This window comes from Pinus tabuliformis, chromosome 8 (assembly GCF_031772625.1).
Source record: "Pinus tabuliformis cultivar Carrire ecotype Pingquan chromosome 8, CPIR1, whole genome shotgun sequence".
Taxonomy (NCBI): Eukaryota; Viridiplantae; Streptophyta; class Pinopsida; order Pinales; family Pinaceae; genus Pinus; species Pinus tabuliformis.
The window spans coordinates 1395929936-1396002024 of record NC_142294.1 but is presented as its reverse complement, the minus strand read 5'-3'; positions in this window follow the sequence as shown (position 1 = coordinate 1396002024).

The window sequence follows — 72089 nt, the reverse complement described above, 5'->3', positions numbered from 1 at the left end:
TTTTCTTTTTTATTTTTCATTTTTATTTATTTATTGTATTGTTTTATTTTGTTTTTCAGACAGGGCCTGTGTCGATCCTCGACTAGCAAGTTGATCTCATTATGTGTCAATTTGATTATTGCTTTTAAAGTTTTTGTTATAAAGGATCGAGTCTGCACTCACAATGTGTCAATTTCATGGTTTATATTTAAATTTTCATTAGAGTGGATCGAGTTTGCCTACATTGTGTAAATTTGATGGTTAAATTTGAAACTTCTTTTGCAATGTGTTAAGTTGTACTAGGCTAAGATTTTGAAGTCATCATATTTAAAAAAGAAACTACTCTTGCAATAATGATTGTTTCATTCAGGTGTTCATTTTAAAAAAATTTAAAATCATAAATTTTTTCCATAATATCATGATTGAAAATTTGTGAAAATTGTAAGGTTCTCCACCGTTTCAGTGTTCGAGCATCAGCATTTTTTATTTTTAGGTTGTTTTATATGTTTTTTTGGGTTTTTTGGCTAAATTTTTTGTTTTGGATTTATAGTTCTCATTTCAAAGTTTATGTTGTTTTATGATGTTTCAAGGTTTAAATTTTTTAAGTCTAATTATTTAAAGGGTGTTAGCTCAATGGAAGAGCACCTACTTTACAAGCAGGAGGTTGGTGGTTCGATTCCATCGTGCCCTGATATTCATATGGAATGGCGACAATCGGTTTTTGGTGATAGGGGATCTTTTGACCATCACCAATGACTTTATGGTGACATTTTTCAACCCTCACCAAAATATTAAATGATGATGGTCAAAAAATTCCACCATATACATGCATCAATAGTGACATCCATGAAAGGTCCATCATCATAAATAACTGTTGTTCACATGACATGGTGACTGTCACCATCTGTCATTATAATCATTTTTTGTGACGGACATTGAATGTCACCACAACACCTATATTTTTTTCTATGTAGCCTTTGGTGACATTCAATTTTTGGTGATGGAGTCTCTTTTGATCATCAACAATGAGCTTACGGCGATATTTTTCGACCCTCACCAAAATATGAAATGGTGATGATCAACAAGCATCGCTATATATATGCATCAATAGTGAAAGGCACGAAAATTACATCACAATAAATCATTGTTGTTCATATGAAATGGTGATGGTCACTATCAGTCATTCTAATAATTATCCATGACGAACCTTGAATTTCACCACAACACATACTTTTTGTGATCCCACCTTTGGTGACGTTCAATTTTTTGGTGACAGACACTAAGCTCTATCACCATTACTCATATGAAATGGTGACGATTAGTATCTGTCATTATAAATCATTATTAATGATAGACCTTGAGTTTCACCAAGACACTTATACTTTTGGTGACACCACCTTTGGTGACGTTCAGTTTTTTTGTGGAGGAGGCTTTTTTCTATCACCAATGAGCTTATGGTGACATTTTTTTACCCTCACCAATGTCCTTTTTTCTTGCAGTCGAGAAAATTAATGATAGGATGATGATAAAATGAAGAGATATTGACAGTGCCCAAAAAAGTGGCATCTCCGAAATGGTGTGAAGAAAATAATGTCGTGAAAACCAAGGATAATAAATTGCTCCCCGATAACAGCACCAAAAAATGTGCTACTTGACGTGCTAAAGAAAATGAGATAAAAGTGAAAATATGATAGCATGTCATTGAAGTGTGAAGAACAAGGTAAACTTTTCCCCAACAACAATGCCAAAAAATGTTGTCGTTCAAATTTTATAGGCATGGTGTGACAACAACTCATCTCAGGGGCTCTCACTCTAATCGTTGACCTCTCTATTCTAGTGGTCTCCCAATAGTATGGTATCGAGGGTAGTCCCTATGAAATATGAGAATGCGAGACTTATTGGAAACCAACAAGTATAGGAGACACTATTGAATGCCATAGCCACTTGGTTGATTTTAGCAAGTTAATAAATTGGATTAGATTGTTATATGATACCAACGCCTTATGTAGTGAACTACTTGCTTTAGATCAATTAAATACGAGGTGACCAGATGAAAAATCATTGCTTAGATGATTTCCTATCCTATATGAAGTGTAAGTCCTACAATATAGGTGTGATGTAAGAATCTTGATTGATTTTAATTATATGCCTAGCTAAGTGTATCCCTTGATCCTTATCTACTTTTAGGATAGTCTCAAATGTATGTTGTAGAGAGAAGTCAAGGTAAAGCAAGCAAAGGCTTGGATTATATTACCTCCCCTTGAAATATAATGTACTAGGTCCTGATTATATGGCTTTCATGACTACAACGTCATTGTTTTAACTGCTAGAGAGTATCCAGCATTAGGAAGCTAAAGATGAATGATGTTCCTATATTTCTATCAACCAATCTTATGTTTGGAGGTAAGTTAGGTAAATCAATACTAGGCCTAGAATTCAATGCAAGGCACTTGAGTGACCTTGAGTTAATATTTTTTATGATCCTAAGTACTTATTTACGATTTATCTTATGACAAATAGTACTTAATAATGAATGGAAGACAATCTTAAACACAAGAAAAAGTGCTCAATCTCAACAATGCCCACAAGCTGTAATCAATGTAACCAAGAGATAATTTATCAAGTAAATAAACAATAAGATAATTCTCACCAATATGTCAAAGATAAAATTATCATCCATGATAGATTTTAACAATGAAACAAAAATTAGAATGATGGAAAGTAAAATAGACTAGAGGAATTATCTATGTTGCTAATTAGAACAAGTAACCAAGGTTCTTTACAACACTTATATGAGACAACACAAGAATGAAAAGTATATCAATGACAATTTCCAAAGAGATAAACGATTAGATGAACAATGTTCTCGACAACATTAGAAAATTTCCAAGTTATGTCAATCAATTATTATAATGCTAAATTTAGTGTGTATCAATAATATGTCAATGTAATTGTGAGAGAACAAGAAATGTCAATATCCAATAAATCCTTGAATTACCAATTTAAGTGAAGTTAACAATTCAATAAGATATTAGATCTTAGGATTATGTGTTTATGTGAGTGAGCTTATTAAGTGAAAAATTGAAATTTTAGAGATTATAAAACTCGTAAGAAAAAAATATGTTAGATATCTTGACAATAGAAGCAAAGTAACAACTAAACCAATCGCAGATTCGCTTCAAAATACACTGCACCAATGTTAGCTATCCTTTCAACAATATGTTATTAAACACTTAAAGAAAACTTTTAGGACAACAATAGATAATCGTATTCTAAATATGGTAAAACAATCCCAAACTATCTCTTCTTGTTGATTAAATGAGAGCACCATAGATGAGAATGCAAACCATCATAAAATTCCTATGAGGGCAAGAGGACAGAAATGAGGAACACTTATGGCATTGTTATGTATCAAAGCTTATGACGCACTTGAGATTTGTATCACAGTCATCCGAATTAGTGAGATCTTTCCAAACAATGAATGCCCAATTGGTGCCATTGACTTAGGAATACATTAGACAATTTATGAGTAATTTGTAGGCCACATAAATGACTCATTTGTCATTGTTATCAAGTGATTGTAGGATGCTAGTAAATTGGTGATGAAAGAGAGGTTTTGAGAAAGAAAACCAAGAGGATTTGGGGCCTTGCAAATCACTAGTCTTCTTATCCAAAACACATTCAATGTGATGACCTCCTGCAACCACAATTGTTAGCTCAAAATTCACTTGAATATTGTTGCAATCACAATGGGTTAGAGGAAAAAAATTTGATGGTAACTGATTTAGGTGGATATTGGTGGCCACTCACCTATTCCAACTAGATGTCTGGCTAGTTTCATTAGCTTCCTTGAGTATAGTGAAATTTACTATTTTTAGTATTTTTTTCAAGTCTTGAACTTCTCGAGTTGTTTTGACGCCTTAAACAATGTTTTTTGAGGTCTACAATAGGCCCTAATCATGTCACAACTCATGTAGTACCTAGAGATACCTTTCTAATGATGTATCATATGTGAAAAAAAGAGATCATATGACCAAGCTACGACCCTGGGAAGTTCATTGCCAAACTAACTCCAACGGGGCCCATAAACGCTTGGCGTTCTATTTCCTAAGGTTAGGGTTTTGGTTGTTTAAGATTTCTCTTTGTTATTCAATAATGGAAGGTTCCTTGAGCCTCCTTATAACATAGTTCATAGGCATGTATCCTCCACATCTCTTCTTGGAGATAAGCTACCAACAGCTGAGCTAGTATATTTCCATTCTATATGTAAGCATATTTCAGTTCTTTGATATTAATAAAATGAAAATTGATTTCTACTACATCTCTCTGTTTATGGTTATATCTATATTCTATTTTGTTCCTGCATAATTCCATTTCAATGGTATCAAAAAGGTCTTCTCTTTCTCCATTTTTCTTTGCATGTCCCCAAAGAGGTCAAGGTATAAGGAGTTAGGGATCAAACTAATTGAACATTTACAAGAATAGCCTCGCAAACCCTAACGGCCTCCCATGGCAGAAGAAAGAAATACGAGGGAAAAGGATATCCCTTCAACATATTTCTCTAAGAAGACCTCAAGTGAAAAAGCAACGTGATCATGGATAACTTTGCCTAAATCCTTCAGCAGATGCCCACAGGAAGCTACTCCTGATGTGCCACTACCTTCAAGGTACACTTCAACCTTGAAATTTATATATTTGAAGGATGGATAGATGTAGACGTCAAATATAGGTGGTTAAATATGTTGGAAGGATATTTTTCACTTCGTGATTTTTCCAATAGGGAAAATATTACTTTTTCACTCCTCAAAGTTACCCCCTATGTCAAGTACTATTGTGAAACCTATTGTGAATACAGGGATGAGAGGACCATCACTATTTTCAACCACACCCACTTTGAATTCTTTTTGAGATACCTTAAAGGAAAAATATTACTCTGTGCGGAGTTATGAGGAGAAGTACATACAATGGACTATGTTGTGGCGAAAAAGGGATCAACATGTGCATGACCTTGTGAATATTTTCCATACCCTGTGCACAAACTTGGGTATTAAGGAATTTGGGAAACATTTGGTTCTCAAGTACTATAGTTGTTTGGACAATGTTAGGTCCCTATACTACTAGTGTAACCCCTTATTATTATTAGTACAACCCCCTTATTATATTGTTGTGCCCATGTAGTCCCCATATTGTTATTACTCTACCCCATAGAAGCCCACTATTGTTATTATTGTGCCCTTACATTATTATTGTTATGTCAGCTCTTATTATATTATGACCCCTTAGACTCCTATATATAGAAAGGAGGCCTTGTCATTTGTATCATCGAAGAATTATTCATTTGTGTAATGTAAAGGAGGTTTCCCCCTCGAAGAGGATGAATTATAAGGTGTTTATCTATATTTTCTATATTTTTGTGAGCTGGTTTCATAACATTTGGTATCAGAGCTTTGGGATTCTAGGCTTTCACTGCTCCAAACAGGTCATCGTGGAATTTTCACTATAATTCTTTTCTGCGATGTTTCAGAATCTAAAGACAAAACCCATTTGAAAAAAAATCGTGTTGAACCTCGGGTCTAAATTTTAGATATTGTTGTACTATATTTTCGGAGATATGATATGAGGAAGTTACGGTTTTTGCAAGCTCTAGAATTTCATCAAACATAGGTTATCGTGGAATTTCTTCTATAAATCTTTCGCTACAAATTTTCAAAAGATCAATCAAAAACCCATTTGATAATACATCGGTTTTAACCTCAGATATAAATTTCAGATCTTGTTGCGCTATATTTTCGGAGATATAATCTGAGGAAGTTAGGGTTTTTGTAGACGCCCGAATTACATTCCAAACAGGTGACCATGGGAAAATCATCATAACTTTCACTCCGAGCATTATATTAAATTTTTGTAAGAAGCTACAGAAGGAGAACGGACTGTAGTTTTTCAGGTACCATTTTCAGAACCTAAGGTTGAAACAGGGACCCGTGGCACGTCGTACAAGTTCGCTCTACTGAACTAGTCTATATGCAGGTCATCGTGGGAGATTTGGCATAACTCTTCATTGGCTAATCCAATATTGATCATACTTGTGGGGTTAGAAAGATTACTGAGAGAGTTATTGCAGGAAAAAATTTCAGAACTTAAAGACACGAAAGTACATAGTTATAGTCGTTTCAATATCGAGCTCCTAAAATCAAGAAAAAATGAGATAAGGAAGTTTGATGGCAAGGATCCGGTAAATTAGATAGTACGGATGGAGAAATATTTTGATCTACATGGTGTACCACTGTTACGAAAGGTATGTATTGCATCTTCATATTTAGAACCAGATCAATTTTTATGGTATAAAGGGCTTTTTTCTCATAAACAACTTGTTACGTGGTAGATTTTTACGCAGGAAATGATAGCACATTATGAAGATACAAAGAGCAACACCTTCTTTAGAGAAACACCACAACAATTGGAAGAAAAAAGAGAAAAATAGCTTTGTTACATAGTGGAAAGAAAAATTATGGAAACAAGGAAGTCTACCCCTCACAACTATAAATATGGAAGTGTTCTTTCTCCTAGGCTTCCATAACCTACAAAGGTTACACCACAACAAATGTAAGAAAAAAGAGAAGAAGGGCTTTGTTACAATTTTGATAACAAATACATTAAAGGTCACAAGTGTTCTGAGAAGAATTTATTTTACATTGATTGTGGAGAGAAGGAAGAAAAGGATCAAGAAATGTTAAAAGAAAAGTATATACATCAGGAACCAACCCCAGAGAAAGAAGAAATGAATCAGACCATATCTTGTAAAGCATTGGAAAGAATTACCACTCCTAAAACTCTCAATATAGAAGGACATATAAAGAAGAAAAAGGTTCAACAAGTGAAAGATCAGATCGAGAAAGAAGAAATGAATCTGACCATGTCTTATCAAGCATTGGACGGAATTACCACTCCTCAAACTATCAATATAGAAGGACATATCAAGAAGAAAAATGTTCAAGAATTGAAAGATCACATCAAGTCTCAAAAAATCAATCCGACCATATCTTGTAATGCATTGGAAGAAATTATCACTCCTCAAACTATCAAGATAGAAGTACATATCAAGAAGAAAAAGTTAATAGTGTTGATTGATTTAGGTAGTACCCATAATTTTATTGATTGTAAGATAGCCAAGGAATTGAATTTCTTCCTATATCTAGCACCGGAGTGTCAAGTGATGGTCACAAGTGGAGGAACCATAAATTGCTCTAGAAAGTGCCATAATATCAAGCTATCCATGGGATAATATGTATCGAATAGCCCAATGCTTTCCATTCCAATGGGTGGTGCTTATGTTTTACTAGGAGTCCAATGGCTACAATTTTTGGGTACGATAGCTTTTAATTTTCAAGAAATTTTCTTGAAATTTGTTTGGGAAGGAAAGGAAGTTGAATTGAGGGGTATCGAAGGAAAACCTGGAAAAATAATCAACTCTAACAGCATGACAAAGCTTCTAAATAAAGAACAATGGGGTGTGATTGCACAATTATGTTCACTAGAGGATCCCACATCGAAATCATGTATTCTCCTTATCTCCAGAATGTTTTGGACAATCATTCCAAGGTGTTTGAGACTCCCAAAGGCCTCCCACCTATTTGTGATCATGATCATGCTATTCATTTGATTCCACGAAGTGTTCCTCCAAACATCAGGCCTTACATATATCCATATGCCCAAAGGAGTGGGTACTCATTCAAAAGTTGCAGAAGATCCCAATTCAAACAGTATTGCAAGAACTTGATAAAGAAAGAAAAATCATATTGGAACCTAAAGCAGTCATAGAACCGAGAAATTGAAAGCTATGAAATAGATCAATTTCAGAGTATCTCATCAAGTGGAAGAACTTACCCACTGTTCCACATGGGAGGACAAGAATTTATATGGAAGCATCAAGAACTACTCAAGCATTGAGACAACACTTTTTGAAGGAGAGGGGCATGTTAGGTCCCTATACTACTAGTGTAACCCCTTATTGTTATTAATACAACCCCCTTATTATATTGTTGTGCCCATGTAGTCCTCATATTATTATTACTCTGCCCCATAGAAGCCCACTATTGTTATTATTGTGCCCTTACATTATTATTGTTATGTCAGCTCTTATTATATTATGACCCCTTAGACTCCTATATATAGAAAGGAAGTCTTGTCATTTGTATCATCCAAGAATTGTTCATTTGTGTAATGTAAATGAGGTTTCCCCCTCAAAGAGGCTGAATTATAAGGCGTGATCTATATTTTCTATCTTTTGTGAGCTAGTTTCATAACAGACACATAGATTTAGGAGGAAATGGAGTTCCTAGACATCTCCTCGCTTTTCCTTATAGCTAATAGACCAGTAATCGAGCCTTTAGATTATGATCATATTCATATAGTTGGAAGTATTTATTCATATTGATAATATAGGCTTCAACATCCTCCTCTTGCTCACCATTAAAGGTTGGATACTTTATCTACTTAAATTCTCCCTACAACTCAACCTTCTGTATTTTATGATTTTTATGATCTCATACATTATTTGATTCTTCTTCTTGATTTTCTTGGTCACCTTCTGACTCTAGATTTTCATCCCTTAGCTCTTGATTGCCCATCATATTCTCTTTCTATGGACTAGGAATGGTTTGTTGTTGGTTTTTCTTGTAAGAGAAATTTTCATAATTTTTTCTTGTTCCTGCATCAACCTCTCATTGTCAGCCTATAATCTAGCCATTTAATTATTCATCTCTTGGATGTTTTCTAGTATATCATCATTACTGGTGCATGATTATTCTTCCAACTATACCTACATTTCTGGAATAGTTTCCGGAAAGGGTGTTGAACGTGCTCCCATCACAGACCTTATTGGTGTGACTCATTCCCTCCTCATAATCACTTTCATTCTCCACCCTTTCTCTGTCTCTGTGAACATCACAGTTGTTGTTATTCTCTTGTCAACCCAGAGGCCAGATCTTTGCAACTATGTCTCTGATACCACTTGTCACATACCTAATAGACATAATATTTACTACATCAATAGTATTATCTACTTGACATGGAAAGAATTTTTGTTTGTATATAAATGTACATGGTACCTACTAAGGAATTTAGACATTTTTTTTTGTTAAATTATTAAACGTATTTAACCATGCCTTCATTCATTTTCCTATACTAAAGAATGCCTTCATTAGTTTTCCTTTACACTATACCAAGGCTGATAAACCAACTGAGAGTTAATAATCCCACCCTAGTTATCAGCATGGGTTAGGGTTTGGAAAATTTTGAGAACTCAAATGCTCTGCCTTCCCCCTGATGGTCCTTGCCTTCAGATGTGAAATGCATCTACGATTCAACAACTATTCCACACTATTGAAGGTGGAGATCTGAGGAAGGTGGTTTTTGGAAACTACCTACTCCAGTTGCGGCTCATTCGATTTTACTATTGGATGGTTTCATAGCTACCCCATCATATGGTTTCTATCAGTTTGTAAGGTAAATGCCAACATTTTGTTGTATACGTTTCACGTATCCTATGGTATGACTCGAATAGCGGCCTTGCTTAGTTTTTTTTTTGTTTTTTATGAAGACAGTGCCTACACTTATAGGCTTTCATGAGTTTTTTTTCCATGAGAGTTTTCCTAATTGTTTATTGGTGTTTTGTTCCACCTAACAATGGTGTGATCATCGAAGGTTGTCCATAGAGAATGGTGGCCGGTATGAGGGCTTTCCATTTTTCCACAACTTTCCTTATTTACAAAGGGTTTCTTCACCTTCTGGTTATGTTCTTCAACCTGACATGCCTCCTCATAGAGTTAAGTTTCTTTGTTGTTATTAATAAATTATTATGCATTTACAAAGTTATTTAACAGTTCTTCTAACCCTCTAACTTCCTAACATTCTACCTTTGTTTCCTCTTCCAAGTGCTCGGTTATCTATTGTCCTTCTTATTGAAGAAGAAAGTTGTTATGGTACTTTTCTCACCGAAACCATCTCCACGTACTGTTCGATTACTCTTGGATGGTTCTATCGATGTAATGTTAATGGGGTTCTGGTTTTATTCTTCAATAGTTACGATTACAAAGACTATTCCTATTATGTTGTAGTAAACCAATGATTTTTGTTGGCAAACCTACTCGATTATAGTTTGTCTATTCTTTCTTGAGTAATATAACTCCTTTTAATCAGTTTATTTACTTTTTGATTCATTTGTCATTAGTACACGTTTATTTGGATGCTTCGGTATTAACTTGTTTCCAATTGATAGAAGTTGTTGGAAGATATTAAATAAACTGTATGAAATTGTTCAAATGACTGTATAAGATTAAGGTATTTACATGTTACAGTTTCAATGTTGTTGTTGTTTCATTATGAGTAAAATTATAATATTGTGGAAACTAGAATACTATTTTCTTCTGGTTAGTCTATCATATCCTATACAGTAGCCAAATATAAATTATCTCTGTCGTCATAATTCGGGTGACTAAATATTATGCTACATTAGAGTCTATAAATTCTAGCTCTTGTTTGGCAGGAGGAATGGCAGGACTGTCTCATGGCTAAGTTTTTGTTCAAGTAAGCTAAGGGACTAACCCCCATCTTCCGATGTCTAATGTTGTTACCATTGTTTAGCTATGTTCTGGTTCTTGCATTTTGAGGATTACATCTATAATCCCTCACGGAGCCATCATATATTCCACTTTAATTTATGGTCTTTTCCACTCAAAACTGCCAACCACAGGTTCTACTGGCTCGACCAAAACTAATCTGATCTACTTGTGCTATATGACAATTTATCCCTGTAAAGTCTATTTTCAACTATAGCATTCCTTTCAATTATTCACACAGAGACCAGATCATTATATGCATACAAGCTCTATATTTTCCTGCAACAAGGTTCTCTATTGGTTAACTACCATTTTTTTCTCATAATTGATAAATGCATTTTAATGATCCACAACATTAAAACTAGAGAATTGTCATAGCCAAAATTGTTAGGTTTTTCTATCTAAATTCATATATTCAGAATCACAGAGAATTTTATCAACCATAGACATACAAATACTTATATACTATCTGCACTACTTGATATGGAAATCTGCTTCACCTTCCAAAAGAAATGTCAATTTCCACCTAACCACGAGGTCTCTGCTATTTTGACAAGCAGGGTAATCAGTAATAGCTTATAGCTAATTCTTCTGTGACTATCTGATCCTAACTATACTAGCCCAGTTAGCCTACATAAATCCATTCGACCCTTCAGCATGGATAATATCATAATCTGTTTACAATTTTTTTCTCTTTCTCCTTTCCGTTGGTCACCTCACGTTCCTATACCTTTTTCGCTCCATCTTTTGAGAATTAATTTAAATTTATGGGCCGGTAACCGCCCAACCATACTTATCTACCCAACCTAACATGTGAGATACAACTGGCATTCCTTGCAAGGTGTCCCGTGCGCAACTTAATAACATAATTTATTTATAAAAAAAATTTAAATATTTCAATCGTCAGCTAACTTATTTGCAATAATATCATATCTTTTAGTTTGATAATTAATATTTACAAATTACAAGAAAATGTCATAAATATTTTCTAATGTTTTTCACTTCTGTGATTATTGTTAAAAAAATAGATAGAATAATAAAAATGTATATATACTAAAATTACTTAAAATTAAATTAATGAATAAAATTCGATAATTTTTTTATATATACTATATAAACAACATTAAATTTAAAATTCACATGTTTTAATATTTAAATGTTTCTAGGGGGAATTTATATTATATTTAGTGTTTTGAATAAGTATAGTAACGTTTATTCATAAAGTGGAGAGGTATACATACTAGCCTTTGCACCAGATGTTGTAAAGAAAAGGCTGTAAAGCATAAAGTGCAGAAATCCATTATCCATGTAGTGTGTGCATTATTCAACAAGGTGGATCTCTCTAAATTCGTTGCAAACATTTATGTTGTTGCATTTCTAATTTATTTAGAATCTACTACTACCTCCTCTTCTTGGAATATTAAATTTCTTATCACCCCATAATGACAATCCCTCTAATTATTGGCATCACAATTTTTTCCACTTTAGTGGGTTTACCTTCAACCTAAAGAAACATGAACTTGAGTCACTCAATTAAAAAGAAATTGCTAAATTGCTATTTATCAGGTTTTGAGTAAAAACAATTAATAACTCATATTTAGAACCCTTTAAATATTTACAACCTTTTAAGTCTTGTACTTATAACTCATATTTATAACCCTTTAAAATGAAACTGACTATCTATATTTTTATTAATAATAAAAATAATCTTCTTTATAAAAATGACACTCACATGCTACTCCTATATATTTATGTTATATATAATATTCAGTGTCCATCAATTGAATGACAAGATGAAAGCTCAACTTAATTGCACCTTTAAAATGTGACTTAAAAGTTTAATTGGTAATTATCTATTCAGTAATTTGTACATTTTTAATTGCAATTTCTCTTGAAAACCAATGTTTATATCAAAATTTTAAACATTAACACTCACTTCTCGCGTAGTCTAGTGTTTCTTTATTTGATCATGGTACTCAAGATTGCCTTTCTCCAAAGTATCCAATGTGAAGATGATATCTTATATGTTTCCGTGTTTCTTTATTTGATCATGGTACTCAAGATTGCCTTTCTCCAAAGTATCCAATGTGAAGATGATATCTTATGTGTTTCCGCTTTCTCAGTAGGTTCATGTGATTATTATTATTTTTGGTGTTAATGATTATGTTTTTTTTATGCCCATCCATTATTTATTATCTAAACATTGATGTTTGAAAATCCGTAAGTGGCTAGTGTGGAAATTGCAAGGTATGCTGAGAATTTGGTTATCTAGTAAGCTTAGAGTCATTCTTGAGTCATTATCTTTACCATCTCAGGAAGAAGAAGAAGAAGAAAAGCCTATTGAATTGAAAAATAACCCTAAAAAGTATTAGGATCCATGGGTCATTTCTTTTGCATCATGTAGCAAGATCACATGGTTAATTGATTATGCCACATGAAGAATTAGCCTTTGCCAATATTTAGGCTTATGACTAGGTGATTTTTTCTACTAATATTCTTATACCAATTTACCATGATAATTCTCTTTTAAATTAAAATGCAAGCACTATTTTTTTGTGTTTCAACTTCATTTATAAAGAGTTTAGTGCTGATATTTAGTAGATTATATGAAATTTTGAAAATTGCACTAGTATATTATTGTTGTAAGGCTCTACATTCCCAATGGAACTCATGTAGTGAGTGGATAAAGAAATGATAGGTTTTTCAAATGGTGAAATAATTTTCATATGCGTGATATTGTGATCTAGATAAATAAAACCAAACTATTCATTTATCATGTGTCTTAACTCTTTTATATCTCCAGTGTATTTTTTGTACAAATAAGAAGCATTTGTTAATCATGCATCGTGTAATATGATCTCCAATCAATATAAAAAACTTAATATCAAAGAAATAAATACAGAGGAAAATTCTTTTAATGTCCACAAATGACTCAATGTTACAAAAGAGATGCTTGCTAATGAACAGGATAAGGTAGGTTAGGAAAATTGTAGTAACAACTTTTATAAAGAATCCTATATAGATTTCTTATTAACAACATATTAAGATATTTTAGAGAGTAGTTAAGTATGTTTAGAGATGTGCTAAAGAAGATAAGGTCACTAAATAGAAAAAGAAGATAAACATCAATTCTTATTCGAAAATAATACAAAAAAGAATTTGTGGGAACTTACTACTCTTGAGAGAAGCTTCCTAAAATTTCCTAATGGTGCTTCTCCTTAAATAAATAGGTTTAAGGCTACGTCTAATTACATCAACATGGATAAGACAAGCTCTCAAGGATATGGATGTAATTTAATTACTAGAGTTGATATTCATGAAGTGAGAGTGCACACATTAATCTCTCCCAAGATTGAGGGAAGTGGAGGTTAGATTAACACATACATGACCTTTGTTGTAAAAGGGATCAAAACAAACAAATAGCTTTGCAAGAGTGCATCATAAAAACCTATTAGATGATGAAAAGTAGGCATTTAGGCATATTTTACCTAGTGTGGAAAATGAGTAAATTATATTATAGTAGAAAATATTTTCCTAATATTTATAATTTTAACAAAAGATTGGCCAATATTTCACAATTTTTTATAATTTAAAGAAAGATTTTCTGAAAATCTAAGAGATTTTATAATTGAGAGAAAGATACATCTAAATAATATATACATATTTGGTTATCAATAAGACATACATACATATCTATATATATATATATATATATATATATATATATATAGAGAGAGAGAGAGAGAGAGAGAGAGAGAGAGAGAGAGAGAGAGAGAGATATTGTAACTTAAGGTTTTATATTAATCAAAGACCATATTTACATGGGCTTATAAGGATTTCTAGACTGACCATGGAGGATACAACCTCTCATCGTTTGCTCCCTGAAAATATACCTTCAAGGTTCCTTAGGTGGATAGTAGAGCTACTATACTTGACATTGGCAGTGTCCAGTAGCTTTTCTAGCCCAAAATCTACTATGTATTGCTCCATGTCAAATCCTAGAAGGATGTTGCTTGGCTTAATATTTCCATGAACGAACTACATTTCATGTAAATAAGCCAGGCCTCTGGCTACTCCCTTTGCAATTTTAAATGATAAGTCTGTGTTTACAAAACATAATCTACTGCAAGGATTCTAAGCTGGAAATGGCTATCTACCTTTCAGCGAGCATTGCTGACCCCTCCTCAAAGATTTCCTGGGAAATGTCTATATTTTACTACTTTTCAACTGACTTAGACGATGAATCAGGGGATTTCCTTTTGAAAAAATTCTTAAATTTTCCTTCCTTCTTAACTGGAGCTGGTGGTGTGGATTTCTTAGGTGGGATCAAATCCACTACAATGAATGTAGTGTCATCCCTAAGTCCTCTTATCCTCAAAGCCTCCTACAGCTAAATCGGTTAGGCTATGATAGAAAATAAACTTAAAGATGGTGACATTGATCGCTTATCCTTGTCAATAGTATTTGTACCTTAACAATTTGTTTTGCAGCAAGTTCTGTTGGCAAGCCTCAACAGCAATTTGCAGCCTTCTTAGAGCTCAATGCATCCCAAACACCATCAATTGTAATGATAAGCCTTCCTCCATCATTCGATAGCTATTGAAACAAAAAATTACCAGTCTAAATCAAACAAACACATTTTGACCAGGTATTTTTCTCCTCCAATAAATGGATAAAATCCATCCCCTGCCACTGCAACAATAATACACCATATATCACCTTCCCATTAAAACTGAGAATGCGCTGCAAATAAACTATGAGAATGCGGATGCCTCATAAGCATGGAGTTAAGTTTGATCCCTAAGCTTTGCTACAATCCTCAACTGTAGAAATATTGAAATTTTTAAGAAGACTCTGGCCATTTCATAAGCAGCTGAGTTGACAGCAAAGTTTGTTTGTTGCTGAGTCCCAATCATAGAGATTTCTATATGAGTTATGTCAATGTATAAGTAGAGCTGTTGAATATGGAATGTGGGTGTAAGTCCTCATCTCTGTCCAACTTATGTCAAAGCATGGATGCTACATAGGAAGAAAGAATTGGTTAATCGGTTGTGGATGATGGCATTTTTTTATAGAAAATGCAATACCTCCATCATTGATGGTCTCCTTTGAGGGGAAGAAGAAGCACAATTCAATGAAATCCCCACAGAAACTGAGATTTCTTCCCTTCCTTCAACCTCTGGTCGAAGAGTAGGATCTATGATGTGCAAAAGGCGATGCTTGTCATCTACAAAGTTTTGACCCCATGATGCAAAATCCTTATCTGAAGGCCAGGATGCACATAAATGCCCTCAGTAGGTGTGATTTCAGTTTGACAGACACTACAAGCGAACAATCCCCATACTGTCTGCACCGTATATTCCAAGCCCGGCCTGCAATGTGAAATACTCAATTATTAACATGACAGACTTGCAACAAGATGCATTCTACAATATTCTCTACAACTAGTTTTTATTTTAGTACATCACATGGAAAAGCAAGGATTTATGTCTATATATCCCACGAAAGATTGTGCAGATTCCTACCTCAGCTCCACCAACAGCATTCAATCTACCAATCTCACAACCACTGGCCATTATGCACTCTCTCCTACAATATCATATATCAATACAAATCAAGAGCTTGAAACAATAAACTCGCTAAGCAAAGACTGATTTCCATAATCAACCGACCAAAGGAATACAGACACTCGTATAGCACAAAGGGTCATGGTTTGTTCTGCATCATGGCAAGAATCTTACTCTTCAAGATTGGCCTCAAGCCTGTGATCAGCAATTAAAAGAGAAACCAACCCTCCAGGCGATTCAAGAATGCAACGAGAATCACCTATAGATGCTATCATGATTGTCCAACCATCTATTATCACAAAAGTAACGGTGGTTCCTGATGTTTGTTCTACTAAAACCAACAGATATCTGATCGAGAAGGATAGGAAGCACCACTAGCAAAGATATACAAGACATGTAGCTAACAAAATATTAATGGCACATCCACAGGCATATATCAAGGAGGTCTCACGATGAAATGTCATTGAATATCTAGTGGTTACCAATAGTAGCTAAACAAGGGAAAAGTGTGGAATCCATAAGGAACTCATAATATGCAGGCTTGTGATTACCAACTGTAGCTAAACAGGGGAGATTGTGGAATCCATAAGAAACTCATAATATGCAAGTGATTGAAGGGCTATCTTTGTAAAAAAAATAAAAAACAACCATGTAGAAATGAATTGAACGATATTTCCTACTGATATACGTGAAATGGAAAAAAGAGAACAAAGAGAACCCACCATAATAGGCATTTTCCAAGCTTCCATGTGGAATGTAGTCATAAACCAGCAGTTTTTCTTCTATACCCCAATAGAAATCTCAGAGGCGAACAATGTTGGGATGTTTAACCCTACCGATTGCTTTAGCTTCTACTCCAAAATCCTTGTACCTTTCCAAACCACCATCACCAAGTTGCCTTTCTGCAAAAGTCAACCCATCTTCCAGAACTGCCTTATACAATATAGTATAACCACTGGCACCCAATATATATGTAGAGGCTCTCAGTAGCTTATCTAATTCCATGTCAAGATCTCCATTTAATGTCACAAAAGCTCCTTTATGTTGATCTCCATTGTCCGAGACACTTCCATCTGAGCTCTCATCAACTTTTTTAAGGCAAATCCATCCAACTCTACCCAAACTGGAAGAACAGTCCCCATCGTCATCCAACTGAATATTCCTGATATTAGGCCCATCCTCTGACTCCTTTCTTCTTGTTCCCCAGTAACGATACATAAAAACTGCGTAAAGGTGGCTTATCCCTACAAAATCGCCAACTACAATGGCAACTATGGTGCCTTTACTTAGACCTTTTCCCTTGTTGATAACAGGCATGGTTGCAATTGCTGAAGGTGAGCTAATTTTTGGAGGATCCGAGAGTGTTGAAGGAATTGAACATAAATTTGTCAGTGGTTGACCACAAAGACCTAGATTACCAACAAAAGCATCATTTTTCTTATGCAAAAGAGCTCCAAAATGTAGAGTTGGTCCAGTCAAAGGCACAAGGTTACCCCAGCGTAAAAATTGCAGAAGAAAATTCGCAAGCGTCTTCAACAACACCCAACACGAATCTGAAGAAAAATTTCGACAATGTCAATGGATTTCTCAACGACTTTTCTTCCTTTGGGGCGGATTTGTCCTTAACTCCTACAGATTCAATCACAAAAACCATTTGGACACAACAGTCATCATCAGATGATTCATCTCTGACCTTATTTGATCTGGATCTCATTTCCATTCAGGAAAGCCATGGTTGAAAATTTCCCCAGAGATTCAATGGATGGAGCCCGTTTCAAAGTTCTGTTAGGGCAGCACGGGAAGCAAGAGCGGTGAAGACGAAAAGGGTACCCCAGGCAAATCTTTCAGGCTTCGATCAGGCTCCAAACTAGCAGCATTCATGTGAGGGTTTGCAACTGTTTCAAAAATCGTGAACAGTTCCAACCACTCAACTACGTTCCCTTGATCGAACGATTAACAATATTCTAATTGTCTAACACATAATCTAACGGCACACATGGATGACACGTGGATTTTAGGGAAGTTCATTTCAAAGGGAAACTCCTTACGGCGTAATGAATGTTATAAATAATAATGAGGAACTTATTAGAATTGGAATAATGTCAAATCCCTAGGAAATTGATGGTCGAGGAAGCGTTACACAAATATTTTTTTTTAGTTTATTAAAAGTCAATGCAACCTAACAAACTTATGTTGAGCACATTCTCTCAATCTATGCCCTCAACTAAAAAAAATAAAAAATCAACAGATCCTCATCCACCTGAAGTTGAAATAAGAAGCCTTCACAAAAATGAAACATTACAATGTAATAAAACTCATATCATTCAAATTTAATCTAAACAAACAAAAAAATCACCCCATTAGAATTACACCAAAATTATAAATAAGTAAAATTATTTTCAAATATCAAAAAATTTTGGATATTAAGCTTTAAATAAATAAATAAAAATATAAAATTATATTTTACCATTTTTCAACCAAAAAGTCTAAACAAGTAAACTAGCAATTGTCCCAAAAGGTACAAAGAGAGGCTGATAGGATTATTAAATTGGAATTGTTGAATTTTTATAGAAGAGTTAATTGGTTTGTCAAAAACCTTTTTTTCTTGGACTGGATCATTGTGCAATTACTTTTCTTTAGATATTTTGTTTATATCTATATTACAAAGAATACAATGAATTTCTTATTTCATTTTAGAGTATGTTAATTACCCAAAATCAAGAAACCTCTATAAATGGCCAAGCATATACAAAGCTTGCTAGTGACCAAGGCAATAACCACCATGACTATCCAGTGCCAATATATTTCATTGAAAACCATAATTGTATATTGCATTTAGAAAGTCAAAACATAATATTAGAAAACATGTTGATATATTGCTATTAAAAAGTTAATTCCATTACAAACCATGATATTATTATTATATTTTATAAAGAATAATATACATATATAGAATGATACTACATTGAAAGCCATAATTGTATAGTGCGATTAGAAAGCCAAAATATAATATTCTTAAACCAATACTTATTGTATTCATATGTGATGTTTAATAAAATACAATTAAATTTGTGATGTATAATTAATTTTTTAACTACTTTTATTTAGAAATTAATAATAATAATAATAATATAATTAAAATAATAATTAATAATAATATAATTGAAATGATAAAATATAAAGATTCATAGGAATGACCAAAACAACCCAATCTGCAAATTGACAATTGGACATCTTAGTAGTAAAGGCATTTTAAAAATAAGCATGATTTTGAAAGAAAGTTGAAATTGATTTGATCATGTCAAACCATTTTTGTTTAATAAAATACAATTAAGTTTGTGATGTATAATTAATTTTTTGAACTATTTTTATTTAAAAATTATTAATAACAATATAATTAAAATAATAATTAATAATAATATAATTGAAATGATAATATATAAAGATTCGTAGGAATGACCAAAACAACCCAATCTGCAAATTGACAATTGGACATCTTAATAGTAAAGGCATTTTAAAAATAAGCATAACTTTGAAAGAAAGTTGAAATTAACTTGATCATCTAAAACCTTTTTTGACCTATGCAAAAAGTTGATGAACAGTTTTGGACATATGCAGAAAGTTGCTAAGGAGAGGTTGAGATTGAAAATATATAATCATTTTGGACGTATGTAGTGGGTGAGAAAGTAAAGGTTGAAATTGAATTAATTTTTCATAATTATAATTATGATATTATGTGATAAAGGATTAAAAAATATAAAATCCCAAAGTAAAAGGTGTTCCAATTAAATTTACTTTATCATAAAAGAACGATGCATCTCCGTGCATATTGTTCTATATCTACATACCTATTTGAAAATGGAAAAGCACCCACTTTAAATTCAAATTATACTCATCTATTAACTAGAAATACTTTATCAATATGAAATCATATACCATATACTTGTCTTAACTATATCCACTTTATTAATGTGGATTCATGAGCTGGATGACACTTGTGGCCATATAAAAGTTTAAAGTCAAGAAGCTTGGTGATAATCGAGCATTTAAATAATATTTTTAAATTTTAAATATTTAAAAATGGTATATTTATTCTGCATCAAAAGATACCTTTAATGACAGAAAAGGGAAGCTGCCTTGCTTTTATAATTTCTAACTTCAAAAAAGAGGAAGTTGCCTTTACTTTTATAATTTCGGAAAACAATGTGATAGAATTGAATAAAATATCATAAAATATCATAGACTGAAATGAACAAAATTATAATAAAATATAATATAATAGACTGAAATGAATAAAATCAAAATAAAATATTGAACAAAGAAAGTAGTAATATTTCCACACAAGTAAAATTTAGTAGCTAATATTGCATAGGGAAATCTCATCATATTATAGAATGAAATCCCATCCTATTACAAGTAAAACTGAGAAATTTCATATACCACAATACAAGTAAAACTAAAACCAATCTTGTAGAGTGAAATCCCATCATATTACAGAATGAAATCTCATTCTATAGGATTTACTAGGGCAATTACAGAGAAAATAAACATAAGTGGAGAGCTCATTCACAAGGCATGACATGGATTCTGTAGAGTGAATCCCCTAATCTTGTAGAGTGAATCGCATCATATTACAGAATGAAATATCATTCTAAAGGATTTACCAGAAACATTACAAAGATCGCTATAACAGTGGAGAGCTGCTTCACAAGGCAGGACATGGATTCTACTTACAAGGTGTAAGCCCTTAATTCACCACAGAAACTCTTGTTGTTGAAGATGAGAAGCAGCACAAAAGTTAGTCATTCCACATCTATTACAAACTTACAACAATATTAACATCCTGCAAATATTCTCATCTATGAGGAGCTTTGAGGGCCTATAGATTACAAGAGAATAGCAGAAATTCTTCACTAAACATGTTAGTAGGGTACTGATCATCTTGACTGTTGGAGAAAAAACTAGTGTTGAAGCTCTCTTTCCTCACAAACCTAGTAGGGGCTTTCTTGTCATAATTCTTAGTAGAGAAAGGTTGGGTAACCGAGCTGTATGGCACGTATGGCCACAGTTCTGCACACTTTCCAATGCGTTTCACTTTCTTCAGTACCTTGTTCAGCTTCACATATCCTGTGACTGTCACTTTCTGTAGCTTTCTATTTATATACACCGTTTGAACTCCTGCACAAAATGTCCCACATAAGAGAACCAAAAGTTATTACAATCATCAAAACCCCAGCTTATATTAACGTAGAAAAGAAAATGATGGGCCACTTTGGCCTGTGGCTTAGAGGTAGATCTCGGTTGTAACAAGTGACAAAAGTTAGCACCTCCTTACAGAAATTAGTAACAAATCTAATGGATTGGTAATGAGCAAACATAGATCCTGAGGTGTAACTTTTCAAAAGCCCAAAGCTAAAAAAATTAGTAAAACAGAGCAAACATGAACTCTGAGCTGAAAAACTGAAGAAACTTTAAAGAATTAATCATCACACAAGTAGTTAATCCTGAAAGCATTTGCAAGGCAGTGTATCATTCTTCCACTTTGATCCGCATTTCCACCATATGTGTCAGTTCTCCTTGTGGTTTAAATAACCAAGCAATGCATCTTAGTTTTCTATTATTGAACAACAAATTTCAATGACAGTTTCACCAGAGGCGAGGGAAAGATTTTAGTTAAGTAGTTTTCAAATACTAGGTTTCCCTAAGCTAGATACATTTGAAGAAACATATTTTTTAAGCCATGGAGAATTAGTATGTAGATTTGCCTTTCAACTGAAAATACTTACGCATCCATATGCACACAACAAATATATCATAACCTACAGCTATGATTTACTGTATGTGCTTTTGTGAAGATGGACATTGCAATTCATAAAATACTTTTGTTTGGAATTAAATAATCAAATAGCCATTTGGAAGATGGAAACAAGTATAAGAGTTTGACACAAGCTACACCATAGTTATTATTATTAATGCGTGTGTAAACTAAAATGATTCAATGTAAAAGTAAGGTATTGTTCTGTAGTAGGTTCTTGATCTAGTCTAAAAGCTATGTATGCATATTCGTTCCATAGACAAGATTTCCAAAGCACATTGAGATGCATTGCCATCTGCTAAAAATTCTTGGGGATGATAAAGCAACCAGTCATGACATGGGAAGGCAACATAAAACTGGACCATCCTTTGTGATTGCAAACTGGAATTATTTATCTGCTCTTATGAAGGTGGACATTGCAGTGGATAAGATACTTTTGTTTGGAAAAATAATCAAATAGCCATTTGGAAGATGGAACTTTGCAATGCCTGCACATCATTTGTACCAATTGAATATCTTTGTTTAGGATCTGTAATTTGTAATTTGTTATGGATCATTGGAAACAAGTATAACGGTTTGACACAAGCTACGCCAGAGGTATTATGATTAATACAAATATAAACTAAAATGGCTCAACATAAAAGTAGGGTATAGTTCTCGAGTAAGTTTATTCTAAAAACTATGTATACATATTCTTTTCACAGACAAGAATTCAACATCACATTGTGATGCATTTCTATCTCCTAAAAAATTTTGGGGCCCAACCATAGACTATACCTAACTACTCAATACTAAATAGTGCTTTCTTTTCTCTGAGAATGGTCAATTAACTTGCAAGAGATATTGGGAGCACGAAGAAGTATTTACAGATGATGATGAAGCAGTTGGATATGATCCTGCCGAGAGAGAAGATTTAGCTCCTGAACTTCCTGCCCCACCCAAGATCAAGCAAGTATGATTGCATTTAGATGATTTGCTTATGATATACTAGGTTTTATTTCATAGCTACAAATGTTGTTTGGTTATATCAGGTAACTAAGTAAGCTGTTTACTGTTTAACCTGCTATGAAGCTAGTTAGACACCCTTATAAGTTATGATAAAAAAAACTTAGTTTGTTTTGTTACTTATACATGATATCATGCAAATCAAAGGAAATTTTCTTTAATTTTGATCTGTCTCGCTCTAACACCCTGACACATTATTGGTAAAATACCTTCTCAAGTTCTCTTCCATGTGAGGTTGCCTTGTTGCTACGCTTGTAGTTCTCATTTTTGCACTGGAGTTCATGGCCCTAACCTAGATAAATTTGAATAAACATCATTGTTAAGCCATGGAAAATTAGTATGTAGCTTTGCTTTTCAACTGAAAATACTTAGGCATCCATATGGACACAGTAAAGATATCATAACCTACAGCTATCATTAGAAAATCTAATTTTCAGATTGGAACTAGTTATCTTTATCAAAGATGAATAGGGTATTATCAAAAACAAAATATTTAACAAAATGCATTTTACCAGTTTACTGACCTGCAAATCGTGTGACAGCATCCAGATTTTTTTTCAACAATTTGTCCACATTTTCCACACAGTCACCAATCTTTCTTTTTAGCGAGCTTTAAGAGCAAAAAATCATCTTTGTCTCTCTCAAGAATAGACAATTTGTCCAGGTCAGAGCAATCCAAACCCACATGTCATGGCACACCACATTGAGCACAAAAAAACCTTCTGCATTCAGGGCATTCTGACTCTTTAACTTGTTTCGTTCATCCAATGTTAAAGACTCTAACATTAGATAACTACCACTGCTAATGTCCAGCTCCACCAACTGATTGCACATAGTAATTTGTAGTTCTTTTAATTTAGGTAGCTTCATTCCCTTTGGAAACCTTTGCAATGATGGACAATTGATAATTACCAATAATTGATGTCGGGGCATTGTTCCTTCATTCCACTCAGCAGATGACCCTGCAACTAGGGATTTTAACTTGAGCAAGTTTCTTAAAACTAATTTTTCTAACATGGGAAAAGACTTACCCGCAGTTTCACTTTTGGTCTCCTCCAAGGTAGGAAGAGCCTCCAATTGGTAACATGAGCACAAAAATAACACTCTGATATTTTGTAACTTACAAATACTGTTGGATAGAGTTGCCTGCTGATAATTAATGAGACGAAAATCCTGCAATTTCTTCATATTCCCTATGTTTTGGAGAATACCACGGTCAGGGGCTGCACCATCTCTATCTGCACCTGCATTAGCATCGATGTCACATTCTAATGTTAAGCTTCTCATCTCATCCATTATACCCAGTGCAGTTTCTGATTTCACCACCGTTGTCAGCTCCATGAGACTAGAGAGCTTTGAGAGATCTTCCACACTCATTGCACAAGTAGACCCCATTAATGGCAAAATGAGAGGAAGTGAGCTGAGAAATATTTTCTGAAATCTTCTTGAGACTAAAGCATGCATCCAGCTTGAGATGCTTTAGATTCTGAATACCTTCTATTTTATTCGACAGTGCATCCAATTCTATACAAGAATTAAGATTCAAAACTTGAAGACTAGATAGATTACAAAAGTTCTCAGGAAATGATTTTATTGGAGTGTATGACAAATCCAAACCTTTAAGTGACAGGATACTACTGAGGCTGTCAGGAAAATCAGTAAGCTTTGAGCAATTAGACAAGTTGAGAAACTGAAGCTATTGAAGTTGCTTTAAGGTTGGTAATCCTTTTATTGGAGTGGATGACAAATCCAAAACCTAAAGAGACGGGGTATTGTTGAACAATTCTTCTGGAATCTTTTCCAAATGAATATTGGAGGCTAAAGCCAAACTCCTCAGTTCTGAACATCTCAAATCATTTGACAGATCACCAATAGCATTATAGCCCACCGATATTTGTCTGCAATCCCTAGAAACTTTGTTAGTCGGAAAGTTATGCAACTGTTGACTTGCTGCAGATAAGCATGTTCCCTCCTTTTAGCCTATGCCAATTTCCATGTCACAAAAAGCTTCATGAATCTTTAAATACTCGACACTGTGACAGTCATCATCAACAATATACTCCATACACTCCACCAAGCACCTTCTTACCAGTTCATCAATGCATTGCCGCCCAGCATCCATAAAATAAGGTGTCCTTGGCTTGTTGAGGAAGCCTTTCCCGTCCCACATCTACACCAGCGTCTCCACAGCAATTTCTTTATCTTCCAAAAATGCTGCATAATTTAGAAAAAAAAAAAATTCTTTAGATTGAATTCTGACAATTCATTGCAAGTCCATCTTAACACCTGATAAAGCTCTGCGTCAATGGCCCTGAGATTTGTTGGGACGAAAGCATCTCTATTTCTCATCAAATTTAAAGCATGGCTTGACTCATACTCGTTCTTTTTAAACCTCATCGCTCTAGCAACTGCATTTATGGCCAATGGCAAGCCTCTGCAATCCGAGGCAATTTCTCTCGCTCTAGCCTCTACAATATCATTCTCAGGTCCATTTTCAAAATTTACTTTTCTAAATAAGTCCTAGACTTCATCTGAGGACAAGGGTTCTATGTCCAGGGAGTAATCCTTTGCTCCCATCTTTTCAATCACTTGTGTGCTGCGGCTGGAGACTAAGAGTTTGCTACCAGTATTATCCCAATTCTGACGCCCACTTCACTAAGATCTATTTCCTTCCCAATGTTGTCCAATATAAGAAGTAATTTCTTTTCGCCTAGAGATGCACTCAATTTCATCTTTTTCGTCTCAGGATTATCGTTTTCCTCCATACTTTATATTCAGAGCCTCCACAATGGAAGCCTGCAACTGTTCAATTTCAAAGTTCCCACAAACTGTAAACCAAATGACGAGATCAAAGAAACGACTGACCTCTTTCTTGTACGTATTGTAGATTATTTTGAGCAAGGATGTCTTACCCACACCCCCTTTACCATATACACCGATTACACGATCTTCACGACGAGCTCCCTCTAACCAACCCTGCAACTTCTCCTGGGCAGATTTAATGCCCACCCCTACGAATCCAGAGTCAGGAACAGGTTGAAGAAGGCGCTGTGCTCTAGGAGCAGTTGAGGACACAATCTGCTCTACATTGGAGGACATCGAAAAAACCATTTCAAGCTCTTGCAACAGGGAAGCAAGAGCGGAGAAGACGAAAAGGGTACCCCAGGCAAATCTTCTAGGCTCCGATCAGGCTCCGATGTAGCAGCATTCACGCAAGGGTTTGCAATCTTCTACCTTCCCTTGATTGAACGATTAACAATCTTCTAATCGTCTAACACATAATCTAATGGCACAGTGGGATGACACGTGGATTTTAGGGAAGTTCATTTCAAAGGGAAATGCCTTACGGCGTAATTATATTTAGTATTTTGAATATGTATAATAACGTTTATTCATAAATTGAAATAGATATTATATTTAGTAATTAATATTTACAAATTACAAGAAAATTTCAAAACAAAATCACTTATATTATTATTATTATAAAATTGGATAAAATAATAAACATGTATATACTAAAATTAGTTAAAATTAAATTAATTAATAAAATTCGATATTTTTTATACATACTATATTAACAACATTAAACTTAAAATTCCCATGTTTTAATATTTAAATTTTTCCAGGGGGAATATATACTATATTTAGCGTTTTGAATGAGTATAATAACGATTATTCATAAATTGGAATATATATTATATTTCTATTTAGTATTTTGAATAACTATAATAACATTTATTAAAAACAAAATGTAATAAATAATAATTTTTTTTTTTATTATTCCTTATCTAAAATTAAAATAATGAATAACAATTTGATGAAATTATGCATGGAAAAATAATCTATTCAGTTAAAAACATTTCAAAATAATTATTTTTAATGTAAATAATTATTTTTAATGTGATATAAAATATTTTTAATGTGTAATAAAATGTTACATCAAACATACACAACCGACCAACATGTCCATTTATCAGACGATACTTCTCACAAAGCATTACATTTGTAATGAAGTATACCTCGGTAGTAAAAATGTATTTACTGCACTTTCATATTTTTTTTATATCGATAACGCGGAACCCGAACAATCAATGATGCCGAACAGTTTAAAATTTAAATTTATGAACAACTCTCGGAAGAACTCGAATCTCCTGCCCCCAAACAATGATGGCAAAGAGTTTAAATATGAGATAAATATATGAAGAAGAACTCGTACCTACTCTCACAGAACTCTTGGAAACATTCTCTACTCTTTACCAGTTCTATGTAGTAAGCTATCGCCCAATCCCTGAGATTTTAAATGAATAATAACGGTAAAGAATAATAATAAAATAAAAACCATAGAGATTCATCTCTATTTTTTTTTCATAAACACAATATGATTGATATAGAGAAGAATGATCCTGACTATATCAATCAAAATTGTGCTGACACAATTTTTGTTTTCCAACTATCTTTTAACTTATTACTATGTCATTTTTATAAACACAATATAATTGATAAAAAGAAAAATGATCCTGACTATATCAATCAAAATTGAACTGATACAATTTTTTGCTTTCAAACTGTCTTCTAACTTATTAATATGCCAATAAAGCTTGTTCAATTCCAAAATTATATATGATTTTTTTTTTTAAATCTTTATCTGAAAGGGACTTTTACGACTTTTAATTTATTCTAAAAATAGATTTTATTATTGCAAACATTCCTTCATAACTATCCTATATTTCAAAAGGTTGTTCAAAGTTAAATAATAGCTCTTAAATAAAAATAGACTCTCCAAATTTTTAAAATTTTAATTTAATAATCTTAAATTTCTTTTATATAAATTATTTAATGTGATATTTTATATTTTTTATATTAAAAGAATATATATATTCCATAAATAAATTAAGAATAATGTCCATGATCTGGAGGGATTTAAGATAGTATTTCTTTCCATTAATTTTATGACAGTTAATTCCTTACTAAATTTTTTTCCTTATTTTCAATATAAAAATTATTATTATTTTTTAATTAATTTTATATTATCAATTTTTCTTTAAAATTTTGTATTTATTTAATATATAACTTTTAAACATTTATGAATACTTTTTGTAATATCTTTCATTATTATATTATTATTAGTTTTTAAAAATTTATGAATATTTTTAAAAAATTTATATTTATATAACTTTTAAATATTTATGAATACTTTTCGTAATCTCTTTCATTATTATTAGTCTTTAAAAATTTATGAATATTTTTTAATATTTTTCATTATTATATTATTAGTATAAAATTAGATAAAAGAATAAGTTATGCTAACGGTATAATCGGAAATAAATTAATGATTAAAAATTTCATAATATTCCATATTTTTTACATAAATTATATTAAATTTAAAATCTACCTATTTTAATATTTAAATACTTCGATAGAAGATTATATATTGTATTTAATATTTTGAATTAACTATAATAAGAAGGAGAAGGAGAATTATCTAGACGGTCAAAAGTGGCCGGAATCTCGGCAAAAAAATTTCAAAAAATCTTGAAGAGGCAGTGTTTGAATCCTATTTTTGATGGTGGAAATGGATTCAACACCATCAAAAATGTTTAGGACACCTAAAATTTTGAAGTTTAACAACTATAACTTGGATTTACAAAAATCCTTGCCCGATTTTCTCTCAATATGATCGGAATTTCCATAACTTCCCGTTTAACTCCTCTGCCTCGTTAAACTACGCCTAATAGAATACTTGTATTCGGTTTACTAATAAATTAGTTAAAAAACAAAATGTAATAAATAATTTTGATAGTTGTTATTTATTATCTAAGAAAATAATGAATAACCGTTTTGTAATGACCCCAGTTTATGTAAATATAAAAATTTACTGTGGTAAAAGACATTAATACAGTTGTTGTTTATGTTTAAAAACAAAACTGTGACAAACTATTTTTGATGAAAGTAATTTAAATATTTTCTGGAAATGCTGGCAGCCTCTAAGAGGTGGATTGAAAAGAAAGAGTTCAGTTATAATAACTGATGGAAACTACCCTCCCAGAGGAGGAAAAGTCCTGGCTGTGGGGAGGAAGTTTTGTGCTGTGGGGACAGACAGAAGGAAAACCTTTTTCCAAGAAAAGGAAAAGAAAACAGAGGTTAAGTCTGGTTAGGACCAGATAACCAGGCACAGAGTGCACAAATCTTGTTGAGGACTTGAGGTCTGCAAGATGGCTCGGGGGGAGAATTCCGTCTGAGGGATGGATCTCATGGCTGGGTGGAAGAGCAGAAACAAGCACAGGTGACTTGCTTGAGAAACCATTCCTGATACTGGTGAACCAGGTACAGTTTCAAACTGCAGAGTCTCTGTTTAAATATGAAAAAAAATACAGTGAATGTACAGTAGTCAAACAGGAAACAAGTTCTTTTTCCTAGTTACTGTCATAATGATAAGATAACTGTACAGATATGGTTAAAGTTAAAGGACAGATTGTCATTCAATAGACATAGTCTGAACTAGTCGTACTGTAGATAAAGCTACATAGATGGATGTAGTTAAAGACTGGTTATAGGAACCAGGGGAGGTTAATCAAGAACTGGTTATTGAATGATGGTCAGAATATAACCTCGTCCATAAGACCGAGTCACTGTTTAACAGTGAATAAACTAACAGTGGAATAAATAGTATTAAATATCTTGATAAATAATCAAGTAGATACCTGAATGTGTCGACAGGAGTGAGGTTAGAACCTTTGAGTCTGGGTAGAAGAGCACTGACGATAGTCAGATGCTACCCTGTCGACGGAAGAATAAATAAACCCTCAGTTGTTTAATACAAATGACTGACGATATGAAAATACACAAAAAGGTTACCCCAGACAAACAACGTTAATTTGATAACTGTGCAAACAGAAAATGAGAATATTAATATATTTCATCAACCCGTGTTCTCAAAAATACAGTGTTAGCGGACATGGTAACAAGAACCCAGCTCTTTGGAGCGATAAATCGAAAGGGGAATATATTCATATATACAAAATCCTGTGCATGCAAATCGAAAGGAGTTATACAGTTATAAGTATACAAAATCCGGTGCATGCAACTTCGATAAGAGGTATGCTTACATCTACAAGATAATCTGTGTATGCATTTGCAATGAAAACCTCAAGTATATATATATAGTGGGACATTTCCATAGCGAAAGGGAAAAATTATAATATCGTTTCGGTTAACCCTTCAAATGCATACTGTACAAATACCGAACAGACTTAATAAACAACAGTCACATAGGAATGCAGAACGAAGCAACCATCACAACCTGGGATAATCCATAAGGTTGTCGTCGTAAAAGCGAGTGAAACCAGTAACAGAAACATGAACTCCATGCACTATTCTAACATAGTTGAACACAGATTTAATTCATATATGATGATGCAAAAACGTAAACGGCCCTGAGGGCTCAGACTAAATCGTATTTCATACATAAATTACAAGGGTTCCATATATATATATAAAGCACAAAAGAACAATACCCGAATGGCGAAAACCCTTGAAGCATAGAACTGTTCATACATTATTTAACGGAGAATCTCAAAAATAGAACCCGAACCCTTAACCAGGTCTGTGTGTAGATCTGAGTTACATGTCCGAGAACAGACATGGTAAACCAAGAATTTGAGCACGCCGCAAGGGGATGCATTCAACAAAAATAAGTCCTTAATACATACAACAGAACTCAGGAGGAACTCCACCGTGGTGAACACCTCCATAAAACAGGTCATGGACTTGACCAGAACATGAAAGAAGATCTAAACTCAAATGGTGAGGGTTCTCTATGGAGAATACCTCGTCAAGCAATGCAGGGAAACCCTCATTCGAACAGCGGCTGCACAATTGTAATAAACCACTCAAATCGATGACCGTGAGCTCTCGCAAGCAGAAGCAAAACAAAGGAGAGTTGAAGACATACCTGCGGCCGTCGAGAGGGTGGAACCTCCAGGTATGGGTGCCTTGGCTCCACCAGGAGGGCGTGCCCTGTGAGCAAAGAGGAAACAATCTTTAGAAAACATTACAGACAATCATCCCTGTAAAAATGTGCAGTAGATTTAAGAGTCGAGGTTCAGATACCTGTGTAGGATTGGTTTTGGTCACATCGCAGCTTGCCGAGAAATTGCAGGTGAAGAAAATAGCACTGGTAGAGTGGAACCGGAGGATGAACGCCGAGACGGAGCTGGAAAGGCCGAGCAAGTGAATAAACCCCGAGAGTGATCGGTTGAGGTTTTGTAAAGACCTAAACCCTTGAGTGTTTTGCAGCCGTTTGATTCTGCAGTGAGATCCTGACCATCTATGCAGGGCGGGAACCGCAAGCGTAGAGTCCGAGATCTCTGTGACCGAGGTGTCACATGGCCAAAAGAGCCAAACCTTGCCACCTATCTTAGAAAGGACTGAAGTCTTTAAAGTAGGAATGAGATGGCACCTACAAGGCCTGTGGCAGGACCGCCGAAACCCGAGCCTCATTAATAATCACTGAGAGCTGGTAGAACGAGAGTTGGCTATCACATAAGGTCAACACGTACATAAACCAGTATGACCTGGCATTGCAAAGTCACGTAGCTCATATAATCTCTGGTTGCAATGGAAATATAATATAGGTTAACAGCTGTACATACGTGGCATGCGTATGGTGTCAATTAACATATGTGCTTACATACAGGTTGGAATAGCATATGATATATATAGCAAAGGTGTTAAATAAAGTATACAGTAATTTTTTTTTCTTTATGTATGTGAATATAGGTGTGACAATTGGTATCAGAGCCCAGTTTCAACACTGTGGCCTCAAGCAAAACATGTTTCACTGTGCAGAAGCCTACACCATGCATACGTATGTAAGTTAATAATTTAACTAACTGCTGTTCTATCTATTTAGGGGTAAAACACAGAATTACAATAGTTAAGAGTTAAATCAGAGAGGAGACAAAATGCAAGGAACTGGCAGTAACCCTCAGGAGAACCCGGAGCTGTGGGTACAGTTGGGTGAGGCAGCACGAAGTACCAATCTGGCAATACTGGAAACTGTTCAAGAATTGAAAAATGAGATGGCACGTTTGCGAGAGGACAACGCGCATTTAACAGTTGAACAAGAAAGGATTCTGAAGAGTTTGTCGGACAGGCAGAATCCACCTCTATCTAATCCCAGCGCGGAACAGCAGAGGATGACGGAAGAACAAAATTATCAGATTGAACCTGAAATGTCAGAGGGCAAAGAGGATCATTCTGACAATGTACCAGAGCAGCAAACTTCAAAACGTCAGAGGATGGAGCTGCAGGGAGAATTTCGAAAAATTAAACCCCCACATTTTGATGGCGAACAGGAGGAAGCAGCTGAAGCTTGGTTAAGAAATATGAATAAATATTTTCAGTTGTACGAGTATGATCATAACTTGAAGGCGAGATTAGCTATCTTCCAGTTACAAGGTAAGGCAACCTTGTGGTGGGAGGAAATCAAGATTGTCAAAGGGGTAAGTGAACGAACCATTACCTGGGAGAAGTTCCAGAAATACTTCAAAGAAAGGTACCTGACTGAATGCTTCTACGATGAAAAGGCAAGGGAATTCCATGATTTAAGATTGGGTCAGTAGACAATGGACGAGTTCATTAATCGCTTTACCTCTCTGTTACGTTATGTACCTTATATCAAGGAGGAAAAAGCCAAGGTACAAAGGTTTGTGAGTAGCTTACCTTCATACATAAGAGAGAGGATTGAATTTGACAATCCTAGGACCATGGATGAGGCTATTCGTAAAGCGAGGATCTGCTACCAGTAGAATAAACAGAAGGGGGATACTTCAAACAAAAGATGGAATGAGAAAAAGAGTAGTCGGACGGTTGGAAGCAGCAAGGGAGGTCGCAGCAGTGGAAGTAAGGGAGCTGGTAAAGGATTAAACAGCAGGTCTGTTGCAAGGAATGCGCCCCGATCTAGGCCAATGAGTGAATCAAGAGTAAGTGAGTGGCCTGTTAGACCAGAAGGTGAGGGGATGACCAGACCTCCAGTTCAATGCTGGGGCTGTGGAGGACCTCACTATGTTAAAAACTGCCCACAGCGAAAGGGGACAGATCAGATATCCCAAATTCATGAAGCTTCGACCGTTGGGGACGTGGCACGTAATGTACCCAGAATTAATGCAGCTTTGGAAGACCGCCAAGTGGAATACCAGCCGACTATAGTTGAATTTGAAGGTAAAATTTCGAACCTTTCTATAGCTGTTCTTATAGATCCAGGAGCTACTTTAAGTTATGTTAGCCCAAAGATAGTAGAACAGTGTAAGTTACAATCTGAAAAATTCAGAAATCCATGGTTGGTACAGTTGGCTACAGGAGCCAAGAGATGGGTCTTGGCCAAGATAAATAACTGCTCTCTAACCATAGCAGGGCAGCCAATAGTGGCAGACTTGAACATACTACCTTTGGGTTCATATGACATCCTGATTGGGATGGATTGGCTAGAGAAACACTGGTCCTTAGTGAATTGCAAGACAAAAACCATTTATTATAAGGATGACCGTGGAGAGCAGCACGAATTACAAGGAATTAAGCATCCTGTGTAGATTCGACCCATTACAGCCTCTCAGTTAGCTAAATGCATCAGAAAGAAATGTCAAATTTACGCGATTCAGGTGGGATACGCAAATCAAAAAGAAAAGACTGTTACGCTGGGTAACATTCCGGTGGTACAAGATTTTGCAGATGTTTTTCCTGAGGAAGTACCAGGACTGCCACCTAAAAGAGATGTGGACTTCACTATTGAATTGATTCCAGGGGCAGCACCCGTGTCATGGGCACCATACCGAATGAGTGTACCAGAACTAACAGAATTAAAAATGCAACTGCAGGAGCTGCTAGATAAAAATTACATCCGTCCCAGTGTATCACCCTGGGGAGCCCCAGTGTTATTTGTCAAAAAGAAAGACGGAACCTTTCGGATGTGCATTGATTATCGTCAGCTGAATAAGCTCACGATTAAAAATAAATATCCTTTGCCTAGGATAGATGAACTTTTTGACCAGGTGAGGGGGGCAAAAGTATTCTCTAAGATCGATATGCGATCTGGTTACCATCAGATCAGAATCAAAGAAGAGGATATCGCTAAGACAGCTTTCAGAACGCGGTATGGCCATTATGAATTCGTGGTGTTACCTTTTGGTCTGACCAATGCACCTGCTACATTCATGTGTTTGATGAACAGTGTGTTTCACAGGTTCTTAGATAAATTTGTGTTGATATTCATAGATGACATTCTGATTTACTCCCGATCAAGGAAGGAGCATGAAGAACACCTCAGATTGGTGTTGCAAACTTTGCGAGAACATCAATTATATGCAAAGTTTAGTAAGTGTGATTTCTTTAAGGAGGAAATACAATACTTAGGCCATGTAATCACAAAGGAAGGGATTGCAGTTGACCCTGAGAAAATCAGAACTATAATGGAGTGGCCCATACCAAAGGACGTGGCAGATATTAGGTCCTTTATGGGGCTAGCAGGTTATTACAGAAGATTTGTGGAAGGCTTTTCAAGGGTAGCATACCCTATCACCTCCTTACAAAAGAAGGGAAAGGTATTTAAGTGGACCCCAGAATGTCAGCAGAGCTTTGAACAGCTCAAGCACTTACTCACCACCGCGCCCATATTATGTATAGCTGATCCTAATAAGGATTACGTGGTCTGCACTGATGCAAGTAAAGAAGGTGTGGGAGGAGTGCTGATGCAAGAGGGAAGAGAAATTGCATACGAATCAAGGAAACTGAAGGAACATGAGCAGAAATATTCTGCTTACGACTTGGAGCTGGCAGCCGTTATTCATGCACTGAAAATGTGGCGACACTACCTTTTGGGGAGAAAATTTTTGCTGCTAACGGACCACCACAGCTTAACAAACTATTTCAGCCAACCCACTTTGAATGCGAGACAAGCTCGTTGGGCTGACTTTTTAAGCGGGTTTGATTTTGGAATTAAACATTTAAAGGGGAAGGAGAACCGAGTAGCTGATGCATTGAGTCGAAAGGTACAATGCATGTGCAAGATTTCGGTTAGTAAATGGCAAAGTACCCTACTGGAAAGGATAAAAACAGCGGCTGATCAAGATGCTGTTTACCAGCAAATTAAACAGCAAGTACAACAACTTTCTGATAAGGAAATACAACAAGGGTATGCGCTGGACGATGCCGGAATGCTGTATTTTAATAAAAAGTTGTATGTACCCAATGAAGATAGCCTTAGAAGACTGATTCTGGATGAGTTCCATACCAGCCATTACACCGGGCATCCAGGGTACCAGAAAATGGTTACCGCTCTTCGAAAGGAATATTACTGGCCAAAAATGAAAAAGGAGGTAGCCGAGTATCTAGCGCAATGTCTGGAATGTCAACAGATTAAAGCGGAGCATTTGCATCCAGCAGGGCTGTTACAACCCTTACCCATTCCGGAATAGAAATGGGAGACTATTTCCATGGACTTTATAACCGGATTGCCTCGCACAAAGAAAAATAATGATTCCATTATGGTGGTAGTGGATAAGTTAAGTAAGGCAGCACACTTCATACCTGTGCAATCAACGTATAAGGCTGTGCAAATTGCTCATATTTTCATGCAAAATGTGTTCAAACTGCATGGACTCCCGAAGGTAATTATCTCAGATCGTGATGTTAAGTTCACCTCAAACTTTTGGAGGACATTGTTTGCTGAACTAGGAACACAGCTGAACTTTAGTACAGCTTATCATCCCCAGACCGATGGCCAGACGGAACGAGTAAATCAGGTAGTGGAGGACATGCTGAGAGCATGTGTTATGATGAAACCAACTCAATGGGAGGAATACCTCCACCTGATCGAGTTTGCATATAACAATGGGTATCATTCCTCAACAAAGTTGAGTCCTTTTGAGGTGCTGTATGGGCGGAAGTGCTGCACACCCTCAAGTTGGAGTGGACCTGAGGATAGATTACGAATTGGTCCTGAAATGCTCAAGGAAATGGAAGACACGGTAAAAAAAGTGCGTACCAACTTAAAGGCCGCTCAAGACAGACAGAAAAGTTTTGCTGATCGAAAGAGAAGGTTCAAAGAATTTCAGGTTGGGGACCATGTGTTTGTTAGAATTCAACCCAGAAGGAGTACTTTGCAGTGGAGCGGGTGTGCCAAACTTGCACCTCGCTATTTTGGACCTTTCCAAGTCTTGGCAAGGGTGGGGCCGGTAGCCTATCAACTCGCCCTACCAAGCCATATTAGGATCCACAATGTTTTTCACATTTCCGTATTAAAACAATACGTCTACGATCCTAAACATGTGATTCAATGGCAGAATGTTCGGGTAAGAATTAATCTGGTCATTCTAGATAAGCTTTGTTCCTAAACAAGAAAATAACTAAATTTGTTTCTGATTGCAGGTCGAGCCGGAAGGCGAGGTTCTGGTCGAACCACTGACCATTCTCGACCGGAGAGAAGTGCGGCTGCGGAAACGGGTTATTTTCCAAGCTAAGGTGCAATGGCAGCACTACGGGCCTGAAGAGGCCACTTGGGAGGATGAGGAACTCCTTAGAGAAGCTTACCCAAATTTGTTTAAGGAAGACAGACATCGAGACGATGTCCAATCACAGGAGGGGGAGATGTAATGACCCCAGTTTATGTAAATATAAAAATTTACTGTGGTAAAAGACATTAATACAGTTGTTGTTTATGTTTAAAAACAAAACTGTGACAAACTATTTTTGATGAAAGTAATTTAAATATTTTCTGGAAATGCTGGCAGCCTCTAAGAGGTGGATTGAAAAGAAAGAGTTCAGTTATAATAACTGATGGAAACTACCCTCCCAGAGGAGGAAAAGTCCTGGCTGTGGGGACAGACAGAAGGAAAACCTTTTTCCAAGAAAAGGAAAAGAAAACAGAGGCTAAGTCTGGTTAGGACCAGATAACCAGGCACAGAGTGCACAAATCTTGTTGAGGACTTGAGGTCTGCAAGATGGCTCGGGGGGAGAATTCTGTCTGAGGGATGGATCTCATGGCTGGGTGGAAGAGCAGAAACAAGCACAGGTGACTTGCTTGAGAAACCATTCCTGATACTGGTGAACCAGGTACGGTTTCAAACTGCAGAGTCTCTGTTTGAATATGAAAAAAAATACAGTGAATGTACAATAGTCAAACAGGAAACAAGTTCTTTTTCCTAGTTACTGTCATAATGATAAGATAACTGTACAGATATGGTTAAAGTTAAAGGACAGATTGTCATTCAATAGACATAGTCTGAACTAGTCGTACTGTAGATAAAGCTACATAGATGGATGTAGTTAAAGACTGGTTAGAGGAACCAGGGGAGGTTAATCGAGAACTGGTTATTGAATGATAGTCAGAATATAACCTCGTCCATAAGACCGAGTCACTGTTTAACAGTGAATAAACTAACAATGGAATAAATAGTATTAAATATCTTGATAAATAATCAAGTAGATACCTGAATGTGTCGACAGGAGTGAGGTTAGAACCTCTGAGTCTGGGTAGAAGAGCATGGACGATAGTCAGATGCTACCCTGTCGACGGAAGAATAAATAAACCCTCAGTTGTTTAATGCAAATGACTGACGATATGAAAATACACAGAAAGGTTACCCCAGACAAATAGCGTTAATTTGATAACTGTGCAAACAGAAAATGAGAATATTAATATATTTCATCAACCCGTGTTCTCAAAAATACAGTGTTAGCGGACATGGTAACAAGAACCCAGCTCTTTGGAGCGATAAATCGAAAGGGGAATATATTCATATATACAAAATCCTGTGCATGCAAATCGAAAGGAGTTATACAGTTATAAGTATACAAAATCCGATGCATGCAACTTCGATAAGAGGTATGCTTACATCTACAAGATAATCTGTGTATGCATTTGCAATGAAAACCTCAAGTATATATATATATATAGTGCGACATTTCCATAGCGAAAGGGAAAAATTATAATATCGTTTCGGTTAACCCTTCAAATGCATACTGTACAAATACCGAACAGACTTAATAAACAACAGTCGCATAGGAATGCAGAACGAAGCAACCATCACAACCTGGGATAATCCATAAGGTTGCCGTCGTAAAAGCGAGTGAAACCAGTAACAGAAACATGAACTCCATGCACTATTCTAACACAGTTGAACACAGATTTAATTCATATATGATGATGAAAAAATGTAAACGGCCCTGAGGGCTCAGACTAAATCGTATTTCATACATAAATTACAAGGGTTCCATATATATATATATAAAGCACAAAAGAACAATACCCGAATGGCGAAAACCCTTGAAGCATAGAACTGTTCATACATTATTTAACGGAGAATCTCAAAAATAGAACCCGAACCCTTAACCAGGTCTGTGTGTAGATCTGAGTTACATGTCCGAGAACAGACATGGTAAACCAAGAATTTGAGCACGCCGCAAGGGGATGCATTCAACAAAAATAAGTCCTTAATACATACAACAGAACTCAGGAGGAACTCCACCGTGGTGAACACCTCCATAAAACAGGTCATGGACTTGACCAAAACACAAAAGAAGACCTAAACTCAAATGGTGAGGGTTCTCTATGGAGAATACCTCGTCAAGCAATGCAGGGAAACCCTCATTCGAACAATGGCTGCACAATTGTAATAAACCACTCAAATCGATGACCGTGAGCTCTTGCAAGCAGAAGCAAAACAAAGGAGAGCTGAAGACATACCTGCGGCCGTTGAGAGGGTGGAACCTCCAGGTATGGGTGCCTTGGCTCCACCAGGAGGGTGTGCCCTGTGAGCAAAGAGGAAACAATCTTTAGAAAACATTACAGACAATCATCCCTGTAAAAATGTGCAGTAGATTTAAGAGTCGAGGTTCAGATACCTGTGTAGGATTGGTTTTGGTCACATCGCAGCTTGCCGAGAAATTGCAGGTGAAGAAAATAGCACTGGTAGAGTGGAACCGGAGGATGAACGCCGAGACGGAGCCGAAAAGGCCGAGCAGGTGAATAAACCCCGAGAGTGATCGGTTGAGGTTTTGTAAAGACCTAAACCCTTGAGTGTTTTGCAGCCGTTTGAATCTACGGTGAGATCCTGACCGTCTATGCAGGGCGGGAACCCCAAGCGTAGAGTCCGAGATCTCTGTGACCGAGGTGTCACATGGCCAAAAGAGCCAAACCTTGCCACCTATCTTAGAAAGGACTGAAGTCTTTAAAGCAGGAATGAGATGGCACCTGCAAGGCCTGCGGCAGGACCGCCGAAACCCGAGCCTCATTAATAATCACTGAGAGCTGGTAGAACGAGAGTTGGCTGTCACATAAGGTCAACACGTACATAAACCAGTATGACCTGGCATTGCAAAGTCACGTAGCTCATATAATCTCGGGTTGCAATGGAAATAGAATATAGGTTAACAGCTGTACATACGTGGCATGCGTATGGTGTCAATTAACATATGTGCTTACATACAGGTTGGAATAGCATATGATATATATAGCAAAGGTGTTAAATAAAGTATACAGTAAATTTTTTTTCTTTATGTATGTGAATATAGGTGTGACACGTTTGAACTAAATTTATGAAAAAATGATCTTAACAAAATTTACATAATACATATTCTACACCTCAATTTTAAATATGCATTTCAAAACGTTTTTAAGTGCTCATTTTAATGTGAAATAAAATATTTCATCAAACATCCGCAACAGGCCAAACATTTCCATTTATCAGGCCATACTCCTCACAAAGCTATATATTTCTAGTCGTGTTTATCTCAATAGTAAAAAAGTATATACTGCATTACCATACTTCTCACAAAGCTTTATATTTTTAGTCATGCATATCTCAGTAGTAAAAAAGTATGTACTGCATTTTTATAATTTTATATGAATAAATCAGACCATACTTCTCACAAATCTTTATATTTCTAGTGGAGTATATCTCAGTAGTTAAAAAGTATGTACTGCATTGGATATTTTTATATGGATTATTCGCAACCTGAACATTTGAAATTTAAATTTATCAAGAACTCTCGGAAGAATTCAAACCTCCTACTCCCAAACAATGATGGCAAACAGTTTAAACAAGGGGGCAATGTCGTAGCGGTAGTCCCTGCCGGGGTTGAGAAGAACGCTGCAGATGTTTGAACACATGTTTGATAGAGAGTGAATACAAAAACACATGTATCAGTTCAGTTTTGAATACCTCTGTTCGTTTACCCAAGCCTATAAAAATATTGAATGTATTGAATATCTCTATTCGTTTACCCAAAAACACTTAAAAAAGCTTATGGAAAATATTATATTGTATATCACTATTCGTTTACCCAAAACAACTTAAAAAAGGTTATGGAAAATATTTGTTGATACCAATTGCCTGTTTGTCCGTATGAGTTCTATGCTATTTAGTTCCTGCCATGCCATTCTTTAGTGGATTCTTCATCATATTGTTGATAATGATGCAAATAACATGCCATTGAAATATGATAGTGATGCAACTAACATGCCATTGAAACCTTTCGTCACTGCCTTATATACTCAGGTATATCTTATATAATATGTGCACAGAAAGAAATGTACATGGGGTTGCAAGAAAGTGGACGAATAGACCAAGCTCGCCAGTGGAGACTGTACCAAATTCGAATTAGGGGAATTATTTAGCATATCAAACTAAATTGGCAAATTTGCGAAAAAAATTTCCGAGCAAGGTCGAACTTGATAATAATGATGTAAACTCTTTTGAAGCTGGCCACATTTGCTAGAAATTTGTGTTGCACCTCTCTGCTGATTCAGATTCATAGCCAAAGGATAGATTTCACGTTTCCAATGTGTGTATGTATAAAAGATAACTATGACTACCGACACAACGCTTGATTTAAACAGAATCCTAGAGCAATAAAAAAGGATTATGTCCACATTTAAAACTACTATTTTTGATATAAAAAACATGATATATTAACCACCAGTTGGGCCCACAATTTTACCACCTGCCTGCCTCTCGTTCTTCTGCCTCTTGTCCTTCTCGCATACCCAATGTCTTTACCTCTGTCTGTTTTGCATGTCCAACGTGTCTACCTCCTAGCTAACAAACCTGAGTGGCTGATATTTACAAATCGACTGAAATTTGCGAAATAGGGCTCCAATTCGATAAAATTTGTTGCATAAGAGCCAGTTCGGAGGAGCAGGAAAATGGGTGGCTTTCAAATTATACAGCATCGTGGAAGATATGAGCCACATCTACTGTGTTTTCTCTATTGAAAGACGGTGGCACAGACAGAAGTAGAGGCCTTTTATACAATCAGACCAATTACTTGAATTCCACTCGTTCCCTCGCTTCCCATACCTGCATTCTGTTACTCAATGAATCCTCCAAATATCCAAGTCCCTCAGATTATTTACTTGTTCTCTCCTTAGTGGTGAGACAAAGAAGAGTATCCGAGCAATACAAAGCGGGTCTTCAAGGAGTCCAATTTGATCCCAGGGGAAGCTGAAGAGGAAGATGGTTTTGGCGGGATTCGGTACCATGATTGGAGACTCAATTTTGGCTGTTTTGCGACGCTAAGTTAGAAGAAGAAGAAGAAATTAGCAGAATTTGCAACTGGGTGGCTTCCAATTTGGCAATCAAAGATGGTGTGGTGAAGGGCAACACGGCGGCAGAGTCTCTGGCCTGCTTCACTATCTCTGATGTTGTATTTAGTAGATTTGATGTCATGACAACGGCTCAGATGGACAAAATTTCCATGCAGATTATGGGGAAATGAATTGAATTTGGCGAGAGGAGGACATCGAATTTTCTGATGCCCAGTTCGGCCAAACCAGCGGCAAGTGATTTCACTCTTCGCCATAGCTAAGGGAAGGTGATGGTTTCTCCTATGGCAAAATCGATGAGGGCTATGTGGCCTCTATGGGGACGCAAAGAAACGAAGGTGGGGAGATCCAAGTATGCACAAAACAAGGGAAAATGAGCCACAAGAAGTCCCAGATGAATAAAGCAGCATGGCGGTATCGGCTTGTTCGATTTTCACAAAAGGGGCGTTGGCGGGATTGGATACCATGATGAGGTTGTGCAGAATTCACAACTGGGCGGCTTCCAATTTGGCAAATTCTTACAATGGCAAGGACATATAGATGCGAGACTTTCGGCCATGGAGGGAAGGTGATGGTTTCTCCTATGGTAGAATCAATGAGAGCTATGCGGCCATGAAATAACATAGGCAAAATAGCAACCCCACATTAAGCATTGATTGTTATGGGTGAACATATGAAAGCAAAACAGAATATCGTGTATTGATCTGTGAAACATGAATACAATATGTAAAAATATAATAAAAGAATCAATCTTCTTACCTGATTATAGTATGTCTAAAAATTAATAGCTCACAAGCGTTCCATGGCTCTCAGCTGCTGTTGTTGGTTGATGAATGAATGCTTCACTTGCCTTACGAGAGGATCTATGCATAAGCCATGGATGATGATTAAAAAGATGGAGAAGGACAAAGCGAAGTTGATATCACCTTTTCGACCATGGAGGGAAGGTGACAGTTTCTTGTACGGTGGAATAGGCCGTGAAATAACACAGGTAAAATAGCAACCCCGCATTAAGCATTGATTGTTATGGGTGAACATGTGAAAGCAAAACAAAAGCCTTACCTGATGTCTGCCATTTCTTGATCTCAATAAATCCTTCTTGTTCTAACCTGCTGGTAAGGTAACAAGGTCGCATTGTTCAATTTTCTGGAATAGATGAAACTACATGCAGTGGCCATTCAGCGACATGTGCTGCCACAAAGTTATCAGCGAGAGGAGATAGGAGCGTAGAAGAAGTGACAAGTGCCCAGAAGAAATGGCAGATGGCAGCTTGCTTGTGCAATTGAAAAACTTAGGATAAAATTACTTGTCCCACATTGGGGCATGTGAGGCATGCAATAAGACCTTGAATTCAAAACTTTGGTTATAAGTTTCTTACACCGATATCATTGGGGATAAACTTTGCTTAAAACCACTTAAACACTGGAAATTTACAGTGGAAATTTACGGTCAACTCAAGAACTAATACATGGTCAACGATCCATCGAACGCTATAGTCCCTGCTATGCCGGAGGCAGGGACTAATAATATGAGATAAAGTTATGAGCTTAGAAAATTCCTTTAGTGGATCAATAGTTGTCCATCGGAATGTCCACCACTATAGTTGATTGCTTGTCAAGGGTGTACTGTTAATGACAAAAAATTCATTTTCTTGATGATAGATACAAATCCTTGCGTCAATGCTATGTTGTTACAATGATTTTTTTCATAGTATTGAGTATCATTGATTTTAATTACTTCCTATTAATTCCTAATTATTAACATGATGAAACATTGTATATTGTGTAAAGTCTTTGTTGTAAGAAATTCAGATCAAAATAATAATATTTCTTGTAATAAGAGTGTTGTGACTACAAGGGAGATTTATAAGTTTGATCTACATTGACAAACCGAATTTGTATTTCATAAAGTCTTTATTTTATTATATAGATCCAGTTGTACTTGTAAATATGCCACTTATTGAGGATTATGTTGAAGTATTTTGAGTATAAATTGTTGAGGTGATATTGTTTTGAGTTATGAGCCTAGTTATGCTAAATAGCCTACTTTGGAAATCTTAACATCTATATGTGATACTTGATTAAGGATTGAATTATATTTATGTAGATTTCCCATTGAGTATGGGTACGCTACAATTGTTGAAGCACATTGTTTGTTAAGAGAGTCATTTGGTTGAGCCCATTTCTTATATGGCTATGTCAAGACAAAATGTCCATTGGAAACAATGTTGCTAGGGTTTCATATTGCATGTCATTGTATCATGTTAACAATGTTGTTCAGATGCCATTATAGGAACATAATAGAAAAAAATGTGACCATGTAACATACCATAGAGATCAAAGAACTTTGTTGTTGTAAGGCTAAGTTTGGTCCTCGATATGTTTATTGTTAACTGATATTTGTGCTACTCATGTATCATGTGGATGTTGTTGGTAATAATATGTTTTTTCTATTTCTGGTCAAATTTTGAGTTGTTAATGCTCATTATTGTCAAAGAATGGAAAGTTGATATTGCAGGGTTTGTAGGCAATAATGGTTGAGTAGGTTGTTAGCATCTTGATTGCTAATGAGTGGTTTATAGGAAATTTGGTTTATATGAAAGAGTGTTACCCCTTTCCATTGATGCCAAAGGGGGAGAGCTAAAGAGTAGAGGGTTTCGTTTCTGCAAATGCCAAAGGTGGAGATTGTTGGCATGTTGGGATTGATGTAAACTTGATGAAGTCCTACTACTGCAAGTGTTTGATGAAGTTCCTACCATAGATTGTTGAGTGTGTATGAGGTTGATTTTATAGTGGTATCATTATTACAATTCCTTGACATCTTGACCGTAGAGAGTTTGGTGGAGTAGTACAAAACTAAGGAAAGAGCTTTATGCTTTGTTAAAATTTGATCATATAGTAGCTTAAGGAATACATTTGGAGTTTACAATGTTACAACCCAAATTTTGAAATTTTAAATTGCATATACAACCTAATGTAGTTGTGAGTAAACCATTTTCGTTGTCCTATAGGTGAAGAACAACATATATAGAGATCATCACAAATACTATGGGATTCTCCCATAAAAAATGCCCAAGATTTCTAAGGTAAATGGAATTATTTCAGATTAGTCTCTCAAAAGGTGTAATTGTTATCATTAATGTTTGACATGGCCACTTACTGTGGTTTGATGTAATCTCCAAAGTGTAAGGGCATGTAATTAACTTGTTGATCTAATTCTCAATTGGTTTGATGTAATCATTGATTTTCTCCAAAAAGGGTCAATGAAATTAATGCTTGAATATAAATCTCAACCTTGATATGATCACCAACATGTCATGGAATGTAGGAAATAAATGATTTTCTACTATATTTAGTCTGATTTAGTGATTGGGAGTCTACATTAAAAATGCCATGATGTGCTTTGAGTTGAACTTTGATGCAATGTGATTGAGACCATACTAAGGGGGATTTCGCTAAAGCATAAGTAATATAACAATGTGAATCTATGGAAATAGGTGTCAAAGTGAAGTGGAGTGTGTTTAAGTCAATTTGGCTTGGTTCAGGATGACCTACATGTGATGATCAAGTGCATGTTCTGCAAGTGGTAATTGGTTAAGAAAAACCTTGAGTGATGAATGATTTAGCTAGTGTTTGATGAGGAGATGAAGTAACTAGTGAGTAACATGCACATGGTTGTAGAATGACTTTGTTGAGTGAGAAAAATGTAGCATATGTAAATCCAACGGATAGTTGCGTGCACATAAGAAATTATATGAGGGTAGCCACAATGAGACAAAACTTGAAATACCTAGAAGAATGTAAATTAATGTTTATTGTGATCATACATGGTCAATTGTCATGTGATTGGATTGCTGAGGAGATCGATCAATCCAACGCTAAAAAGTGATGGTGTGTGCTTTATTAAAACATAATTACATGTGTGTGAGAAAAATGAGCGTGATAGTCCTAGAAAGTGGAGTGTTTTACTTGAGTCTATCAAGCTTGTTAACCAGAGTGATTAGAGCTTAAGGATTACATCTCTGCAGAGAAAACATGGAGCATTGTTGTGACAAAGTATAATGCGTATGGGTAGGGTTAGATATGTTTAATACCATAAGAAATTATGTGATGATTTACTCGTTTGAAATGAGAAACAGTGTGTTATTGCTTTGGTATGTCCATCTATCGACATTTAGAGTGTTTGTGTTACTAAGAGATTGTGATCAAGAATAGTGGTTATCATTAGAACTGTGTTCCTTGTATAGATAAGTAATTGTTACCTAGTATATTCCTATTGCTAAATTTTGTTGATGTATAGATTAGAGATCATATTGATTGTATGGTAAGGTTTCTTAGTGGGGTTATTAAAACATTGAATGAGAGTATGTTGTTGGTCTTATATTTCTATGGTTGTGTTGTTTCCACTAGATCAAATCATCATATTGGAGAGTTGGTTGAATGGGATATGGTCGTAATTCCAAATGTGTTGTATGGTTGAGTGTTGATTGGTTTATATGTTGCTTCTAGTTATGTATGACTGGCATTATATTATTATGTTTGAGTATGTATTTACTTTTATTGATATGAGTATGTTGCAATGGATAAAGGGTTATTGAGAAGTGAAGTTTGTGTGATAGAGAGCTTTTGTATAGTTGATATCAGCTAGAGTTTGTATTTCATGAAAGTATATTTTCGTATTCCATTTGTTGCAGATTTGGACTAGATTGGAAATGCATGAAACAATGGTCCAAAATGATTTTGGAGGTTGGGGCTTCCAGAAAGTTCTATCTTGCTAAGACAAGGAGTTGGGGCTTCCCAGTTGGAAGATGCTAGGAAGACGATATAATAGATTGAATATGAATAAAATAAGACTGAAACAAAGTAGTAATGTGACCTTTTTCCCCTTGATAGTTTCCACCAGAAATATATGTGTCTCATGTGCATGATCATTTTGATGCCTTTCGTTATGTTTTTATGTTGTTACATGTTGTAGATGTTACATGCAATGATGGATGGTTAAAGAAGTTGAATATGGTAAAATTGTATAAAATGCCTCACTAATAATTCAACCCCACCAAGTAGTGATCTGTTTACCAACACTCCTATATTTGAAAGTGAAACCACTTTACAAGAAACAAAGGGGGAATTATAACATTTGTAACCCTAGTTCCATGTCCAATTAGGGCAACAAATTTGTTTTTTTATAAAATTGCATAATTCTCTCATCCAAAATATTAATATAAGGATGCATGTCTTTTAAAATTACGAATAAATATTAATTATACATATTAATTAAAATATGGAAAGTGATACATTAATTGACTCCCTACTAAACTCATCAATTTATAATAAATGTCAAAGCTAATAAAAGGATTTAGTAGCTCATAAAGGGTTACACCTTCTGGAGAATAACATCCCTTATTCTTCAATCTCTCTAGATGGGTTAACTAAAATTTCCTTAGACACTAAGAAATGTCTCCATTCTATATCGATCAGTGCAATCCTTATTCATTTTAGATTAATTGAATACTTACTAACACAACAATCATTAATAAATGAAAAATCTTATAAATAGTTGCACTTTGAAATGAGTAGTATATGTTATTCTTCAACCTCTCTAGTTGTGTTTGTGTCAATTGAGGTTTCCTTGAGAAAGTTGGAGGAAGATGCCTAGATTTGTCCGTGATTACAATTTGTGTTCATTCTTAGTTAATTTTAAAATTCAATATTAGGAAAAAAATAAAAATATGAAATTTTATTAAACTTAATAGTTGTTGAGTAAATTTTTTAGGAGATTTAGAAAAAACGATAATATTTCATATCATAGACAATGATTCTATTGTAGTTTTTTATGATTTTTTCTTAATGATAAATATTTTATGTTTAGTTGAATAAGGAAAAATTTATTATTTTTAAAATAATTACAACTCAATTACCCCAATGGGGTTGTTTACAAATGAGCCATCAACACGGGGGAGGGGGAGGACCACCACTACACTGCCTCTCACAACATTCAAGAGGAGGATGACATGACCAATTCCTTCCATGCAGTCGCACATGTTATAAGCCTCAACATCACAGTGAATTAATGTGGAAACTTCCACACTCTCGGTGCTTTCCCATCCATATCGACATTGCCTCACTCTTTTATTCCATATTCACATTTAGTCCATCTTGCAAGTTGGATTTTTCCCCTGTGGGGCCTAGTGTTTCAGTGATACTATGATGGAAGGCATAGGCCCTCTTGGATTGGACCCCATATCCCCCATTCCACCACAAGGAAGATGGATTGAAGCTCTATTACAGACTCAAGGGAAAATGCATCAAGAAGGAGTTCTCTCCAATGGTGGGGCTAGAAATAGAGACTAGCAAACATTTCCTAGAGAAATTACAATAATCACATCACCAACAACTCGATAAATAATATTTTGGCTAGCACTTTTGACTAATATAGTTTGATCCTTTATATGTTTTGGATTTTAGAGTCTTCTATGAAAAGGTGGCTTCATTGAGGACTATTTCTTTGTTATATTATGGTTGTTTTCATTTCCCTATGCCCCCTTCATTTCCAGGGATCTATGCCGTTATTTTCCTTTATCATGTTTTTCAAATTCAATCCCTTTGATTAGTTTGAGCTCTATTCTCCTCACTACATTCCATGCTATTTTGATTTGCCTATTACTCATTCGTTGGTTGTCACCCTTTCTAGAATTTACCATCACTCATATTTTTACCTCTCTAGGCACCATGCCAAAGCAGAGAATGCACACAAGGCATGCCTCTAGGGTTTGTGTCTCCTTAGGTAAAACTAAAACGTAGTCTAAAGCCTAGTTTCCCATTGAAATTTACTACAATTACTACCCCTGAAGTTTAGGAATAAATTAAATAATTGGTAGCCTTGACCATGATGGAATGACAAGTTTATTTAGATTCAAAAATTTATGTTGAAGTTGTTGTTTGGGTCCCCAACCCTGGCCACATTAACAGATGTGGAAGATGATATTTTAACTCTATCACCCTTCATTGGAAAATGAAAAATATTAAAATAATTCCTCAAAGAAAAAAATGAGGACCAAAAAGAGATTATAACGTTCCTGAATGACCTCCAATGAGTTCAACACCACCAACACTCTTCTTTCATCATCTTGGATACCCAGATGACCCATATTGAGGGGCATCTTCAATGTCAGCATCAATCTCTAGTAGGTCCAAGCATTCAAGATTCGACACTAGCAACATCTCTAGATGAATGATACATGCACAATTCTTTTGTTTGATGTTTTTTATTAGGAACCTTTCGTTTATTTTCACTGATCCTGAGAGGCTCATTTTACAACTCAATATGAGATAGATGTGTAAGTATGTCAGTGTTCAGCTTGGAGTTGACATGTGTCTCTTGTAAAAAAAAAAAAAAATTAAATAAAAAACATGAGAAATAATAGAAAACAAAAATGAACATACACCTTTGGTTTGTTTAATTAAATGTATTATAAAACATCAATAATCTCACTATATTTAACTCACTCTCAACCATGAACAAAATATATAATAAGAAAATAAAAATTAATATGTTTGGTTTGTTTAACTAAAAGTATAATAGAACATCAATAATCTCACTCTGAACATCCATGATAAGGAAGGTAAAAATATTTCACTCTCATTCTTAGTCATAAATAAAATATTTCAATGTCCATATGCCAAAACATAGTCTTATTGTTGGCATTATGATACATATGTTGTACTTGATGGAAACCCACTCATCTCAGATAATAAATTATAGTGTAGAGAAAAGTTCACGCACTTATATGCAGAGAAAAGTTTATTTCATGTAGAGAAAAGTTCACGCACTTTTATGCAGAGAAAATTTTATTTCATGTAGAGAAAAGTTCACGCACTTTTATGTAGAGAAAAGTTTATTTCATGTAGAGAGAAAGTTCACGCACTTTCATGCAAGGAAAAGCGCGTATATGTTGAAGAACTTACCTTTGGTCCATGGTAGTTAGTCCTTGGTATTTGAACCTATGAGGAAAAGCGCGAATATGTTGGAGAACTTACCTTTGGTCCATGGTAGTTAGTCCTTGGTATTTGAACCTATGAGGAAAAGTGCGTATATGTTGGAGAACTTACCTTTGGTCCATGGTAGTTAGTCCTTGGTATTTGAACCTATGGTTTTGGACCTTGGTACTGTTGTGGCCAGCAACAACCCCCCCCTTTTTCATTTAGTATCAGATCATGATACCGAATGAATGGGGACCCTTAGATAAAATTTTTAAGAAAAGCTAGACTTTCTTTTAGTTACAAATCATAATTTAGAAAAGGCATCTTAGATATTTTTCTATGGAAGACGATAGGTCTTTTAAAGTCGCATATACAAAAAGATGGGAAACATCCCCGTTACTCTTCTAAAAATCAAAATACGCGCCACCCTCATGATTAATAACTACATCGCATCGCACCATACGGATGTCCATAACGAAAAGCCAAGAACTTCGCCGACCTGCGATATTGCGATCGCTAGATCGCATATCGCATAAACAAGCCAGACGAGATCTGGCAAGCACTAGGTTTTGCGATCTACCATATTGCGATCGTGCGACATGCGAGGGTACGTCAGCAAATCATAAAATCACCTTAGTACGAATCCTCCAGGCGCGCCTTTCAAAGGAAAAGCCACTTACCATTACCTGACCTGAAATCATGCGCTTTTAATATTAGTAAGTAAATTGGTTGTCAGTCATTAAGAGGATTAAAGATGCGTGCCTTGTTGGGTATTTTCTTCACGTAAGGTGGCGTAATTGATTTATCTCTTGCATTTAAAACTCTCCCATCACCTTTCTGATCGGACATTCCATTTCACTTGTAATCTGCAGGAACAAAGTGCAAAGACGACTCAGAAAGAAACACAAAGTAAAAATGGGAAAGAAGAACAAGGCTCAGAGCTCCGAAGCAAGAGAGAAGACCAAGGAGATGCCGCCCCTATACACAGATACAGCCTGCAACCGAGATGCAGGAATGTCCACATGGGAACGAATGTACAGGCTATTAGAAGAGGAGAAACTGAGAATAATGAAAGTGATTGTCGTTGCAGGCACACCACGCTCCTCTGAAGCAACCCTAGAAGACCTAGCATGTTCATTCCTTCACAGAATAGCGGCGAGGCCTAAGATTCTACCATACACAGATATGGTCAAGTGGATTCTGGATGATGCAGAATTAAGTAATAGACAATTCAAGATTCAGGGACATGGGATCGTGGGGTCTTTCGCCGCCCAAGATCTGAAGCTAATGTACCATCTGCCCGAACCTCAAGTGACCTATAATGCAGAATTTCTTACGAAGTTCGCAATGGAGAACCCAGATCTATCGGACACCACTAAAGAATGGTCTAGAAGAGACGAGCCATTAAAGAAGGATAAGAAAGGTATGTACAGCACTGGTTCCCTTACTTCTCCATATTGTTTTGCTGCAGCCATGCTGTGTAGATTGTTTGGTATGCCCGATATCAACAAGTTTTCATCTGAGTGGCTGCCATTAATCGACGCTGCCACAAATGTTGATTTAGTAGATTGGGCTAAAATTCTTTCCGATACTCTATATACGGCCGTGGTTAGTTACAGGTCCAAAAGATCCTTTTCTCAAAGGGTCTATCGTCCTTTCTATTTGGCTGCCTATGTTATGGATTCTGTTTGCATTGTATCTAATTTCCCCATCATGGGATGGAAATGGACTACCCAAGACCCGTTGCCTATTCACGTCTATCACAAAGTCTTGTGGGATTCCCAGTTTGCCCCTCATTTTTACCAGATTTGCCATGGGCTTATATTTCCCATGTATAGAATAATATATGGTAAAGACCCCCCAAGGTGCTCTCCCGAAGCCGTGATCGACATCATCTCCATCGCAAGATGGTTTGGGGAAGAATGGTTTACTTACATTCGAGTTTATGGAAGCACTGTTCCTCCACATGTCCTACCCTTGTATGTCCCAGACAAGATTTTGGCTCGAGAAATCGCTTATCAAACCTGTTCTAAAGGTGGCTTAACCAAAAAATTAAAAGATAAGAAAAAGGCCATTTGGCCTCAATTTCCCATCAATTGTGGGGCCTTCTCTTTATTCGATGCAGGACACGCTTTTGATGAGGTGGAAAACGTGACGTGCCTTCAATTATATGAGTTCCCAATGAGGCCATTCGACCCAAATAAAGTTGCCCAAGAGTTTACTACGAACGTCAAGATAAGAGTGTTTGTCGGACACAAAGATTTGTTTGACGATCTCTTTCAAGGTAAGAAACTCACTCAAAGAGATTTTGCGAGAAGCTCAGTCAAGGTTATCTCCTGGTGAACTCCAGAAATTCACAACATATAGAGATAGAAGGCTGGCCAGCATTCCACTAGAAAGGCTACGAATACCTACTAGAGAGCCAACTCCGAGCATCAGCCTCAGCGAGAACTCCAGCACTTCCAAATCCAAGTCCAACGCCGCGCGAGAAGGTTCCAAACATCCTGAAGAGTCTGTGCATGACAAAAGAATTAACGAAGAAGCAGTCAAAGATACAACTCGGTCCAGTGTAATGTTTCAGCAACAAGTTATCACCTCGCCACCAAGAGATGTTCCCCCTCCGGTTATCGAAGCTCCTTTTGTCACAGTAGAGCTAGATAAAGAGTGGGAGTCCTTCAATGAATTAATCAACCTCGAAGGGCAAGTCCCAAAGACGCCCGCAAACGACACACAGGAGGTGCAAGAGGTTGCTCCGACCGTAGTCAACGTTACCACAGAAGCAGAAGATCTCTCCATCACTCCATCCTCAGAACTTCTACTTAACGTAGAAGAAATTCCCCTGCTAGATGTGTTCTACAGTCCCCAGCACAAGGCAGTCATGAGAAGACAAAGAAAGAAAAGAAAGCTCGAAAATGCACTGTCTCAAGACTCTGAACATTTAGACGTCTTGTGGAAAGACCCAAGTAATAATCCTACAGAAAATCTTACGAAGTTGTCTCAAATTGCAGGAGCGTATGCTTCTGCAACTATTGACAAGGCCTATGAAGTTCAGCAGCTCTTAAAGGAATGAGAAAATCACATACAGCTGCTACAACAATAGTTACAGCAAGCCAACGCAAACAATGAAGCCTCTAGACAGCTCGAAAAGCTCCAAGAAGACTTCCAACAAATGCAAATAGGCTACCAAAAGAGTCTTGAAGAAAAAGAAAAACAACTGCAGGCGGAGCAAGAAATGCACAGAGATGAACCTAAGCTTGCAGAGTTTATTTCAGAGTCCATCGGCTTGAACGATCAACTACTGCAGCAACAAGAAGAATTGGGGCGTAAAATATCACAGTGGAGGCACTTCTGTGAGCTAAGCGACAAAATCACCAGTCAGGTGGTGGAGTTGCGAAGCGAATATGATCAAAACGACAAGAGAGTGACAGAGTATCTGACTTGGCAAGACGATGAGAAGGGAAAAAGAGCAAGAGCACCTAGAATTAATGAAAGTCATAATGAAATGGTTTTTAATAAATGGGATGAGCAGATCACGCAGGCAGAGCAAGCAGCAGAGGCAGCAGCGACACAGACAAGTATTCTTATCGACTGTGTAAATGAAAATTTACACAGGGCCAATTTGATTTCAGAAACCACCCCGGGCTACCTACCAAACAAGTTGCAACTGGAGACAGAATGGAGGCAAAAGGCACAGGCAAAAGGGAAAGCTATCCAAGCACTGGCTGGACTGAATTGGGAAAGTTACTGGATGTACCTGGTTAAACCACATAGCCAATGGATGACGGTAAAGTGTATCATGAACGCAGCCGAGAAGGTAGCGCCAACTCTTATAGATGCCGTTTTCGTAGCCCAGCTCAGAACGGAAATTAGCCAGCCGACTCTTCTCAAGCCTATGTTAGAAACATGCAACTTCAAAGACCAAGTCCACAAGTAGTTTTATTTAGAATGTTGTTTCTTTTTGTTTTAGTTATATTAGAAAAAGGACGGTCGTTTGAAAACCGAATCCTTAATTTTGTAATAATACTATTATTAGGATTAAGACATAGTATTTTAACCCTTCTCATTGCATTGGAGAAGGGTCCAGAAATTTGTCAAAAAACTTTTCCTCAGAACATGCACTTCTGCACCTCAGAGGGGGTTTTGATGAATGGAAGGATCAGATTTATTGATATTTGCATTTTAATATCTGCTACTGATGTTGCATTTCTGTACTCTTAGTAGGTGTTAGAAGTAAATCATTATTGCTTGAAGTTTGTGAGTAAAAATCAGTCATAAATGGTACTTTTATCTCTTGATGAATTTCTACTTATTTGCTTAAAGTGATATACAGCTGATGTTATTTATATGTTAATGTATAAATGTGTGGTTACCATTTGGCACTTTTGTACAATGGAGTCATTTGTTCATGCTTGACATATGAATGATTTATCATGTGATATGCAGTCCACAACTGTCCTGTTTAACTACTTATGCAGAATGGTTTATCTTAAATGGTTTATATTCTTATAGTAGCTGAATAATCTTCATTACTAGTTATTATATGAAATCTTTTTAGATCGCGTGATGGAAAAGACATACCCCGGGTTAGCGTAGATTGCATATGTTGTTTTCATTAGATTTCAGCAGCTTATAGTCAAATCATGAGTTAGATTTAAATTAGTTCTCAAAAGTTTTTAAAGAAACAGCATAATCAAACCCTACACACACACACACCCCTTAGATCGGGAAGCTAGTCCCGTTATCCCCAGTCAGACCCACTACACCAAACGCGCAAGGAGCCGCCAACCAGGTTCCCGACCGAGTGGGTATCCCCCTTGTTGTTGACCCGATTTCAGGGCCCTCAACATATTTGGTGCTAGAAGGAGGGCCTGAGCATAATACCTGTTGGAATGTTTTGTTTTTGAATTATAAATCTTGAAACAGGATGACTACTCATGAAGTTCCTATTTGGAGTTGCATCTATGTTCATACCTCTTCCAACATTCCACCGAACGTGGTAAGGCTATTGTCTCAGGTAAAGTCCAATGGTAAGAAAAACTCTTCTGCATTCAATCATGCCCTTCAGTTCATACAAAAAGTTTCAACTTCTGATACTCAGAAAATTGATGAAGGCGTTTTGTGCAGGATTTTTACTCTTACCTTCACAGCAGAAGCTACAAAATGGTGCAGAACCCTCCCAGTTGCATCAATTCACAGCTGGGACCAATTCGTTAAGATGTTCATCTTGGAATTTGATTGTTATGATTACGACCAGGTATATGATGAAATTGATTATCTTAGAGAACAAGATGAACCCGTAAGGGATTTCAATATGTGGTTTCATCTTAAATGCCTACAATATAATCTCGAGAATAAGCTCACAGATGAAGAATCTTCAGATTACGATGAGTATTTCCTACCTCCTGTGTCTGACCAATCAGAAATTAATTCTACCATGGTTAGAATTTCTTCTAATATTAATGATCATTCCAAGTTAAATACACAAAGCATCCATAATGAAGAAAATCTACAAAGCCTGGGAGTCATGCATGCTCTACTACCAGGAAAGAGAGATGAAGATGCTAAAAGCAAAATTACCTTGGAAACAGAAGATGACTCTGACAATATCATTTCAAGTCAACAAATGCAGATGCCAAGGTTAGATCAATCAAATGTTTCTCTTTCAAAAAGTGTCAGCGCAAAAAGGTATGATCTAAAGCCCGACATTTGTGATGGATCTGACGAACAAAGTTTCTTTTATGATGTTTTTAAATGCGTTGTTCCAGATTTACATTTTTCTCTTTATCCTGATGTTTTTAGTGATGACAACCTTTCCCCTCTTAATATTCAAGATATCTCAAAAACTACAGAGGGTTATTTAAATGACTCATCATTAGGTTTTCAAGTTAAAGAGATTGCATTAACACAGCTTTCGATCAAGGATAAAAAGGGATTGCCTGAACTCCCTTGTCAGAAAACATACAATGAAAAGGAGGAACCTAGGGAAATCTGTAGAGTCTTTTGTGATAATTACTTTGACGATGATAATGTTGTTGAGTTTTCTCAGATAACTCAATTAGGGTCAGAGGACAGAGGACATCTTAAAACAGAAATCATGTCAGTCCACCCTCATCTCAAAGTAGAAGATCACTTAAATGATTTTACTATCCCAGGTAATACCCCGATCTATGATTCGTATCATGAGGAAAGCTCCATCCCAGTTTGTAATCACGACCTAGTTCCCTATTCACAAAGCCTGGCCAGTTTTTGTGAAAAGCAAGATGTTACAAGTAAAGCCGAGTCGTGCTGTAACACTATTTGTATAAATTCCCAACCATTCCTTTTTCACTCAAACTCATTATGTACAAAATCGGATTTCTTTTCAAATCTTCAAACTTTGGATAGATTATGTTTTAGCGACTCACATATGAGAATTTTCTTCTCAAACAAAATCAAAAAATCTTGTCCACAATTTGACTTGCTATCCTTCCTATTGCGACATCATCAATTCACAACTGAAATTCATTCTGATTTTTATGATCCAATAGGTACCCAGTTGGAAACAACTTTGCATAAGAAAAGAAAATCAGCGAGAATTCCAATTGAAGTTCTGTGTTTTTATTTCTTAGCCAACAAGTACGATCCAAGAAAAATTCGATTCTTTTTATTAATGCTTGGAAGATTAATTTGGCTAGGGATAAAAATGAATAGATGGTTCCATTGGAAATATCATTTCACATAGTTATTTCCTGTATAGGGTTAGAGTAGGAGTAGTTTAGTTAGGTTTTTGTTTTTAATAACTGATAGGCAAAGCTATACATATTTTCTTCATAACCTCAGAAAATAATTGCCTATCATTCCTTTTTAATTTCCTCCATAATAAATGTTTGTTCTGGTTCAATGACATTTGACATTTACTGAAGATACCTTGTCTCTGTTTAAAATTTGGAACTTCTGCTACTATCAACAGCGAATCTTTTAAGAAAATTTGATCTTTATTATCATTAGAGCTTCAACCCATATATGATGATAGTTTCAAACTCCAAAATTTTAAAGAAAGCTATCTCAGTGTAGGATTTGTTTTAGGTCAGCACAATGAAAGGTATCAATCTTAAGATAAGTATTCTCTGTCAAAACAGCCTTTATCGCCCTATCATTGTTGTCCAGAACTTTCTTAAGGAAAAACAATGACTTCCTCCCTGCTAAAAGGAAATTACAGCATTCAGAGAAACAACCCAAGAAAAACACTATATCTCAAAGAATAAGAGGTCTCATCATGAGCCAGCTTATCATGATCACAGATATTATAACTTGCTGACTTTGCCAATACTGTCTATCAAAACAGGGCAACGACTTAAGATTGTTGCAATCAAAAGACAAGAGGTCTCATCACGAGCTGGCTTGTTCAGCAAAAGTGTAAATCAAGTGAATGACTGTGTCATAATTTGGCCACCAAACCAAGACATTGTTCTTTAGAGAATTGAAAAAGGAAAAGTGTGTAAAAAGGATTTTTTCTCTAAATGTTGCGAGTAACCTCAAGCAGGATAAAGGATCATTGCTGGTTAAAAGGTAACCCTGTCGAGGCTATGGACGCCTGCTGGCAGTAGAGGCTCTACCTGCGACTAAGGAGCAGACTAAAGGACTGATAAACAGAGAAGACTTTATTTTATGTTTTACAAAGACCAAGTAACAGCTGATTTAGATGCAAAGACGAACTGGGTGTACAAATAATTGAAACGGAAAGAGTTTGAAACGAAACATCATAGGCAGTTTGAAGTCTCATTTGTCTTATCTTTTTATAATAAAGTTCAAAATTTTTAAATTTTTCAGAAGTTTTTAAAAGCGTCAATAGAAATAACAGAGATAACTGGTTCTCCCAAGTGAATCGCTAATTGTTGTGGCCAGCAACAACCCCCCCCTTTTTCATTTAGTATCAGATCATGATACCAAATGAATGGGGACCCTTAGATAAAATTTTTAAGAAAAGCTAGACTTTCTTTTAGTTACAAATCATAATTTAGAAAAGGCATCTTAGATATTTTTCTATGGAAGACGATAGGTCTTTTAAAGTCGCATATACAAAAAGATGGGAAACATCCCCGTTACTCTTCTAAAAATCAAAATACGCGCCACCCTCATGATTAATAACTACATCGCATCTCACCATACGGATGTCCATAACGAAAAGCCAAGAACTTCGCCAACCTGCGATATTGCGATCGCTAGGTCGCATATCGCATAAACAAGCCAGACGAGATTTGGCAAGCACTAGGTTTTGCGATCTACGATATTGCGATCGTTCGACATGCGAGGGTATGTCAGCAAATCATAAAATCACCTTAGTACGAATCCTCCGGGCGCGCCTTTCAAAGGAACAACCACTTACCATTACCTGACCTGAAATCATGCGCTTTTAATATTAGTAAGTAAATTAGTTGTCAGTCATTAAGAGGATTAAAGACATGTGCCTTGTTGGGTATTTGCTTCACGTAAGGTGGCGTAATTGATTTATCTCTTGCATTTAAAACTCTCCCATCACCTTTCTGATCGGACATTCCATTTCACTTGTAATCTGCAGGACCAAAGTGCAAAGACGACTCAGAAGGAAACACAAAGTAAAAATGGGAAAGAAGAACAAGGCTCAGAGCTCCGAAGCAAGAGAGAAGACCAAGGAGATGCCGCCCCTATACACAGATACAGCCTACAACCGAGATGCAGGAATCTCCACGTGGGAAGGCATGTACAGGCTATTAGAAGAGGAGAAACCGAGAATAATGAAAGTGATTGTCGTTGCAGGCACACCACGCTCCTCTGAAGCAACCCTAGAAGAGCTAGCATGTTCATTCCTTCACAGAATAGCGGCGAGGCCTAAGATTCTACCATACACAGATATGGTCAAGTGGATTCTGGATGATGCATAATTAAGTAACAGACAATTCAAGATTCAGGGACATGGGATCGTGGGATCTTTCGCCGCCCAAGATCTGAAGCTAATGTACCATCTGCCCGAACCGCAAGTGACCTATAATGTAGAATTTCGTAGGAAGTTCGCAATGGAGAACCCAGATCTATCGGACACCACTAAAGAATGGTCTAGAAGAGATGAGCCGTTAAAGAAGGATAAGAAAGGTATGTACAACACTGGTTCCCTTACTTCTCCATATTGTTTTGCTGCAGCCATGCTATGTAGATTGTTTGGTATGCCCGATATCAACAAGTTTTCATCTGAGTGGCTGCCATTAATCGACGCTGCCACAAATGCCAATTTAGTAGATTGGGCTAAAATTCTTTCCGATACTCTATATACGGTCGTGGTTAGTTACAGGTCCAAAAGATCCTTTTCTGAAAGGGTCTATCCTCCTTTCTATTTGGCTGCCTATGTTATGGATTCTGTTTGCCTTGTATCTAATTTCCCCATCATGGGATGGAAATGGACTACCCAAGACCCGTTGCCTATTCATGTCTATCACAAAGTCTTGTGGGATTCCCAGTTTGCCCCTCATTTTTACCAGATTTGCCATGGGCTTATTTTTCCCATGTATAGAATGATATATGGTAAAGGCCCCCCAAGGTGCTCTCCCGAAGCCGTGACCGACATCATCTCCATCGCAAGATGGCTTGGGGAAGAATGGTTTACTTACATTCGAGTTTATGGAAGCACTGTTCCTCCACATGTCCTACCCTTGTATGTCCCAGACAAGCTTTTGGCTCGAGAAATCGCTTATCAAACTTGTTCTGAAGGCGGCTTAACCAAAGAATTAAAAGATAAGAAAAAGGCCATTTGGCCTCAATTTCCCGTCAATTGTGGGGCCTTCTCTTTATTCGATGCAGGACACGCTTTTGATGAGGTGGAAAACGTGACGTGCCTTCAATTATATAAGTTCCCAATGAGGCCATTCGACCCAAATAAAGTTGCCCAAGAGTTTACTACGAACGTCAAGATAAGAGTGTTCGTCGGACACAAAGATTTGTTTGACGATCTCTTTCAAGGTAAGAACTCACTCAATGAGATTTTGCGAGAAGCTCAGTCAAGGTTATCTCCAGGTGAACTCCAGAAATTCACAACATATAGAGATAGAAGGCTGGCCAGCATTCCACTAGAAAGGCTACGAATACCTACTAGAGAGCCAACTCCGAGCATCAGCCTCAGCGAGAACTCTAGCACTTCCAAATCCAAGTCCAACGCCGCGCGAGAAGGTTCCGAACATCCTAAAGAGTCTGTGCATGACAAAAGAATTAACGAAGAAGCAGTCAAAGATACAGCTCGGTCCAGTGTAATGTTTCAGCAACAAGTTATCACCTCGCCACCAAGAGATGTTCCCCCTCCGTATATCGAAGCTCCTCTTGTCATAGTAGAGCCAGATAGAGAGTGGGAGTCCTTCAATGAATTAATCAACCTCGAAGGGCAAGTCCCAAAGACGCCCGCAAACGACACGCAGGAGGTGCAAGAGGTTGCTCCGACCGTAGTCAGTGTTACCACAGAAGCAGAAGATCTCTCCATCACTCCATCCTCAGAACTTCTATTAACGTAGAAGAAATTCCCCCGCTAGATGTGTTCTACAGTCCCTAGCACAAGGCAGTCGTGAGAAGACAAAGAAAGAAAAGAAAGCTCGAAAATGCATTGTCTCAAGACGCTGAACATTTAGACGTCTTGTGGAAAGACCCAAGTAATAATCCTACAGAAAATCTTACGAAGTTGTCTCAAATTGCAGGAGCGTATGCTTCTGCAACTATTGACAAGGCCTCTGAAGTTCAACAGCTCTTAAAGGAACGAGAAAATCACATACAACTGCTACAACAACAGTTACAGCAAGCCAGCGCAAACAATGAAGCCTCCAGACAGCTCGAAAAGCTCCAAGAAGACTTCCAACAGATGCAAATAGGCTACCAAAAGAGTCTTGAAGAAAAAGAAAAACAACTGCAGGCGGAGCAAGAAATGCACAGAGATGAACCTAAGCTTGCAGAGTTTATTTCAGAGTCCATCGGCTTGAACGATCAACTACTACAGCAACAAGAAGAATTGGGGCGTAAAATATCACAGTGGAGGCACTTCTATGAGCTAAGCGACAAAATCACCAGTCAGGTGGTGGAGTTGCGAAGCGAATATGATCAGAACGACAAGAGAGTGACAGAGTATCTGACTTGGCAAGACGATGAGAAGGGAAAAAGAGCAGGAGCACCTAGAATTAATGAAAGTCATAAAGAAATGCTTTTAATAAATGGGACGAGCAGATCACACAGGCAGAGCAAGCAGCAGAGGCAGCAGCGACACAGACAAGTATTCTTATCGACTGTGTAAATGAAAATTTACACAGGGCCAATTTGATTTCAGAAACCACCTCGAGCTACCTACCAAACAAGTTGCAACTGGAGACAGAATGGAGGGAAAAGGCACAGGCAAAAGGGAAAGCTATCCAAGCACTGGCTGGACTGAATTGGGAAAGTTACTGGATGTACCTGGTTAAACCACATAGCCAATGGATGACGGTAAATTGTATCATGAACGCAGCCGAGAAGGTAGCGCCAACTCTTATAGATGCCGTTTTCGCAGCCCAGCTCAGAACGGAAATTAGCCAGCCGACTCTTCTCAAGCCTATGTTAGAAACATGCAACTTCAAAGACCAAGTCCACAAGTAGTTTTATTTAGAATGTTGTTTATTTATTTTTTTAGTTATATTAGAAAAAGGACGGTCGTTTGAAAACCGAATCCTTAATTTTGTAATAATACTATTATTAGGATTAAGACATAGTATTTTAACCCTTCTCATTGCATTGGAGAAGGGTCCAGAAATTTGTCAAAAAACTTGTCCTCAGAACATGCACTTCTGCACCTCAGAGGGGGTTTTGATGAATGGAAGGATCAGATTTATTGATATTTGCATTTTAATATCTGCTACTGATGTTGCATTTCTGTACTCTTAGTAGGTGTTAGAAGTAAGTAGAAGTAAATCATTATTGCTTGAAGTTTGTGAGTAAAAATCAGTCATAAATGGTACTTTTATCTCTTGATGAATTTCTACTTATTTGCTTAAAGTGATATACAGCTGATGTTATTTATATGTTAATGTATAAATGTGTGGTTACCATTTGGCACTTTTGTACAATGGAGTCATTTGTTCATGCTTGACATATGAATGATTTATCATGCGATATGCAGTCCACAACTGTCCTGATTAACTACTTATGCAGAATGGTTTATCTTAAATGGTTTATATTCTTATAGTAGCTGAATAATCTTCATTACTAGTTATTATATGAAATCTTTTTAGATCGCGTGATGGAAAAGACATACCCCGGGTTAGCGTAGATTGCATATGTTGTTTTCATTAGATTTCAGCAGCTTATAGTCAAATCATGAGTTAGATTTAAATTAGTTCTAAAAAGTTCTCAAAGAAACAACATAATCAAACCCTACACACACACACACCCCTTAGATCAGGAAGTTGGTCCCGTTATCCCCAGTCGGACCCGCTACACCAAACGGGCAAGGAGCTGCCAACCAGGTTCCCGACCGGGTGGGTATCCCCCTTGTTGTTGACTCGATTTCAGGGCCCTCAACAGGTACGCACTTTCATGCAAGGAAAAGCACGTATATGTTGGAGAACTTACCTTAGGTCCATGGTAGTTAGTCCTTGGTATTTGAACCTATGGTTTTGGACCATGGTACCTCATCAAAAGTGTTGATCTCACGCAATTTCATGGTTGGTTCATGGTATTAGTCCGACAATTTTTGATCCTATGGTTTTGGCCCGTGGTATTGCATCCAAAAGTGTTGATGTCATGTACTTTCATGGTTGGTTCATGGTATTAGTCCAACAGTTTTTTGATCCTATGGTTTTGGCCCGTGGTATTGTGAATGGCCTAAGACTATAAAAGAGGAAGGAGATCATTTGGCAAAGCATCTTCTGAATTATCGAATATCTGACAAAGTGCTAGATCTGGAATATTGTGATTGGGTTTTGGTGCAGATCTGGATCTGAATGAAGAAGGAACCTGAGCGTAAGGAGAAGGATAAGTTCTATTGATGGGTCAAAATCTTAAGGCTGGAATAGTGGTATCTCTATATGATTTTGATCTGTGATATGTGGCATACGCTTGATCTATAAATCTAATAATCTGGGTCTGAATTATTGATGCATGTTTTATTTTACACATGTTATGATCTGGGTATATCTGATGTAACAACTGCAAAGTTATAAGGAAATATTTGCAGATCTGTATGAGGGTTGGCTTTGGTGAAATCAGAGATTGATGATGCAAGTGTAGTTGATGGGTTTTTGATGTTCTTAGATCCAGTTTGAAAATTTATGAAAAGTGGTCCTTGAAAGAAAATAAGTAGGGGGTTGTAGCTCCCTTCCAGGAGAGACTGGAAAACGAGAGAGAGTTGTAGCTCTCTGCAGGTTGCAACCTGCGTACTAGTAAAGGACTGCACCAGTACAAAACCATTGTAAAAGGATTTTCTAATTTGAAAGAGGATAGAGACATATTGCAGCAGGTGGTTTTCACCCACATTGGGTTTCCACCTTACATCTTGTGTTCTTTGGTGTGACTATCTGTTTTCTTTGTTCATGCTCATTATTTTATGGTACTGACATGCAAAAATAATTCAAAGAACAAATAAGGAAGATTTATTAAAAGAACTTGATAATACTGATTCAGCCCCCCCTCAGTATTATTTCCAACACTTATATCAATTTTATAGAGAAATAAAGTAGTTAAAAGTTAAAAATCAATTATATATACATTATATAAAACAGTTGGAAAAAATATTGTTCACAGTTAAAAAATTTTAAACTATCTCACTATTTTATACCTAAGACACCTCCATTGTTGTTAGTGTGGTTTAGCTTGAGGCATGTCATGACAGGAAGAATGATAATTGTTTAGTTTTGTATACCAAATTTATAGTATAAAGTAAAGTACCTAATTAGCCAAAAAAAATTACAACTCAATTTAAAAATTAATAAAATCAGTATTTCTATATTAATTATAAATATATTTATTTGAAAAAATTTCAAATAGAATATAATTCCAAATATTAAAAAATAATATTACTTTTATAAATACATATATTTATTTTATTTCTATATAAAAATAAAATAATATTACTTTCATAAAAAAAATACATATATTTATTTTATTTCTATATAAAAACAATTAAAAAAAATCACCATGAATTTAATATATATCTTATATTTAGACTTCTGTGATCCATAATGAAAAAGTCAAATCTGTCTTCAACCTTTCAAAGTGATGAACTTTAATAGCATGACCCTTCCCTATAGGGTAGTAATTTCTATATTAAAGCTTGTGTGATCCATAATGAAAAAGCTAGATCTGTTTGTAACTTATCCATCCTCAAATCCTCATATATCTCAATGGTAAAGCATCCCATGGCCAAAGAAAAGTTGGTTAATTACTACAATGTATATTCAATATTTTTACATGGTGATATTGCAATAGTCGTCATTAAAAGTTTTATTTTTTTATAGAAGTTAATAAATTAAAATAATTATTTTGAAATAATTAAATAGAAAAGATTAAAATGTTAATTATAATTGAATATTAACATTATATAATATTAATATAGTTATATAATATTAATATTATTAGTTTTTTCTATGTTTTACTTGTCTTCTCGTGCCTTTGGCTTTCTCATTTTCGGACAATGTTCTTAGTTTAGTTTTTGTATTTTTGTCATATGTTGTATGCAGTGGTCAAAAAACCTGGTCGGTTTGAGACCAATTGTTTTTTAGGCTACTCTCCACCTGTTTTTGATTCTACTCTCGATCTATATCTTTTTTAGGAATGAATACTATTTCGAATATTTATATATATATATATATATATATATATATATATATATATATATATATTTTATTATTTTTACTAAAAATATTTTGTGAAAAGTAGATCGCTACTAATTATTGATAATTAAATTAAAATTTTCAAATTATATTCCAAAATGAAAATAAATGAAGATAATGACACTATGTTCTATTTAAATATTACTAAATATATAACTTAATTATAAAAGAATTATATTAAAATTAATTTCTAAAATAGGTTTTAAAAAATATTACAAAGTTCATGTTTTTATAAATAAAAATATAATAATTAGATATAAAATAAAAAAAATAAAAATGAAATAGATAATTATTAATATATAAAAATAATAAGATGTATTAATAATTTAAATAAACATTAAAATAAATTAAAATAAATAAATTTGAATTAAAAACTATATATATAATTTTAAAATATATAAAGGTAAATATATAAAATTAATTTAATTTAAATAATTTTAACATGTTTCTAAGATTTTTTTGGGTAATAATCACATCAAGATACATGTGTAGATGTAATTCATAGCAAGACAGCTAGTTAAATAGAGAGACAAATTATTCCAACGGTTATAGATAAACCACTATTTTTTTAGTGGGCCAAAAAATAGGTGAGGATCTATGCATGTTCAACTTTTGAATCTCATTGGATGGAGGATATTTGGAAGAAAAAGTAGTCTTTGAAATTTATCAAGCTATGTGGAACGGCTGCTGATTGAGACCTTTCTGACAGGCGGTGTTCCTCGACCCTCGGGTGTCTTGGTTGACAATAATGTTCACCGTGACGGGGGATGTAAGGCCTTCAGTCGATTGTGCGACGGGTGCCGGGCAAAGTCACCGTGCACGAGGGCACAGGCGGGCGCGCGATGAACGGAAGTGCGACGGGAGTGCGGAAGAAATGCGATGATAAATGCGACGATAGGAGAGCGACTTGCAACCCTTGCAAAATGAGCATGGAACGAAAGGCAATTTATACCCAATGATGTGTGGGCGTTCATGAGGGTTGGCCGACAATACCATGGAGCGTTTGTGGGTGTGCAAGCCACACATTAGGGGGTCGGCTTAACAAGTGACCACCCCTTCACCCATGCGTATATATGGATGGCGCTTGGGATCATTTGGAATCACTTCACTCATTCAACACAACACATCTACACAGAGCAAGAAGAAGAGTGCGCAGTTTTGGTTGAGGAATGCACATAGCTCATGCACATTAGCTTGGAGATTACGCAGGGTTGTTTCTTGGTTAATGCTTGGCAAGGTGTGCTGTATGTTGGGTGATGAACATGCAAATTTGTGCAAGGCTTGAGGAGGAGTTCTAGGTGTCTCGGGTGAGCACCCTCCTACCATGCAAGATTGGCACAAGTGTTGTAAAGGCAGTTCTATGCCTCGGTTGTAAATTTGACTAAGTATAGACTTGGAGTTTTGCCAAGTATACTTGATGATTGTATTATTGGAAAACTGATATAATATATTGTCGGGCAGACTCACATTACCGGGAGTTGCCCCTCCCCTTTATACTTGTTGCAATCATTGATGTTCTTGTTACAATTGCATGATGATGATGAATGAGTATGGGCTTCATTAAGTATAAAGGATAATTGTATGTTTACTTGGTTGCGAAACACAAGCTAAGTAATGCTAATGTGAAAGTAGGCGTAGTCCACGAATGTTAGTATTGGTGAAAGGAAAGCGTTCAGTGGTGCCGCACCTTGCTACAAGCGGTTGGAAGACTACCGCAGGTGTAGGGGCATGACATGGGATCTCCCTACTTGGAAGGCGTTGGATTTCGATTCCAATAGTCCTCTTTTTAACTTTAAAATCCCTGGTAATAAGCTGAATGGAGGTCATTATTTTAAATTAATAATAACAATAATAATAATAATAGGAAGGAAGAATTTAATAACAACCTGCCTATGTTCATCTAATTCTGGATCTATCACGCTTTGAGGAGGATCAAATCTCTGAAAGTGAAAACCTTCTTTATGGAGTGTATAATTTGAGGAATGGTTCGCACCTCGAGGGATTTGATCCATCTTGGGGCATGATAGATCCGAAGTTAGATGGATCTAGGCTGGTTCCACTTAAGTGAAACAATGGGACATTTACTTCATTTAATTTTAAGTATCACAACTTTTGACAACTTATAATTCTTAATAGTGTCCCTCTAGGTATTACGAGTAGGATAGATCTGAAGTTAATGGATCTAGGCTGGTTCCAGTTGAGTGAAACAATGGCACATTTACTTCATTTAATTTTAAGTATCACAACTTTTGACAATTTATAATTCCTAATAGTGTCCCTCCAGGTATTACGAGTAGTTTTAATAATTTAGTGCATCGAGATTACTCTTGAAATAATTTTCTTTATTGCTAATGTTTGAAATAATTTTTGACAATTTATAATTCTTAATAGTGTCCCTCTAGGTATTACGAGTAGTTTTAATAATTTAGTGCATCAAGATTACTCTTGAAATCATTTTCTTCATTGCTAATGCTTGAAATAATTTATTTTCTTGAAAATATTTTGATGATTTTTTTTAATCTATGGCTTGCTTTGTAAAAGTCAAGAAATAATGTAACTTTTATTTATTTTTAATCAGTGGTCAAATTTACAAAATATTTACATTATTTTTTAGTTTTTCCATCCTTTCCTATTGATTATATGAAAAGGATAGTTGAGATCATAAAATAGTGAATTCTTTAACTCGAACTATTGTAGTAAACATCATACATTGTCTCTCTTTCTCTCCAATATTAATAGGTTGAATTACTATAACACAAAAATCAATGCACATTATCAATCATTTTTTGTGTTTACACTCAAGTCAATGCACATTTTTAATCCAATCACTTTAAATTAAGGTACTAGTGTACATTGGGTTACATCAAATCATAAATCATCATTTACACTAAAATCAATGCATCTAATGCATGCAATCAAATAAGTTTAGAAAACATGTATGATGAAATCAACGAATCTAATGCAAGAAATAAAACAATATTAGAAATCAACATCTACATTGAAATCAATGCTTCTAGTACAAGCAATTAAATAAGATTAGAAATCGTCATGTACACTTAAATCAATGCATCTAGTGCAAGCGAACAAGCATGATTAGAAATCAACATCTACATTTAAATCAATTCATCTAGTGCAAGAAATCAAATAGGATTAGAAATAAACATCTACACTGAGTTAGATGGATCTACAATGAAATCAAAATATATACTGAAATCAATGCATCTAGTGCAAGAAATCAAATATCATTAGAAATCAACATCTACACTGAAATCAATGCATCTAGTGAAAGCAATCAAATAGGTGTAGAAATCACCATCTACCATGAATTTAATGCATTTAGTGCAAGGAATATTCTTCCCTCTCTCCCACTTCATCTCTATCTATATGTCCCTCCATCTCTCCTTCTATCTCTCTATCTCACCCCAAATGTACACACTTTCTCTACATCTCTTCCTTTTCTCTCCCCCCCTCTCTCTCACTCCAATTTTTTATTTGTATGTGATTCTTCTTCCCTTCCACTCTCCCCTTCCAAATCCATCTATTTTTCCTCCCTATCTACTTTTCTCTCTCCCTCCCTATCTCCCCTTCCAAATCCATCTCTTATCCCTCCCTATATACTCCTCTCTCTCCCTCCCTCTCTCCTCCTCTCTCTAAAGTCGTATCTCTCCCTTTCTCTCCCATCTCCCTCTCTCTCTCTCTCTCTCTCTCTCTCTCTCTCTCTCTCTCTCTCAACTTAGTCACTGTCTCCCTCCCTCTCTCCTTCTCTCTCTCCCCCCTCTCCCCCCTCTATATTTCTGTCTCCCTCTCTCTCTCTTAACCTTCTCTCCATCTCTCACTCATATCATTCTCTCTCTCTTCATTCCTCCTCTACTCTCTCCTCTATATTATCTCTAACAATGGAAAGAATCAAATAGAATTGGAAATCACCATCTACACTAAAATCAATTCATCTAGTGAAAGAATTATTATTCACTCTCTCTTCCCTCCATCTATATCTACATCTCCTCCATATCTTCTTCTTTGTCTCTCTATTTCACCCCCCTCAAACACAGATGATTTATCCCTCCATATCTATATATCTCTCAATCTCTCTCCCTCTCTCTTCTTCCCTCCCTTAACATTCCATATATATATCTATCTCTCTTCATCTCGCTTTTGTCTTTCTATATCACCCCCAAAAAATACACACTCTTTCTCTATATTTATCTATCTCACCCTCCCTATTCCTCTCCCTCTCTCTCTCTCTTCCCCTTCTCTCCCTCTCTCCCTCATTCTATCTCTCTTCCCTCCTACTCTCTTCTCTCCCTATCTCTCCATATCCCTTATCACTCCCCCCCTCTCTCCCCCTTTCTCTCACTGTGTATTTCTTCTTACCTCCCTCTTCCTCTCCCTTTTTGTCTCCTTCTCTCTCTCACATCTTCACTCTCTTCCTTCATCTCTTTCCCTTTCTCTCCCATGTCCCTCTGTCTCTCCCCCTCATCTCTCTCTCTCTCTCCACCTGCCAACTCTGTCAATATCTTTCCTTCTCTCTCCCTCTTATATTTATCTATCCTTATTTATCTCTCTATCTCACCCCCAAACTTATCCACACTCTCTCCATCACTCCCTTGTCACACACTCTCTCTCTCTCTCCCCATTTTTCTCCCTCTATGCTATTCTTCTTCCCTCCCTCTCTTTTCTTCCAAGACTCCATTTATCTATCCCTCCCTCACGCCTCCTTTCTTTCAAGTCCCCTCTCATCCTTCCTCTGTCTCCCCTCCTCTCGCTTCCTCTATCTCTCCACCTCTATCACTCTATCCCTTCCTCTCGCTTCCTCTCACTCCCTCTATCTCTCCACCTCTATCACTCTATCATTGTTATTCCTTCCCATATATATCTAGAGTTAATACATCATGGTTTACTAATATATATTAGAATATACCAAATTCAATATTCTATAAAATTAATATTTTACTAATCATAAGTTATTAAATTTATAATTTTAATATTAATATTGGATTTAATGATATTTTTTACATAGCATGATAACTATTTTTCAAATATTATATTTTTGATGTGAAAATATTTATTTCTTTAGAGGTTTTAATATATCCATAGGATATGGTTTTCCTTTTAAAGATTTATTTTACAAATATTAATTAAAATAAAATATTAAAATATTTTGGAGCAAGATTTTCAATTCTTTGTGTTGAATTAACCTTTTTACTTTATTTTAAGAAATGGTATTGACTTTAGTAAAGAGTAAAGATGTTTAAAATTCTAGTTGATATTGAATTTTTATATGGTAATTTGTTTTGTTGAAGGTAAATTTATGATCCATACAAATTCAATGTATATGATAAAATAACTATTAAAGCATAACATAATTGTATTATAGTTTTTTTTATGAGATTAAAAATCTACAATACAATTATATTATGTGTTTAATAGTTATTTTATCATATACCTTGAATTTGAATAACTATATAAAACATTGGCACTAAGTATTTTTAAAAATACAATGTCCACAAATAAAAATACAACCATTATGCCAATAATAATATTTGAATTGTCAGAAGTTTACAACGAAGAGAAGAATAATATATTAGACAATATTATAATATAAGTTACAAGGTTTATAGTGTATGGAACTTACTTGTAAGTGGAGAGAACTACCAACACAAATCCAACTCAGCCAAAACAAATCGAGGGAACACAAATCTAGTGAATGCTAAGAATAATGATCAAACTTTGTTGGGTTAATAGATTTTTAATTGTTTATTTATACAATAATTTAATTTTTTTTATGAGAAAACTATAAAGTTTATTTATACAATTATTTGTCTTTTTTTATGAGCCCACATTAAATTTTTAGGTTTTAAAAATTATTATTTTGATAATGGAAAGACATGCTTACACATCATACTTTGTTGTAGATTGCTCCTTTTTGTGCAATAATATTAATAATAGTAGTGAAGAACATAATAATAATAATAAGAATAAGAATAGGAGTGAAGGACTTCAAAATAATAATAGTGAAGAACTTAATAATAATAATAATAATAATCATACTCCTCATAATAATAGGGTAGTCAAGCTGTCGAGATTTAGATTTTTTTTTTCCCCTCTGGTCTATAGACTTCTCGAGAAGGGATTAAATTTTTCCCTTTCTCCTAAGAAAATCTCAATGGATGATATTATGTGTCACATTGAATTTGGGATCAGGGACTTACCATATAATACTAAGGATGTTGTATGCCAAGACTACATTTTCTTCGTTGGGAAAGCCAAACCCCCTAAGAAAAACATTAGCAAGGATGAGTGTGATGCCCTCAAATCTTTGAAAAGGAACCAAGACATCATTGTCCCGAGAACCGACAAAGGTGGGGCTAATTTAATCCTTGATAAGGAGGAATATATGATGAAGATTTTTTATCAGCTTTGAAATAGTGGGAGCTACAAAAAGCTTGACAAGAATCCCTTGAAGAGAATCTCCAGAGCGGTTGCTCTAGTTATAAAGTCCAGTAGCACTATCTGCACCTTTAGCCACAAAATTATCGAGAGTAGCCCTTTCACTCCTAGGATCTACGGACTTCCAAAGATCAATAAGGATGGGAGCCCCTTTAGACCCATTGTCAGCACCATAGGACAACTAACCTATCTTCTAGATAAATATTTAGGCATGAAGCCTAAACCCCTTGTTTGCCTTACAAAGTCCTTTGTGAAAGACTCCTCATTTTTCAATGAGTTAAGAGACATGAAGTTTGATCCTAGAGACAATCTTGTTAGTTTCGATGTATTTTTCCTTTACGCTAACATCCATATTAAGGAATCCATTGAGGTTGTCAATTGCCTCATTGATCCCGATGCTGCAAACTTAGTCAAGATATTCCTTACTTCTACTTGCTTATGCTTTGAAGGGGAGTTCTACGAACAAACCTTTGGTGTGGTTGTGTGCTCCCAACTATCCACTATTTTAGCGAATTTGTTTATAGAATACTTTGCATCCAAAGATTTGGCCTCAGCTTGATTTAAGCCCAGAATTTGGAATATATTTGTTGATGACACCTACGTCATATGGCCGCACGTTCAAGAAAACTTAGATCTCTTTTTCCATCATCTCAATAATCCGTCTAACTCCATAAAGTTTACCATGGAGGAGGAAGTTAACGGTTTCCTTCCTTTCTTTGATGTTCTTGTTTTGAGGAAGGATGATGGATCTTTCTCCCAACATGTGTTTCAGAAGAAGAATCATACGGAGAAATATCTTCATGCCAAGTATCATCATTTCCCTACTCAAAAACTAGGTGTTCTCAACACGTTAGGTACTCGTGCACTTAGAATTTCTCACAAAAACCACGTTTCTAAAGAAAAAACGCATCTTCGTAATGTTTTTGTTAATGAAATATATAATAGGAAACAAGGTCTTAAAGCTTTCCTCAAAGCTAGCAAAGGTCCTAATGTTAAGAAAGACCCCAATGATCAAATTTCAAGGGTGCATCTCCCTTTCATCCAAGGGATCACAAACAGGATTACGAGAATGTTGAGGAAGCATAAAGTTCCCTCAACCTTGAGACCCCTCAACACCATTTGAATTTCTTTAAAATTTGTTAAAGACCTAATGGACCCCAAGGATCAAAGGTGTTTATGTTATCCCTTCTTCATGTGGAACCTCATATATTGGTGAAAATGGGCAATCTATAAA